At 42.7% G+C, this 72,089-nt stretch overlaps 1 protein-coding gene across 1 annotated transcript; it reads right to left on the bottom strand.

Moving 5' to 3' along the window:
- Positions 1–32,265: 32,265 nt before the first annotated feature.
- Positions 32,266–55,815, bottom strand: LOC132399504 (Schwann cell myelin protein-like). Its single transcript, XM_059979983.1, has 7 exons — positions 55,613–55,815; positions 51,375–51,743; positions 45,515–45,817; positions 42,898–43,185; positions 38,976–39,066; positions 33,204–33,295; positions 32,266–32,423 (listed from the first exon to the last, which is right to left on the bottom strand). Exons 1-7 carry the CDS (start codon positions 55,653–55,655, stop codon positions 32,371–32,373), a joined length of 1,239 nt encoding a protein of 412 aa, XP_059835966.1. The 5' UTR covers positions 55,656–55,815; the 3' UTR covers positions 32,266–32,370.
- Between the last annotated feature and the right edge of the window lie 16,274 nt (positions 55,816–72,089).

Here is a 72,089-nt window from a genome sequence, read left to right as displayed (position 1 = left end):
GGAAAATAGATAATAGTGCACTAAAGAGTGCACTTCCAGAAATTACTTCCAAGCTCAAGAAATTATTTTAAACAGAGCTCTCTAGTAAAAAAAATATAACAAAGGCACTAAATATTTTAGCTCTACCGTATTAATATATTCTTTTGGCATAATGTTTTGGTCCAAACATTCTAGAACATTCCAAACATCTAGAAATTTTATAAAGAAAAATAAAAACTGAGATGGCAGAATTTAGAAAACGGTATTTACACACGAAAGCACTTAGTTTTACGCTGTTTATTGCAAAGGGAGGAAGACGAAAATTTGACACAAAAATTACACGAAAATCTACACTAGTCAAATAAAACTTCTAAGGATGAATTTTCATAAAAGAAAACAGGGTTCAGCAATCTACGCAAGCACATGCAGACGCACCACTAAACAAATGTCTGGCCTGCCCCCCAAAAAATGAAGAAATTATCACTATCGAAGAAATAGTTAACCAACGGAATTGCGTGGCCCTGTATGGAAGACATTCGAAGGATATGAGCAGGCGAGATGTCGACAACGAAGCGTCCATCGCCTGACTCTGAGTTGGAGACCACTTACCGAAAACAATAGAGTTCTTTGTGGCAATTCATCACCTGATTGTTAACACAAAGAACTATCAAAAATACGTAATAAAAGACTAACAAAATCAAGAGATAAATACAGAAAATGCCAAGAGAACACAGAAATAATCCAACACTTCACAGAATCCAGCTATAGTTTGAGGCAATCCATGTATGTTTAGATTCACATTAAAGCAAAATCTTGTTTTATATTACAAAGCTCGAAAACATATATCCCAATAAATATGAACCTCATCGTGTTTTAGAGTCAGTGTGTCATAAATTATATTAAACCGATCGATATTGTAGGTAGAACAATGCATGGCAAGTCTCCTGATATAATAATACAGGACAAACAAGTAACAAAACACTTACTTAAAAATTGGAGACGTTTCACACACATAGAACATACAAAGATCAAAATGGCAAAAACACCGGAAATATGCTGAATTAAAAAGGGGAACTGAAAAACTATGGGATGTGAACGAGGTTTGTTTACATTGTCCCAAAAGTAATATCTACAACTGATATCATCATAAAGTCACTAGGATAGTCCGAGCACTCTTAGCAATTAAGAAACGTGTGCTGACAATGCTCATCCCTCTGGTCTTACGAGCTTGAGCTGAGAAAAAAAATGATACTACGTCCACTTACAATTGAGTGAATAAAGCAGCAAAGAGAAGAATAGGCGTGCAATTCAGAAATAAACATTCACAATAATTGTATATTATCGGTAAACGGAACTTGAACCGTGTGTTACAGCATGCAGGAACAATCGTCATCAACAGTCTTTTCCACAATATCCTTCATGCAAATGAATGCTCAACGAAAGTAGATCCACGTAGAGTGTTAATAAAAATAAACTTAATATTGTCACCAGGTAGGATATGGCCCAAGTGTGGACTGAGAGTCTCTGAAGTAGGTCGGTAGTTCACAAAGTTTAACGCGAATAATGTTCAAGGCAAAAGAAAGCTAAAACGCTAGGCCAGACAGGGCTGTTAATTAAAATACTCAAATTGAAAACGGAACCTACATGCTGCTGAAAAGAACTTTAAAAATAAAACGAATACCGCTAGACTTCAGAATCAGTTGACTCGACAGTTGAATGACTCAGCCAAGGCGGAATGCAGACAACGAAGCGCAGCTATGCCCAAGTCTCGATGAATAATACGACGGAATAAATGGAGTTAACTGCTACCAGAATCAAATAAGAATTAGCTGACACGTGCAATTCCCGAATCCACTGCGCTGTCGAATCGGTGGTTGTGACAGTTTCTCGTTATGCCCAGATCAATCGTGTATCTATCAACCTTTGCCTTAAATACACATGCTGACGTGTCCTCCTCAGCTGCTTATGGCAGCACGATCCACAGATCACCACAGTCTAGCTAATGAATTTGGTCCTCATTTTCGTTCTAAAGGGCAGCCCCTCTGTTCTGCAGCTCCACCAGCTGGTTTTATATTCTCCCATCATTGCAGTCACGTTCTCCACATCCTCTCAATCAAGGCCTTTCACCTTTCTAAAGGTTTCAATGTCATAACTTATTCGTCTGAATTCCAGTGAATACAGACCCAGAGACATCAAACACTTTTCATATGACAGACAGTTCAAACCTGAAATCATTTTCGCGAACCTTCTTAGAACCCGCTCTAATTTCAGCACATTAGAGGACTGCTTACAATGTTCCAAGTGTGACCGCACCAGTGCTTTATAAGGTCTCAGTATTATAAATTTGTTGTTATATTCGTCCTCTCGAAATGAGTGTTAATATTACAATTGCCACTCTGACCACAGACTCAACCTGCAAATTAACTTTTAAGGGATTTAAGGACTCCCAGGTCCCTTTGAGCTTCAGAGTTTTGTATTTTCTCTCCATTTGGACTATAGTCACCCTTGTCTTTTCTTCTCCCACAGAGCATGACCATAAACTTTCCAAAACTGTATTCCATCTTCGACTACATTGCCCATTATCATAATATGACTAAGTGATTCTGTAACCTCTCTACTTCCTCCAAAGTACCTATCTTCGCATTGTCTGCATATTTTGCAAAAGAAACATCATTTCCATCATCCAATACATTTATCTGCAACGTAAACTGAATTGGTTCGAACACAGATCACAGCAGAAGGCTACTGGACAGCGACACACAAAAGAAATGATTCCTTTTATTTCCACTAATTGCCTTCTACAAGTTAGACACTATTTTATCCATGCTGGAATATTTTCCGTAATAGAAGGTAGCTTGTTAAGCAGCCTTATATCTGACACATTGTCAAGGACCTTCAGAAAATAAAAGAACACCTCATCAATCGATTCTCCTTTGCCTATCTTTCTTCTTATTTACCAGACATTGAAACAAATTGCGACGCACCAAAATGTCACGAGCCCTAGCACAGAACCATCAACAAACAGAAAACATTTGGTCCAATATCTGGTCAAACTGAGCGATGTGCAATCAAAAAGCAGCTGAATTTGCAATGGATATGCTACAAGTAGTTGTAAAAAGTGCCCACAGCGAGAATAGTTCCGACGGTGATACTATCAATAATAATTCTACTATAATATTTCCCTTTAACTGTACTTATTAATATTTATATCAATGTTTTCTTAAAGATCCTTTAAATATATCGGAAGTTTTGACAGAAAGTAAAACTTATCTCTTACCAAAAGAAAAATCATAAATGTCTCATCGAAATATCGCTCTATTTCTTGCTTACAAATTGTAATAATATGCCTCTCGCAACTAAGCACCGCACTTTATATGTAACCAGAATGTACTTACAGAAAAGTCGAAAGATTGCCAAAAAGGTCTGAATGAACAACTGACAATGCTTTGTAGTTCTAAGTGGACACCAACGGAAAAAGTAAACATCTTTCATGTTTTTTAAATTGTCCACCTAAACAGATTTGAATCTGTCCCATACTCATGGTTAGTAAAACCTCTTAATGTAAATGACACGGGATATGTTAAATTCCGATAGTATCTGATGAAGCATTGGCGTGCAAGAATCAACCTATATTTTAACAAACCGAAAGGAACAACCAGCGTTATCAAATTAGATAAAGCATTTACCAGGGTCTCTTGCTAAAGCCCCTTCGGTTTTGTGTTGTTTTAATCTCGCTCTCTATTAGATGGATCGTGCGAAAATAGAGCACCAAATCAGAGACAACCAAACCAATTACACGTTGCTACATGTTCTGTTCTTCGACAAATTGAATTTGCTTGCAATTTCATCAGTGAAGCTAAACAATTCATTGTAATAGAAAAATTATGTTCTGATGTTTCAAACCATTGGACTGGGTAAGTGGTGAAAATTAAGCATAAAGAGAAACCGTTGCAGCAGGAAGAGGAGGAGCGAAGGGCTCGTGAGATATTTGGCAGAGCCAAATAAAAGGGCAGGTAACTGAAGAGGAGCGGCCAGTAGTGTGAGTGGCTCAAAGTACGAGTGGAACTTTCAGGGTTTGGCTCGAAAGGTATCAGCAAGCACTGGCTGAGGACGAGCTTGCTCCAAGTTAATTTAGTTAACTTTGCAATAGGTAATGGAGGCAGCAGTTAAGGCAATCGACTGCTTCGTGTGCAGGATTTGTGAAGTCGGCGACAGCACAATTGTCCTTGATGACTCCACCTGTAAAAGATTCATCCATCTGCAGCTCCTGACAAACCGAGTTGAGGGTCTGGAGCTGGAGCTGTATGAACTTCTGATCTTTCGTGAGGCAGAGGCAGAATTAGACAGGAGTTTCATGGAGATAGTCGCCCCTGAAAGTCAAGAGGCAGGTAGCTGATGACTGTCAGGAGAGAGAAGGGGAATAGACAGGAAGAGCAGAGCACCCCTGTGGCCGTTGTCATCAACAATAAGTATGCCGTTTTGGATACTGTTGGGGGGCGGGGCGGTCTACCAGGGACAAGTTGTAGTTGTCACGTCACTGAACCCACAGCTGAGAAAGGAAAGAAGGAAAAGAAGAGAGCGGTAGTGATAGGGGATCCTATAGATAGGGGGACAGATTAGAGGTTCTGTGAGAGAGATCGAGAATCTCGGATGCTCTGTTGCCACCCTGGTGCCAGGGTCCGCGATATCTCGGATCGAGTTCTCGGTATCCTCAGGACAGAGGGTGAGCAGCCCGATGTCGTAGTCCAGATAGGGACCAATGACGTGGATAGGAAGAAGGAGGAGCTCTTGCAAAGAGAGTTTGGGGAGTCAGCTGCAAGGTTGAAGAACAGGACCTCCAGGGTTGCAATCTGAGGATTCCTCACCGTGCCACGTGCTAGTGTGACTAGAAATAGGACGACAATGCAGCTAAGTACGTGGCTAAGGAAATGGTGCATTACAAAAAAAAAGGTTTTCACGCTTCTGAACAATTGGGCATTGCTCCAGGGAAGGTGGGACCTGACCTCGAAGGCGACTAACATCCTTGCGGATAGGTTAGTAGTGCTGCACCGGGGGGAGGGTGGTATCTAGATTTGCAGTGGGAGGGGAACCAGAGTGTTAGAACAGATGGTGGGATGGAGGGGGATAAAGGTCATACGAGGATTGTTTGCGTGGACAGAAATCAAAGATTTATACGTGATAGAAATGTTCTCAGGTGCCAAGTGTAAGAGACTGGGGAAGGGGCGTCTGGCTCCTAAACAGAGAAGGATAGGAGAGGCAGGATAGGCAGGTGATAGAAAATGGACGCCCTCAGGCAGAAGCTGTTAATCTATTTTAACGCACGACTGCTGTGAACAAAGCGGATGAGATTAGAGTGTGGATCAGTACTTGATGATATGATGTGGTGGCCATTACAAAGACTTGGATGACTCAGGGACAGCAATGGTTACTTCCAGTGCCGTGTTTTAGATGTTTCAGAAAGGACAGGAAGGGAGGCTAAAGAGGTGGGGGCGTGGCACTGTTGATCAGACATAGTGTAACGTCTGCAGAAAATGTGGATCTCATGGAGGGATTGTCTACGGAGTCTCTGCAGGTTGAGAATAGGAACACGAAGGGGTCAATAATTTTACTGGGATTTTCATAGGCGTCCAATAATAACAGGGATATCGAGGAGCAGATAGAGAAACAGCTTCCGGAAAGGAGTAATAATAACAGAGTTGTCGTGATGGGAGATTCAAGATTCAAGGATTCATAAACCTTATTGCCATTCTAACTGTACATCAGCTCTGCAGGATAGAATCAGATAGCGTTTACCAGGGGCAAGTGCAATCATAACATAACAAACGCAACAATAAATAATAAACACAACAGCCACATGTCGGATACAATCATGTTATAAGTGTCCAGTACAAGTTAAAAATGTCCAAAGCAGAGTTAAGTAGAGCATCTATTTAGTAGTCTGACTGCCTGTGGGAGGAAGCTATTTAGTAGCCTTGTGGTTTTTATTCTGATGTTCCTGTAACGTTTGCATGATAGCAGAAGAACAAACTGTTCATGGAGATGGTGTGAGGGGTCTTTAATGATGTACCGTATCTTCATAGAGCAATGTGTTTAGATGGGGTGGAGTTTGTTAGGTGTGGTCAGGAGGGTTTCCTGACACAATATTTAGATAATCCAACAAGACCTACAATACCTGTCTGGCATTGGGAAATAAAACTGATCAGATGTCAGATCTCTTAGTGGGTGAGCGTTTTGGAGCTAGTGATCCTTTATCATAGCATTGAAGAGAGATAGGGACAGGCAACTTAGAAAAGCGTTTAATTGGTGTAAGGGGAATTATGAAGCTATCAGGCAGGTAATTGGAAGCTTAAATTGGAAACAGATGTTCTCAAGTAAAAGTACGGAAGAAATGTGGCAAATGTTCAGGAAATATTTGCGTGAAGTTCTGCATAGGTACATTCCAATGACACAGGGAAGCTGTGGTAGGGTGCAGGACCCGTGGTGTACATGGGCTGCAATACGTCTAGTCAAGAAGAAAAGAAAAGCTTACAAAAGATTCAGAGAACGAGGTAATGCAAGAGAACTTGAAGATTATAAGGCTAACAGGAAGGAGTTTAAGAAGGAAATTAGGAGAGCCAGAAGGAGCCATGCGAAGCCCTTGGCGGGCAGGATTGAGGAAAACCCCAAGACATTCTACGGGCATGTGACAAGCAAGAGGATAAGTCGTGAGATAACAGAATCTATTAAACGTGACAGTAGGAAAATGGGTATTGAACCGAAGGAAACAGCAGAGGTACTTTATAAATACTTTACTTCAGTATTCTCTATGGAAAAGTGATTGAAGCAACGACTTGTAGAAGACTGAAAAGCTTGAGCATGTAGATATTACGAAAGAGGATGTGCTGGATTTTTGGAAAACAACAAGTTGGATAAGTCACCGGTTCCGTATGAGATATACCCCAGGCTACTCTGGGAGGAGAAGGAGCAGATTCCTAAGCCTCTAGTGATGAACTTTTCATCATCAATAAGGACAGGAGAGGTACCATAGGATTATAGGGTTGCGAATGTTGTTCTTTTATTCAAGAAAGGGAGTAGAGATAGACCAGGAAATCATAGATCAGTCAGTCTTACCTCAGTGGTTGGTAATTTGATGGAATAGATTCTGAGAGGCAGGAATTATAAACATTTGGCGAAAGATAATATGATTAGGAATAGTCAGCACGGCTTTGTCAACGACAGATGCTTCCCTACGAACCGGTTTCAAATTTTTGAGCCTGTGACGACAAAATATTGATGAAAGAAGAGCAGTTGATGTAGTGTATATGAATTTCAGAAAGACCTTTGATAAAGTACCCCATGAACGGCTTATTGAGAAAGTAAGGAGGCATGGGCTCCAAGGGGTCATTGCTTTGTGGATCGAGAACTGGCTTGCCCACAGAAGACAAAGAGTGGTTGTAGTGGGGTCAAATTCTGCATGGAGGTCGCTCAGCAGTGGAGTGCCTCAGGGATCTGTTTTGGGGCCCTTACTCGTCGTGACTTTTATAAGTGACCTGGATGAGGAATTGGAGGGATGGGTTAGTAATTTTGATGATGACACAAAGGTTGGAGGTGTTGTGAATAGTCTCGAGGGCTTTCAGAGGTTATAGCGGGACTATGACAGGATGCTAAACTGAGCTGAGAAGTGGCAAATGGTGTTCCACCCAGATGGTGGTTCATTTTGCTAGGTCAAATATGATGGCAGAATATAGTATTAATGGAAAGACTCTTGTCAGTTTGGAGGATCAGAGGGATTTGGGGGTTCGTGTCCATAGGATGCTCAAATCAGCTGCGCAGGTTGACTCAGTGGTTAAGAAGGCGTATTGTCCTTCATGAATCGTAGAATTGAATTTTGCAGCCAAGACGTAATTTTGCATCTATATAAGAGCCTGGTCAGACCCTACTTGGAGTACTATGCTCAGTTTTAGTCGCCTCACTGCAGGAAGGATGTGGAAGCCATAGGAAGAGTGCAGAGGAAATTTACAAGGATGTTGCCTGCATTGGGGAGCATATCTCAGGAGGATAGGTTCAGTGAATTCGGCCTTTTCTCCTTGGAACGACGGAGGATGAGAGGTGACCTGTTAGCTGTGTATAAGATGTTGAGAGGCGTTGATCCTGTGGGAAGTCAGAGTCTTTTTCTCAGGGCTGAAATGGTTGCCACAAGACGACACAAGTTTAAGGTGTTGGGGAGTAGGTACAGAGGAGATGCCGGGGTAAGTTTTTTACTCAGAGAGTAGTGAGTGCGTGGAATGAGATGCCGGCAAAGGTTTTGGAGGCGGATACGATAGGGTCTTTTTAGAGACTTTTGGATAGGTGCAAGGAGCTTAGAAAAATAGAGGGCTGTAGGTAAGCCTACTCATTTCCAGGTTCGGGACATGTTCAGCATAACCTTGTGGGTCGAAGGGACTGTAATGTGCTGCAGCTTTTCTATGTTTCTATAACGAAACATTCAGTAAAGCATGTAGAATGTAAAACAGTAGAACACGATGCAATACAACTGATGATGAAAATCAAATATGTAAGTGCTCGGGATATAAAATGTTAAAGCAAATTTAAAAGTACAGGCATTTCGTTGTATTCAACCCTAAGAATCATTTTCTTGCTGGCATACTCAATAAACATATAAGAACCAATGAACGACCTCAACAACTCGTGCGTTCAACAAATGTACAAAAGACAAGCTATGCGCATACGGAAAGAAATAATAACAAAAATAATATTATTAATAATAAATCAATCAGCAAAAATGTATTAAGAACATTCGATGAAAAGACCTTGAAAGTGCGTCCATTGATTATGGGAACATTTCACTGATGGGGCAAGTGAGGTTCAGTGAAGCTAGCCTCTTCGCTTCAAGATCCTGGTCGGTGTGAAGCACCGAGGATCACATACCTTCCTTCAGCAGCCTGAAGAGAGCATGTGCTGCGTGGTGGGGTCGCTGCCGATGGGTGCAATTTTCCTCCAATCGTGTTTTATGTAGATAAGCTCAATGTTGGAGGTTTTACCCGTGATATATTGGTCCGTATCCGTCACTTTTTGCAGGGTTTTCCGTTGACGAATATTGGTGTTTCCCTACGAGCTATGGCGGGAAACAACAGAAGCATACTCATCCGGATTCGAAGTTGAATCCCTGACTACAGTCCCGTCCACAGATTGAAAGCAGTTCTGAAACGCTCGAATGCTTCACTTATTAATACCTTTTTGGTCCTCACTACTGGTGCTGCAGTCTTCAGTCTCTGCCTATGTTCATGAAGTAGAATTATATCCAGGCGATCAGACTTCCCGAAGTGAGGGCGGCTGCAGTAAGGTTTTTAGAATATTTCATGCATTCCCGTGAAATGTGACAAGGTCCCTCACGTGAGACCCATCCAGAAAGTCATGAGGCATGGGATAAGTGAACCTTGGCTGTTTGGATAAAAAAATTGGCTTACAGTAAGAAAGAAGAGGGTAGTTGTGGAAGGAAAGTATTCTGCATGGCGGTCGCTGACTAGTGAAGTGCCACAGAGATCTGTCCTGGGATCCCTGCTATTTGTGATTTTTTATAAATGACCTGGCTGTAGAGGCGGAAGGATGGGTGAGTAAGTTTGCGGATGACACGAAGATTGGAGGAGTTGTGGATATGGAGCTGTAGGTTGTCGAAGGTTACAAGAGGATATAGACAGACTGCAGAGTTGAGCAGAAAAATGGCAGATGGAGTTGAATCCGGATAAATGTGAGATGATGCATATTGGAAGGACAAACCAGTAGACTGAGTACAAGATTAATAGTCGGTTACTTAAGAGTGTGTATGAACAAATGGACCTCGGGGGTTCAAATCCATACATCCCTCAAGTTCGCTGCGCAGGTTGATAGAATAGATAATAAGGGCTATGGGATGCTAGGCTTCATTAACAGGGGGATTGTGTTTAATTGTAGAGAGGTCATGCTGCAACTCTACATATATCTGGTGAGACCGTACTTAGAGTATTGTGTTCAATTCTGGTCACCTCATTATAGGAAGGATGTGGAAGATATGGAGAGGATGCAGAGGAGATTTATCAGGATGTTAATGGTTTGGAGGACAAGTCATATGAAGCAAGGGTAGCAGAGCCTGGACTTTTCTCTTTTCAGGGTAGAGGAATGAGAGGGGACTTGATAGAAGGCTACAGGATTATGAGAAGCATAGATAGGGTGGATAGTCAGTTTCCCAGGGCACCAATAGCAAACACCAGAGGGAACATGTACAACATTAAGGGAAGGAAGTTTAGGGGAGACATCAGGGGTATTTTTTTCTTTTTTCACACAGAGGGTTGTGAGAGCCTGGACTGACTTGCCAGTGATGCAGGTGGAGGCAAAAACATTAGGGGTATTTAAAAGTCTCTTGGACAGGCACATGGATGAAAGAAAAAGTAGAGAGTTATGGGGTAATGTGGGTTTAGTACTTTTTTTTATTAAGGATTATGTTGTTCGGCACAACATAGAGGGCTGAAGGGCCTGTACTGTGCTTTTCTGTGCAATGTGGCGTTATTATTGTTCATGGCTTTGTTCTCCGAATAGCAAAAACTCCAGTGTAATTCCCGGTTAAATTCTATTCATCTTATGTCGTACCTCGAAGCATGATCTCTGTACAAATATTGAAAGCCATGAAAATTTTATTTCGCTCCTTCCTCATAGAACAGCGATATACACAGACGCTATTCTAATACACCCAGCCTTCCTGATACCATATTGAGCAGTTACTTCTTCAACATGTCTACAAACACCGACTCTCCTCATTTTTCGCTGAAAGCCCTTACAGTAAAATCCTGTCTACATTATTCTCCCAGGAGACGGAAGAATTCTTCCTCATGCAGTGGCAATAAACCTCAACCATGATCCTAAAATTAAGTAAAATAATAGCATGCTTCATCCCATTCACAGCTGCAACGAATGAGCTCAACTAACACAAATAAAGAAGTACCACCAACTGATCCTGAAGCAGATGAATGAACATTTCCACAGAAAGGTTTTATTGACAAAACGCATTCGAACTTACATGGTTTATTATGCCTCATTGAAGTATAGCCTCTTACAACAAAGAACATTCACCATTGATAATTTGGAAATGATTGCTTAGGTCTAATACTTGAAGTAGCTGAACGGTCTATTTTGATCGATTGAAGCGTTTGCTAGTTTGGCCTCCGTTACTAATTTGACATTAAGACGGAAGACAAAGAACCAAAATTAGGCTATTCGCCCCATTGCGTCTGCTCCAACGTAAAATATGGATGGTTCATTATCCCTCTCAAACCCATTCGCGTACCTTTTCCCTGTAATTATTCACGCCCTTATTATTCAATAACCTATCATAATCCGCTTTAAATATACCCAAGGACATGTCCTCCAAAGCTATCTATGGCAATGATTCTACCGAGTCACCACCCTCTGGCTAATGAAATTTTCCCTTATTTCTGTTATAAAGGTCGTTCTTTTATTCTAAAGCAGTGCTCTCCGCTCCTGGACCACAACATTATAGATACATTGTTTCCCCACCCACTCTATTTAGGGCATTCTATATTTGACATGTTTCACTAAGATCGACCCTCACTCTTCTAAGCTACTGCTAGGACGCACCCATAGTAATTATACGCACCTCTTACGTTCACCCTTTCCTCTCGTGAAAATCGTTTGCACCTTCTCCAATACTAGCTCATCTTAACTTGATTAAGTTACTCAGAACTGCTCACATCTTACTCCTCATTGTGAATTTTGCCGGCAGTGTTTTAGACAAATGGTCCTAAGCATTCAGGACAAGCTCTAACACGCATCCCATCATCTTTCACACGCTACCATCAGGAAGGAGTTACAGGAGCATCAGAATTTAGACTTCTGCACTCCAGTGTTCAGAAAAATTAACGCCTTCCAAAACAGAAATCTTACTAGTCAGTGTGTTTTACTGTTAACTGTGCGGTTGATTATTTACTGTTTATCTTTTACATGTCCTGAGCACTACCTGCACGTTGAATTAAATTGCAATCGTAGAATCGATGTACCCAGTTTATTTTACTTGAGGACCCGTCATCACATGATAAATGGCTGCCCCCCCTTAACAATAGGTACTCCTGCTTGACTACTGTTGGGGGGGGGGAGTGGTCGACCTACTTGGAGGAAGCAACAGTGTTCGCGACTCTGGCACAGAGTCTGGCCGCGTGGCTCAGATGGAACGGAAGAAGATGGCAGAAGTAATAGGGGACTCTATATTGTTAGGGGATCAGATAAGCGATTCTGTGGAGGCAGGATCAGATATGCCAGGTGCCAGGGTCCGGTATGGTTCTGATCGCATCCACAATATCTTGAAATGGGAAGGAGAACAGAAACAGTTTCTGGTCCATAATCTCGGGATTACCACCTGTGCCACATCACAGTGATTATAGGAATAGAATGAGGTGGAGTATAAATGCGTGGCTGAAGGATTGGATTCAGAGATATGCATCATTGCGACCTCTCCTGGGACAGGTGTGACCTGCGCAAAAAGGACGGGTTGCACTTGAATCCGAGAGGGACCAATATCCTGGCGGAAGGGACTGCAAAGTCTGTTGGGAAGATTTTAAACTAGAATTACTAGGGGAGTGAGAACCAAACTGAAGTGATGGAGGAAAAGGGGTAAATTCCATCATATTATAATTGGATCTTTCAATACTTACTAGATTCTGGAGAAGTACTGGATGACTGTAAAATGCATATGTTACTCCATTCATCAAGAAGCAATGAGGGGCAGAAGAAAGGAAACTATAGGGCAGCTAGTCTGCCCTCGTGGTTGGGTGGACGTTGGAGTCGATTATTAAGGATGAACTCTCAGGGTATTTGGAGGCGCATGCTCAAATAAGCCGTAGGCAGCTGGGTTTCTTTAATGAAGCATTTTGCCTGACAAATCTGTTGGAATTTTCTGAATAAATAACAAGCAGGTTAGACAAAGGAGAGTCAGTTGCTATTCTGCTCTTGGACTTTCCGCAAACATCTGACAAGTTGCTTAATAATCTGCCATTACATGGCATTACAGGAAAAAAATCTAGCATTGATAAAACAGCGGCTGTCTGTCATGGTCCCTTCTGGCACCTTGCTATTTACTTCAGGAATTGGGCCTCAATCATCATATTACTCTCTCTGAACTCTCTACTAAAAACAAGACTCCGGGTAAAGACTCCCTTGTCATCAATTCCGCGCTCGCTACCACCTCCCAACTCAGCCTCCGCACCCGTGATCAGCACTTGTGTTCCCCTGTAACAAAACGAACTGGCCATGCTGAACCCAGCGGACACAGATCCCGTACAACAGGCCCTGGCTAGCCAGGGTAACCTACTGGGCGCCCACTACTTCGGAAGATCACGGAAAACTTTCGGACACTAACCACAAATGTGCAGAAGGTCGGGGAACAAGTGGACCGTGTCTCTGTTTCTTCTCCCCAGTCCTCTCCAAGAACCCCGGTTACACAAACCCGAACGCTTGGGATGGCTTCACCCCCGGAATCAACAACACCATCTTTTCGAGACCCGTATGTACACGAGCCTGAACCCGACGCTGGGGACCTAGGTATTTGCAGGGCCGTCCTGTTACAATGCTGCCTAGTCTTTGAGCTGCAGCCATGTACCTACACTTACGATAATATAAGATTGCGTACATCATGGGGCTGCTACGAGGGGATGCTTGGGCAACCGCGATATGGGATAACCGACCAGAGGTTTGTTCCTCCTACTCCGCCTCTGTCGCGGAAATGAGGAAAGTCTTCGAATAATTCGTTCGCATTAAGGACGCCGCGAAACAGCTTGTTACTCTTCGTCAGACTTCACGAAGTGTGGCCAGGTATTTCATTGAGTTCCGGGCTTCAGCTACAGACTCCAGGTGGAATGACGAAGCCCTACGGGAGGTTTTTCGACAGGGGCTGTCCGACAAGGTAAAGGATGAGTTGGCCGCGAGGTACGACACGGAGAGTCTGGACTCTCCGATCTCGCTCGCCATTCGAATAGATTATCGACTTCAGGGGCATCAGAGAGAGAAAACCAGCCGCCCCGCTCCTCGGCCAAGCCTGCAGTCCTTCTTATCAGTCTCAGCAAGCCTCCTTTCCCCAGCCGCTCCCAGTGTGGCTCCTGCTACGACCTTCCCCACCCCCCTGGGGGATGAACCGATGCAGCTGGGAATGAACTGTCTCTCCTCGGCCGAACGAATTCTGAGGAGAAGAGCTGGGAATTGATACTATTGTGGCCAACCAGGACATTTCCGGGATACCTGCCCTCATCGACCAAAAAGGGAGGATTCACCAGTGAAAAACGGAGCCCTGCTGAGCTGAATGATACTCACTTCAACAGCCAGAATCGGATGCAAATCCCGGCAAACGTAAAGTACCAACAACAGACCTTGTCCCTATCCGCTTTGGTGGATTCCGGTGCTGAGGGCAATCTGCTGGACGAAAAGATAGCCACCAAGGCCGGAATACCTCGCGAGCCGCTAAAGAACCCCCTGGACAGGCCCTGGACGGAAAACCGTTAGCTCGGGTGACCCACTGTACGCCACCCCTGACCTGAATGCTAACTGGCGACCATCGGGAGGAGGGAAGGTTCAGTCTCATTCATTCACCTCAAGCCCAGGTAGTTTCAGGGTATCCATGGCTTACCCAACACAATCATTACATCGACTGGTCTACCGAGGGATAGCCGAATGGAGACCGTCTTGCCATGCCAACTGTCTGCGGTCGCCCGATCTCCCAGAGATACTACCGCGACCCCACCTGTTTTGGAACCCCTTGACGTCCCGCCTCCCCACAGAGTAGCATGACTTGGGACAGGTGTTCAGTAAATAGCGGTCCCTTTCTCTGCCTCCGCACTGCCCACTATGCCCCTGATTACGGGCGGGAATTATGAGGCATTCATTGTCCCTGGTAGGTGTAGGTTTCTTTTTTATAGAAGGAAGGACGGGACGCTTCGCCCTTGTATCGACTACTGAGGCCTAAATAATATAACAGTTAAGAACAAATACCCTCCACCCCTCATTAGTTCGGCATTTGAACCATTACATGGAGTCACCATCTTTTCAAAGCTGGACCTTCGCAACTCCTAACATTTAGTCAGGATGATGGAGAGCAACGAATAGAAGGCGGCCTTCAATACACCTCTAAGCCTATTTGAATATTTAGTCATGCCGTTTGCCCACACCAATGCTCTAGCCGTTTTACAAACCCTGATCACTGACATTCTGAGGGACTTTACCAATCGGTTCGTATTTGTTTACCTTGACGATATCCTGATATTTTCTAGCAGTCCCCAGGAACACGTACACAATGTCCGTCAAGTCCTCCAGAGACTGTGGGAAAACCAGTTATTTGCAAAGGCGGAAAATGCGACTTACACATCCCTTCGGTCAGCTTCCTAGGCTATATCATTGAAAACCGACCCCGAGAAGATCCGCGCGCTGGAGGAATGGCCCAGAACCACGACAGGCAAACAACTTCAACCATTCCTTGGGATTGCAAATTTCAACTGCAGATTCATCAGGGACTACAGTCGAATGGCGGCCCCCTTACCCGGCATATCTCGCCTACCACACCGTTTTGCTGGGACTCCGAAGCGGACTGAGCATTCACCTACCTGATGAGGCGTATCACCACCGCTCCCATCCTGGTCCATCCGGACCTATCCCGTCAATTTATCGTTTAGGTGGACGCCTCTGACTCCGGACTAGGATCGTTCCTATACCAACGGGCAAGTTCGGACGAAAGGCTTCTCCCCTGCGCCTTCTACACTCGCAGACTGTCCCCTGCCGAGCGGATTTACGATGTGGGGAATCGGGAACGGCTGGCGGTCAAACTAGCACCGGAATAATAGAGGCACTGGTTGGAGGGGGCATAACACCCGTTGTTGAGCATTCACAATCATAAGAACCTGGGGTTTATTCAGACCGTCAAACGACTGAACTCCCGCCAGTCCGTTGGGCATTGTTTTTTGAACGGTTCAAGATTACCCTCACGCACCGTCCAGGATCCAAGAACGGGAAGCGGGACGCGCTGTCCCGCCAACATGACTCCAATGATGACACCTCCATTCCCGAGACTATCTTCCCACCATCCTGCGTGGTGGCCAGCCTCACATGGGAGATCGAGGCTAAAGAAAAGGAAACCCAGCGGGACGACCCCGACCATGGCAATGGACCCGGCGAACGCCTGTCCGTGCCCGTCTCTGTCACCTCTCAGGTTCTCCAATGGGGGCACACATATAACCATATAACAATTTCAGCATGGAAATAGACCATCTCGACCCTTCTAGTCTGTGCCAAACGTTTACTCTCACCTAATCCCACTGATTCGCACTCAGCCCATAACCCTCCATTCCTTTCCTGTCCATGTACATATCCAATTTTACTTTTAATGAAAATACTGTACCTGCCTCTAACACTTCTACTGGAAGCTCGTTCCCCACAGCTACCACTCTCTGAGTAAAGAAATTCCCCCTTGTGTTATCCTTAAGCTTTTGCCAACTAACTCTCAATTCATGTCCTCTTGTTTGAATCTCCCTACTCTCAATGGAAAAAGCCTATCCACGTCAACTCTACCTATCCCATAATTTTAAATACCCCTATCAAGCACCTCTCCCCCAAAAAACCTTTTACGCTCCAAAGAATAAAGACCTAACTTGTTCATCTTTCCCTGTAACTTAAGTGCTGAAAACCAGGTAACATTCTACTAAATCTTCTCTGTACTCTCTCTATTTTGTTGACATTTTTCCTATACTTTGCTGACTGGACCTGTACAAAATACTCCGAATTCGACCTTACCAATGCCTTCTACAAGTTTAACATTACATCCCAACTCCAGTACTCAATCCTCTGATTTACAAAGGCCAACGTACCAAAAGGTTTCTTCACCACCCTATCCACATGAGATTCCACCTTCAGGGAACGATGTACCTTTATTCCTAGATCACTCTGTTCTACTGCATTCTTCAATGCCCTACCATTTACCATGTATATCCTATTTGGATTATTCCTACCAAAATGTAGCAGCTCACAGTTATCAGCATTAATCTCACTCTGCCATCGCTCAGCCCACTCTTCTAATTGGCCTTAATCTCTCTGCAAACTTTGAAAACCTATTTCATTATCCATAATGCCACTTAACTTAGTATCATCTGCATACTTACTAATCCAATTTACCACCCCATCATACAGATAATTAATGTATATGACAAACAACACTGGACCCAATACAAATCCCTGAGGCACACCACTAGTCACCGGCCTCCAACCTGACAAATAGTTATCCACCACTACTCTCTGGCATCTCCCATTCAGCCACTGTTGAATCCTCTTTACTACTTCAATATTAATACCTAACGATTGAACCTTCCTGACTAACCTTCCGTGAGGAACCTGGTCAAAGGCCTTACTGCAGTCCACATAGAAAAAATCCGCTGATTTACCCTCAACAACTTTCCCCGTAAACTCTTCAAAAAATTAAATAAGATTTATCAGACATGACCTTCCACGCACAAATCTATGTTGACTGTCCCGAATCAGACTTTGTCTATCCAGATAATTATATATACCATCTCTAAGTATACCTTCCATTAACTTACCCACTACTGTCGTCAAACTGACGGGCCTATAATTGTTAGGTTTACTCTTAGAAAGCTTTTTAAACAATGAAACCACATGAACAAGACGCCAATCCTCCGGCACCATCCCCGATTCTAATGACATTTAAAATATATCTGTCAGAGCCCTTGCTATTTCTACAATAATCTCCCTCAAGATCCTAGGGAATATCTTGTCCGGTTCCGGAGATTTATCCACTTTTATATTCCTTAAAAGCGACATTCTTCCTCTTTAATCGTTATAATGTCCATAACTTCCCTACTTGTTTCCATTATCTTATACAATTCAATATCGTTCTCCCTCGTGAATACTGAAGAAAAGTAATTGTTCAAATTCTCCCCCATCTCTTTCAGCTCCACACATAGCTGAACACTCTGATTCTCTAAGGGACCAATTTTATACTATTTTCACTTTACTTGTTAAAGCTACCTCGTATCTTCTTTTAGCTTTTCTAATTTCTTTATTAAGATTCTTCTTACATTCTTTAAATTCCTCGAGCACCTCATTTACTCCAATTTTCCTATATTTATTGTAGACATCTCTCTATTTCCTAACCAGGTTTCCAATATCCCTTGAAAACAATGGCTCTCTCGAACTTATAACCTTTCCTTTCAACCTACATGAACATAAAGATTGTCTACCATCAAAATTTCACCTTTAAATGACCGCAATATTTCTATTACATCCTTCCCATAGAACAAATTGTCCCAATCCACTCCTTCTAAATCCTTCTGCATCACCTCAAAGTTAGACTTTCTCCAATGAAAAATCTCAACCCTGGGTCCAGTACTATCCTTATCCATAATTATATTGAAACTAATGACTTTTACACTATGGGTTTCCAAGTCTATGTGTGGAAAATTAAAATCTCTCACAATTCGCATCCTGTGCTTACTACAGATATCTGTTATCGCCTTGCAAATTTGCTCTTCCAATTCTCGCTCCCCATTATGTGGTGAATAATACACCGCTATAAGTGTAACTAAATCTTTAACGTTCCTCAATTCCACCCAAATGTTCTCCCTAGACGAGCCCTCTAATCTATCCTGCCAGAGCACCTTTGTAATAATTTCTCTGACAAGCAATGCAAAACCTCCCACTCGTGTCCATGCGATTCTATCACTGCTGAAGCAACGAAATCCAGGAATATTTGGTTGCCAATCACACCCCTCCAGCAACCATGTTTCACTAATAACAACAACATTTTATTTTCAGTTATCAATCCATGCTCTAAGCTCATCCACCTTTCTAATGCTAGCATTAAAATAAATTAATTTAAGAAATCCTCTACCTCTTCCTCTCTGTTTATCTCTAACAGTACAAATAACTTTACTGTCTTGTTTTCCTTCCTTCTCCCATACATCTGTTCCTACACTCTGGTTCCCCTCCCCCCCCCCCCCATATCTAGTTTAAATCCACTAGAGCCTCTCTAGCAAACCTACCTGCCGGAATACTTGTCCCCCTCTGGTTCAGATGTAAACCGTCCCGCCGGAACTGGTCCGACATTCCCTCGAAAACTGCCCAATTATCTATAAATCTAAACCCTCCCTCCTGCACCATGTCTTCAGCCACGTGTTGATCTGCACGATGCCAATTTTTTCGTTTACATGTCCGGCTGAGATTTGCTGACCAATTGCCGAGACTCTGAGCCAAGATACAAATGGAATGTGATTGTTTGTTTTTTGGCATCTCGTTTTCAGCTGAGTAGGTCCGGCCGTCTGCTGCTACTCCAAGCTGGGAATTCTGTCTCTTCGTGTCCAGGTGAGTGGTTACCGGCCGTTTACCGCTTCGTGTCCAAGTCCAAACTCTTCATGAGTTATTCTGTGTCAAGATATTAATTGTCTCTTTTCGTTTGGTGTTGTCGTCTCTTTTCCAGCTGAGTAGGTCCGGCCTTTACCTCCACTCCCAGTTGGATATTCTGTCTCTCCGTGTCTGAGCCCAAATCCAAATCCAAGCCCCGTGTCCAAGTCCGAGTCTAAGTCCAGGCTCCGGGTCTAAGTCCAAGTATAACTCCAGTCTTAGGGTCCAAGTCCATGCTACTGATCCAACGCCATGCTTCGGGTCAAAGTCCAACTCCAAGTCCAGGCTCCGGGTCCAACTCCAAGTCCAGGCTCCGGGTCCAACTCCGAGTCCAAGTTGAGGTTTTGTGTCCAGGTCAAGGCTCCGTGTCCGAGCCGCTCCTGATGTTGTTCCACACCCTTGTCCGTGTAAGCATTCCGTCCTCGCACCCCTGCTTTCCTGACAATTATTAATAAACACGCATCTGTAAATGATACTTACGTGTCTGTGTCCTGCTCTTGGGTCCGCTCTCTACGCTGCATTGCAAAAGTAGTGAGGTGACCATAACTGAGCAGAGTACTCCAAGTGGTGTCTGACCAGCCTCCGATATAGCTGTAACATTACCTCTCGGCTCCTAAACTCAGTCCCACAGTTGATGATGGCCAATGCACCGGATGTTTTCTTAACCACAGAGTCATCTCTTGGAGTTCTTCGAGGAATTAAGAAGCAGGGTGGACAAAAGAGAGGAGGCTCCTGTCATTTGCTTGGATTTCCGAATTCATTTGATGGTACAGCACATGAAGCAGCTTAAAATTATAAAATCCTATGGCGTTACATAAAAAATACTGGGATGGACAGAGGAATGGCGTACATGGTGAAGGCAGCCTTTTCTGGATGGTTGTTAGTGACTGGTGGCTTTGGTCAGGGGTCATTATTGGGCAGCTAATTTTCACATTGTTTGTAAATGATTTGGATAATGGATGGAGGAGGTTCAGGAGAATGATTTCGTGAATGAAGGGGTGAAGATTTGAGGTGCGCTTGGCAGCTTTAGGCCTCTTTCACTAGAATTTACAGGAATGTTTGAGCATCTAATTGACACCTAGCGAATGTCAAATAGACTAGATATGGTGGATGTGGGAACGATGTTTCCTATGGTTGGTGTATCCTGAACCAGAGGGCAGAGCCTCAAAATTGAGGGGCGACGTTTTAGAATAGAGCTAAAGAGGATTTTCTCGCCAGAGAGTAGCTATGGAGTTCTCTGCCACAGACTGCGGTGGTGGTATACACTTACTTAGATATATTTAAAGCAGAAGTTAATTGTTTCCTGTTTTCAAAGGGTTTCTAATGATATGGCGAGACGACAGATGTATGCGTTTGTGTGGGATCCGGTTTCAGCCATAAAGCGATGGGGTAGTAGCCCCGATGGGCTGAATGATTGATTATGCTCCTGTACCTTATGTAACATTGACGTCTAAATATACTATATCTCTGCTCGGCGCATATTTCTGTTGGTAGATGTAAAAACTATTGGCTTCACCACCCCAAAAGTTCCCAAGGACGACTCTGTCTAGCGTAAGCACTGCCATGGCCATACTTACAACGACAGTCGCAAAGCATGGTGTTGAAAAACACATTTCCACAACTAGTAGGCACCCGTGCGTGTATACAGACACAGAAAAGCGGGCCAGCGCGGAGGTCAGTTTGTTACCATGGAAATGCTTAGTATTATGGGCTTCACTGCTCCATAAAGGCCATAAGCCCGACTGCAGTCGCCGTCCATGCCTGATTACCTCCGCTTTAACGAGCCCACCACACCTGATTGTCACCCGGTGCCGCACATTTTCAAGATTTTTCAGAATGTTTTTCCGGTAAGTAATATTTTCCGTAGTAGACTTAGTCAATGTCATTTACGTTTTACCGGGCTGGAAGCCCGAGAGCAATTTATTCGTTCTCAGAATCTGTTTGCTTATCCGATATTTTCCTTTTCCATTGGAGTGTGCGCATTTCATGACGTTTGTTAACCACAAATCTGCCGTGCACTCGGTGTTAAAGCGTCAGACCCTTTGTTTGCTCGGCAGCGACGCGCAATGCCATCTAGCCCACATGGGAATTTACGACTGGCAGAGAGCAAGTCGAAGGGAAAAACAATCCGGTGCCTGATTGCCTCTCAGGACCCGTCCGTACTTACAATGCCGGCTTTGAGGTTCAGGCCGACAGAACATTAATCACTGGCTTGCAGTTGCCTCACGTTAAGTTCAGTGATGAAGAAGTTTTTCTGTTCTGCGATGTTTCAATCGGTCGCCATTGCACCGAAATGCCAGAAGTCCAGAGGTGTACTGTGCTTCCTCCATTTACGGCCTCTGCCATCCGAGAGTGAAAGCGTCACAGAAGCTGGTTGTTTTAAAGTTTGTGTGCACCACTTTAGAAAGGACGTGAAAAACTGCATGCAGCCTGTGTTTTTTATCAGTGGGTGAAAAGTAATCGCCATGTCGAACAACTTTGGTAACCGTTCACGAATCCTAAGTGTCATTTTGACATGTCAAGTTTGACCTGGGGTCCACTTCCCCAGCTGCCGCGGTTTCACAATGAGACCGTGAGTTCAATAGTTCCATTGAATATCAGAGAATGCATACAATATACAACCTGAAACTCTTACTCTCTGCACACATCTTTGAAAAAAGAACAAAAAAAGTATGACAGAAAAAGTAAGCACCCTAATCCCGTGCCGCTTCCCACGCACAAGCAGCAGCATGCAGCATCAACCCTCCATGCTCACACTCCTCTTTCCTCTTTCAAAAATTATTCTTTTTAAAGCAACAGCAATCCCACCATCCACCACTTAAGTAAAGGCAAAGCCCCCAAAGAGCGACAATCATCTGCTGTGCGTAAAAATCTAACTGTTCACTCGAAAATGTCAACATTCCACGGGCTTTCTCTCTCACCGACATGGATGAAACAGGCATTGCTACTTCCACAGTGACATGGGACACAACAGTCTCTATTTCCATGTTACAGTCAGTCTGAAGCGTTGCCTTTTATTTCGAGTTCTCCAACTGAAGAATGGGCAAATCCTTTTCCTTGTGCCCAGCCCTCCGACAGCAACACAGGTTCTCTGCGATATTCCGGCACCCGCTAAGGGTCAGTACGCAGGCCTCGAAAGTGTCCGAGTTCAGGTCGAACGCGGCTGATTGGTTACCACAAAGAATGACAACACGCCGTGTGCAAAATGGTAGTCGTTGAGTGCGGCTATCGATCAAAGATCCTGTTAGGATCCCAGAAGCTCTGACAAAGGAATATATATATATATATATATATATATATAGTTAGGTCTCCACAGATTCATATGGCAACGAATTACACAGAATCATGACTCTCTGCCTGAAGAAAATCTACCTCATCTTCGTAATAAAATTATGTTCTTTATTCTTAGTCTGTGGGTTTAAGCACAAACACCATAGGAAATACCTTTTCCCCATCGACTCATTCAAGGTCCTTCACAATTCGATACGTTTCCGTGAGGATAACATTTATTCTTCCGACTTCCAACGAATATAGTGCCAGAGTCAAGCCTTTCAATTCTGGACTGATTTTCGTCAGCCTCCTTTGATACCTCTCCAATTTCAGCACTTCCTTTCTGAGTTAAAGAGCACTCAACTTCGCACTATACTCAGTAGTTCTTTATTCCGTCTCAATACTACAGCGTTACTTTTATATTTTAGTCCTCTTGAAGTGAATGCTAACATCGTATTTGCCACCCTGACTTCAGACTCAACCTGCAAATTAACCTTTAGGGAATTCTGTACAATGACTCCCGAGTCCCTTTGCGCTTCAGACTTCTCTATTTTCTCTGCATTTAGAAGATAGTGAACGCTTCATTTTCATCTACAAAACTGCACGACCATAAACTTCTCGACACTATATAACATTTGCAACTTTTTTGCTCTTAATCTGCAACTTAATCTGTCTGAGACCTATTATAACCGTTCTACCTCCTCAAAGCTATCTGCATCTCCAAAATTCCGCGTATTGTCTGCAAAATTTGCAACAAAGCCATGATTTAATTCATCCAAATTGTTGACATATAATGTTGGAAGAATCGATCCCGACACGTACCCCAGTAGAACACCACTCGTCACTTGCAGCCAACGAGAAAAGATTTCCTTTATTCCCACGTTTGCTTCCTGCCAATCGGCCGCTGTTTTTACATATTTCAATCTTTCCTGTAATACCATGGGCTCTAAGGATCCTCATGTGTGATACTTTGTGAAAGACTTCTGAAAATCCAAGTACACAACATTAAACGATTCCTCCTTGTCAATACTGCTTGCTATTTTTTCAATGCTATGTCAGGCAAGATTTTCCCTTGTGGAAACCATGCTGACTGCGGCCTATTTTATCATGTGCCCCGAAATAGCTCAAAACAACATCCTTAGCAATTGACCCCAATAACTTTTCAACCACTGAGTTCACACTAACATGCCTATAACTACCTGTCTTCTGTCTCATTCCATTCTTGAAAAGTGGAGTGACATTTGAATATCCCGTTCTTTCAGAATCATTCTAGAATCTACTGACTATTGGAAGATCATTGTTAATGATTCTACAATCTCTTATGCCACCACTTTCAGAACACTCCTATGTGCACCATCTGGTCAATGTGACCTACGAGGCGTAATTGATATATTCGTGGCCTATGGAAGAAGCAGATGAGTTATTAACGTCACTCTTTCTGCATTATCGTTCGAAAACTTGAATTGTACGGGATGTAACAAAAGCGTCTTGGACCTCCAGGTGGTCCACAGCAGAGATGATTAATAAGTTCGTGGCCTAAGTTCGAAGGAAATGAGTTATACTGCAGTTCAACTCTGATTGAAAATGCAGAAGGTTTGAAGTTCTCATCTCCTTCTACAATAGAACACGAACTTATTAATCACCTCTGCTGTGGATCACTTCCGGAGGTCCAAGACGCCGACTTCAACAAAGAAGGGATCCGTATGCTCTATCCACAACCGCTGGACTAAGTGTGTAAATGTGGTAAATGTGCTAGGTTTTCTAAAAATCACTCGTTCTACCTTAGACAACGAACTTACCAATCACCCTTCGTACCTACCTTAAGACCATTCCGTTTCCCGATAATTTTCTTCCACATAATGGTAACTTTACACACTTCATGACCGCTGACACCTGGGACTTCCACCACACTGTCAATAACTTCATCTGTGAAGACCGATGAAATACACTTCATCGGTTAGTCCACTTTTACTTATCCCCAATTACTACCTCTCAACAGATCGTTTTCCAGCGGTCCATTATCGAGTCTCGTATATCTTTTACCCTTTCTGTATCTGAAGAAACTTTTGATATCATCTTTAATATTTTGGCTCGTATACTTTCGCATTCTATCTTCCCAATCCTCTCTTCCCATTTATGTCTGCTTTATTATATGACCTCTCTTTGGCTTATATGTTGACTTTTATTTCTCATATTATCCACAGTTGTATCTTCTGGATTTTAGAAAACATTTTTCTCTTTGGGATGTAAATATCGTGCGCGTTTCTGATTGCATCAAAAAGTTCCAGACATGGCTACACTGCTGTTATCCCAGTCAGCGTTCTTTACCAATCAATTCTAAGTAGTTCTTTCCCGTCCCTCGATAATTCCCTTTGTTGTTGTTGTTGAGTTCCATCAAGTCGTGGTGACTATGTGCCTGTCCATAGTGTTGTCGTAGCAAGATAAGGAAGCAGGTTGCAAGGACTTTCTTTACTGCAGGTATTGCTGCCAGGTTGAATCTGAAGTCAGGGTGGCAAATACGATGTTAGCATTCACTTCAAGAGGACTAAAATATAAAAGTAACGCTGTAGTATTGAGACGGAATAAAGAACGATTCCAATTTAGGACCATTCGCCTCGAATGCCATTGCTGATGCCATTACACCACCGGTCGGCCCAAATATGCGTCACGCCGTTGTAATACTGACACAATCTGTCTTTAACTTCTCCTTCTCAAATTTCAGAGAGAATTCAATCATGTTATGATCACTTGACTCGAATGGTTCTTTAACCTTAAGCTATATAATCGTTTACGGCAGTTGCTAAGAGTGATTTTATTCGTGATGCCAAGGTAGGCTGCTTGGCGTCTCAGCAGCGTTACCACCTCGTCAATAAGCCCTATTCTTTTATACATATTCTTATCTGCCATCTGCAGCACCTATCAGCGGCGTCAACTAAGCTCGACGAACTAAATGAAAGTACAGGAGGGATAAGCGGACCGGCCGTTGTCGGGAGTAGGCCAGTGGTTAGAGTAGAAGCAACAGGCTTTGGGTCATTCATGCTTCGGCGGACGTAAGTGGGTAAGTGTTCGGTGGACTTCTTTTTTCTTTTTTCTTCGTGTTTTTTTAAGGCATAGAGAGCATGCCGGTAGGGTTAAAATTTTGCCGTACCGGTCTTCCAGTTTGCCGCAACCTGCGCCAGATACATATCCTGAGTGACGGTGTTAGGGATCTGGAGCTGTGGCTCGATGACATACAGTTTATTAGGCAGAGTGAACAGAAGCTGCTGGATGAGCTGCATAGGAGCTACAGGGAGTTAGTCACCCCGAAGCTGCAAGAGTTAAATAAGTTGGTGACGGTCAGAGAGCTCAGATAGTAGAGAGCACCTCTGTGGCCATCGCCCTCAGTAATCGTTATCTCGTTTTGGATGCTGTTGAGGGGGTTGACCTGACCGAGGACGACCACTGTGATCAGGCCTCTGTCACTGAGCCTGCTTCCGTGGTGCAGAACAGGAAGAGGAAGATGAGGAATGCGGTAGTCATAGGGTATTCCACAGTGAGGGGAGGAGGTTGCGACAGCCTGATAGAGATACCCTCATGGTGCGCTGCCTCCCAGGGTACGGGATGTCATGAATCGGGTGCTGAGTACACTGAAGGGAGAGGCTGATCAGCCAAAAGTCTTATTACACGTTGGTACCAATGGCAGAAGTAGAAAACGAGTGGAGGTCCTGAAGAAGGAATTCAGGGAATTAGGTAGGAAGCCGAAATGCAGGTCCTCCAGGGTAGTAATCTCAGGATTGCTGCCTGTGCCACCTCCTAGTGAGTGCACGAATAACATGATCAGTCGTGGCTGAGAGACTGTTATCAGGGGCAGGGCTTCATATTCCTGGACCATTGAGGCCTCTTCTGCAGGAGGTACCACCTGTACAAAAAGGACAAAAATAACCCAAAGGGATCCAATATACTAGCGGGCAAATTTAATGGAGACGCTAAAGAGAGTTTAAACTAATTTGCAGGGGAATGGGAACAGGAGTGATAGGGTTGAGGAAAGGGGAAACAGAAATAAATCAAAGATAGCGTGCAAGCGAGATTATAGAAAGAAAAGGCAGAAGATGCGCTTAATCACAGCCAGTGACATGAGTTACAGGCTATACAGTCAGAAAGGGAAGGGGTGGCCTCTTGACAGCGTAGCAGTAGGCAGGTAGTGCAGGAGTCCCCTGAGGTCATCTCCTTCCTAAACAGATATACTGTTTGGGATACTGTTAGGGGAGATGTCACATCAGGGGAAGGCAGCAGTAGCCAAGTTCATTGCACTATTGGTGGCTTTGCACAGGAGGGCAGAAAAGAGTGGGAGAGCTCTAGTGATAGGGGATTCGATTGTAAGTGGAATAGATAGGCATTTCTGCGGCCGCAAACGAGACTCCAGGATGGTATGTTGCTTCCCTGGTGCAAGGGTCAAGGATGTCACTGAGCGGCTGCAGGACATTCTGGAATGGGAGGGTGAAAGTCGAGGGTATATATAGGACCAATGTAAAATGAGGCTGGAGATATTGTAATGAGACATGCAGATATCGCAGAGTAACTAAATGCGTATTTTGCATCAGTCTTCACAATGGAATACGTCTGCAGTATACCGGACATTCAAGAGTGTCAGCGAAGTGAATTTTGTGCAGCGAAAACTACGATTGAGAAGGTAATCAGGAAGCTTAATGGTCTAAGGGTGGATAAATCTCCTAGACCTGATGGAATGCACCCTTGGGTTATGAAGGAAGTAGCTGGAAAGATTGTGGAGGCATTGTCGGTGATTTTTCACGAATTAATAGATTCTGGGATGAACTTGCAGGCTACAATTTTCGGATAGAGGGGAGGCCACGTTGCTTGGGCATACAGAAGCCATTCAAGCGCTCGTAAATCAGCTAAGAAATGGCCAAGTGGCGATTGACGCCCAGGAGCTGGAGCGGATCGCTTGGGGTCACCAAATGTTTCGTAAGATGCGCCCACTCGCTGGTTTGTCGAGCTGATTGGAGAAAAAGAACGAAGGAGAATGCGATTGAGGCGAAGAGGCCTCCGTCCGCAGGGTACAGTCCTCGATAATGGTCCGCTTGGCTAAGGTGACTACTTATAACCCACCCCCGGGGTGTAGTGAAGAGGCTCGTAACAGAGCTTAGATCTGAGATGTCCCGGTTGTTACCGGTGGGTGCGGCGACCACGCACCATAAAACTGACAGGGAATAGGATCACATGAAGGAATGAACTAAGAAGAGCGGTGCAAGTGAATGTGGGCCCGCGAGAAGTGGAGAGACCGGTATTGACTGTTATAATAGTGTTGAAGAGGAACACGTCGGGCGGGAGTGCGAAGGACGGGAATTCCCTCAGGGAGTGAGCAGTCGGGAGCCTAAGTGGAGAGACGCAGTGATGGAACGGTCTGAAATATCGGGGGGAACACTTTCCCAGCAATATATCAAGGAAATCCCCAAAGCAAATCGCCCTATTCCTGAAGGCTTAGTAGGGCTATGCTCCAGTGTATCGCTACCGATTGAGGCTATTTATGCTAGAGCCATACTTGACAGCAGCTGTCAGGTTACTCTGCTGTACAGTTGGTTTTACAACCGGTATTTGACGTATTTGCCCATGACGCCACTCAGTGCGCTAGAGATCAGAGGCCTTATTACGGATAACTATCCGTACGATGGTTATTTGTCATTGAACATGGGGTTATCGGAGGCAGATGAGCAAGTAGCTGAAGTTCTTGAAACATTGGTGCTGGTTTATCCATTGCCGGTGGGGAAGGACAAGTCTTCAATTCTTCTGGGGACGAATACTCCGGTTGTGTGAAGGCTATTGGTAGCATGCAAGGAAAAAGTTGGAGAAAGCTTTCTGGGAACATTGTCTATTCACGCTGTATTCCGAGCAGCTTTTGAGGAAGTGCCTGGCTGCATTGGGCTGAATAATGAGCAAAAACGAGAGACTCTGTGGTTTACCCAGTCGAAGTCAGTCGTGTTAAGACCAGGGGCAGTAGAAAGAGTAATGAGAAACCCCATATTTCCCGGAATGCCTGAGGCCGAGGCCCTCTTGGTGGAAGCTCCGGAAGACAACGAAATTAAGTCAGAAATACCCGCTGGGATATAGTGGACGCCCGAGTAGCAGATGCCCTCGGATCTACAGGTGGACAGGATGACAGTGAGTATTAGGATCACTTCGGAGTGGTAGGTTACCCTCAGGCGAGGAATGCCAATAGCGTACCTCTTCCCGGTAATGTGTAGTGTCCCAATGAGACACGCCAGGGAGAAACTCTGTCCGAATAGAGGAAAGTTCACTGCCGAGTCATTCAACTTTGGGGACTTCCCGGTACCTGAAGATTGGAGGAAGATATTGATAAAGACGATAATGAATCTGGAGGATGTCTTTTCTACCGACGTGTTTGATGTGGATTGTTCCTAGAGCACTCGCCATACCATTCGGTCAACAGAAGACACCCAGTTTAGAGTATGGTCGCGGAGACTGGCAACCACAGAGGTAGAAGACGTTCGGCAGCATTTGGGGAAAGTGAAGCTGGGATCATCACAGAGTCCAGAAGCCCCTCTCGTCCCCAGTAGTAGTGGTTAGGAAGAAGAATGGGAGGGTAGGATGTTTGAGGACTATAGGGCTCTGAATAATCGTACCGGCCCCGACCAGTATACCATCCTAAGGATCGATGACGTGCTGTCCTGTCTGAAGTGGTCGGGTGCGAAATGGTCCAGTGTACCGTACTTGAGGAGTGGGTATTAACAGATCCCCATGAGTGAAGCTGATAAAGACAAGACGGCATTTTATGTGTCCACTGGGATTCTTTCAGTTCGACAGGACGTCCCAGGACACATCAGGAACTCTTGTAACTTTCCAGCATGTTATTCAGCAAACGGTGGGGGATGTGAGCTTGTTTAAGGATTTGGTGTATTCGGATAATCTCATAGTGTTCGGATCCACTTTGGATGAATATGGGGTGAGGATACTAAAGTTGTTGGGCCTCCTGACAAAAGAAGAGGAGGGTAAAGATTATCTTAGCCCTTCGGAGCCTTTTGGAGTGAGATGGGATGCGAAATGTAAAGAGGCCTTTCAGTCGCTGAAGGAGCAGCTGAAACAAGCGCCTGTGCTAGCTTTCGCAGACCCCGAATTGCCTATGTACTGCGCACAGATGACAACCGACAGAAGGTAGGGGGTGTTCTGTATCAGGATCAGGGCACAGAGTTAAGACTTTTTGCATTTGTTAGCCGGTGTCTGTCACCCTTGCAGAAAAAAAAACAATTCCACGCACAAGTTAAACTTTCTGCAATTGTGTTATTGGAAAAGTATTTCGATTATTTTGGCCTCCCCAGGCGGATGCATAGTCATCAGGGACGGGATTTCGAGAGTAAGCTCATATATGTTACTGACCATGATGAAGTCGAGAAATCGTGGACTACGCCTTATCACCCGCTGCGCCTGGGTAGTCCCCAGCTCGAGAAGTTTAATGAGAACTTATTACATATGCTCGGATCCATGGAGATCAGCAAAAAGATCAACTGGAGTCAACATATTGGACATCTGGCCACTACTAGAACTGCACACGAAATGATGCTACCTTGTACTCGCCATATGATATGTTTGAGCATGAGGCGAAGCTGCCCATCGACCTCTGCCTTGAGACTGACGAGGAAGATCTACCACCGAGGACATATCTGAAATGTGTGTCTGATGTAAGAAGGGAGATGAAAAAGGTTTATGAAGTAACGGAGACCACAGCTGCCAAGCAGAGTCAAGGATATAAGAGGAAGTAAGATCAAAATGTTAGGTTCTCCCAACACATTCCTGGAGACCAAGTCTTTAAAAGAAATTGGGGCTTCCTAGAAAGCATAAATTGGCAGACCGCTTGATGGCTACGAAACTATGCAGTGGAGAGTCAGATGGCAAACGTACCAGTTTTCCGGGTGTAACCTGAGGATGGGAATGGGGCTGACAAGATTCTCCATTGGAACCACCTTCTATCTCTGGGACAAGCGATGCGTGTTGACCCAAAGCCTGACTTGGACCCTACACATAGTAAGAGGACCCTGTGGCGACGTGGAGAAATTAAGGTAATAGTCACAGAAAAGATTAGACCGGCGCTCGACTCTGGATGGTCGACAGAGGATGAGGAAGTGGCAGTGTGGTACAGGCTGCATTTTGCTAACTCCCCACTATCTGAGGCACAGATTACCAAACCTTCTCTTGCTGAGGCAGGTGAAATCTGCGGAGAGGCAGGTTTGCAGCTGCACCACGAAAGGAGGCTGGACTCTAAAGTAACTCGGAATGCAGCCTGGCTCAGCTAACTTGCCGAGGGACAGACATTGCCGGAAGACTCGCCATGCAAACCATAGGTATCCCAAGGTCGACTGAAACGGAAGGTGGAGATTATGGAATTAGGAATCCTCAAACACTCAGGAGACTCGCAGAGAGGCTGCTTTTGTGATACCGGGAGAACAGAGAGTTACGGCTATCGCCCTTGTGAGATATGTCACTACCATTTACAAATGGACTGGAGGTTCTGATAGAACGAATTTCCTTTGAAATCGGTGTTATTACTGACGGGATGACAAATCAGTTCCAAAGATATGACTACTTGTGGTGCGGGGAGAGTTTACTGCCCTGGTTCGTATTTTTTACTGTTATGCTGTATGCACTTCATTTTCGTAGTTCTGCTAAGAGCAGATTGTTTGGGTTACTATCGAAGAAGGGATAATGTGTGCCATCCAATTAGCGGGAGGTTTTCTTGGTAAGGGAGAATAAGGTTGGGCTTGGACTTTTGTTCGACGGCAGATGAAGAGGGAAGACACTGAGGACAATCGGTCATCCTATCCGATCCGGTTGGAATCTCTTCTTTTTCAAGATGGATTGCGACCGACGATCGCAAAGGGCGTAGGTATTCACGCTGACAATGGCCCAGCTCGTGAATGACAAGCAAGTTGAAGATGAGCTCCAATTTGTGCACATTTGACTGATTAATCAGAATGCCCACTTAACTTTTTTGTCATTCTTTACTAACTTTTAGGTAAGTTAAGGTTAATAAATATAATTCCTTTAATCGTATGCAGTGTACTGTCTGTTATTTCATGGCACCAATTGGTAACAGGGTAGCAAGTTACATGGCATCTACACAAGCTGGGGTTTGGGATCGGGATCGCCTAATCTTTAAAGTTTGGCGGAGCCACAGGCTCTCTGCCCTAGACTTATGCAGCCAAGGAAGCCATAACATCTCATATAGAGTGCATATAGAATTAAATGTGTTTGTGGTTGAGTGTGGTTTCAAGTATCTGTACCAGGCAGAATATTAAGAAACTGTCGCATCTTCTCGCCCATGGTGACTTGTGTAGGATCACTGGCTGTCGATATCTAGGACCGAGATCGGTAGAACTTTAGACATATGACATTTTAGACGATGCTTCTGCTAACACTAAGGCGGTCAAACCCTGGGTTAATCACCTAGAGCCAAAAGACCGATTGTTTCCTGCATGTGTTTTGTGACAGAACCCGTACTTCCCGTTCATATCAGAAAGTAAAATATAGGTCAGAATAGTTAAGAACAAATTTATTGAAGGTTTATTCTTCATTTAAATTATTTTCAAAGCATTTACAAATGTATCAAACGAAGGCGACTGCAACGCGGGATTTGCATTCCAGTTTCACATATAGATTATTAAGAAATGTGTCGGGCGAACCTGACGAGAGGTAACTGGACTAACCTTCCAGTGTTTCTATGCGTTTCGTATTAAAAATCATTTTTCCAGACGCTGAAAGAAAAAAAATTGATGAATGAATTGATAGATAGATAGACTACTTAACCGAATTCTCCTGTTTCCTGATGTCTTTGTATTGCAAAGACACATATGCTGGTATGTTAATTGCTAACATGGGTGTAATTCTTTGTGAAGACCCTATTATCGAGTTGTTTTTCTATATTAAGACCAGTAATAAATGTACTTGAAGATAATAATTGATGTGTGGAAAGTGCTGCCAAGCCAAATAATGGAATATGGTGCAATCTCTACAACTCCCTACTTACACTGATACACCAGCCCAGGGATGGGCTACTGCTGCAGGAAATGCAACTAGTGAAAACGAAAAAATCTACAATTTAATCCGGTATTTAAGTCTGCGCATTGGACTCATCAACTGTGACTTTAAGTTTCTCATGCTATCGGGTCTTAAATTCTGCTTAACGTTTATGCTTTCATGAATCAAAATGATGGCACTGATCCAATTTTTTGTTGCTATCAGTAATTTATCTCAGTTCTGAAATGCATTTTTATAAGATTAATCTGATAACTATGCCTAATCATACGCTTGTGCAACATATGTTCCGACACTCTGTCGTGAACGGGCAATACATTTTACTGGAGTTACTTTTTTAATCAAAAGGAGTTTTGGTCAGTCGGATGCAGTTCGCGGTCGAAATTCGTTAACAAGTGTGTATGAACGTCGGACATCATATTTATATGGGTACTCTGGAGCATCAACTTTGGAACTTAACGTGTTGCCCTGTAAACACAAGCAAAAGACAGTCCAGGCACCTAAATCAGATGAGTGTTCTGGGTAATCAGAAGAACTCTGCAAATTTTCCGCCCTCTGGACATCAACAGTGGTATTTCTTCTCTTCTTCTTACTAATAATAACAATAATAATTATTATTATCACGGGTAGGTAACATGAAAAATATCAGAAGTACATAATACAAGAACAACAAATGTTAAAAATCAGAAACAATCAAAAACATTACAGAATCCGGCAGCAGTTTTCTAGCCGGTTATTCACACAAGCACATTCAAATGAGGAATTTGCCAAAATTTTGCTTTAAAATATAAACTCATACTAAAAAAACACCTGCTATAAACACAAGTCTGGACCGCTTTTAGAGTCAGGGTTCCACAAAATAGATTACCACCAAGCCGTTATTACATAGGACTATCCGTGATAACCGTCACAATTTCAAAATACAGTGTAAACAAGCCGGTACACATTACGGAATAGATAACGCTATTCAAAGCACACATACCATGGATAAATGCAGAAGGGACAAGATCAGAAATATGACAGGAAATTGAAAGACCATAGAACATGAACAGGGAATGCATTGTAACCACCGTAATATCTACAACTGGTTTCATCCTAAATTCACTATATAATGGCATTAAACAATTGGAGATACACAGCAATTTCAGTGTATTCTCCAGAAAGCTAGAATACTATACACCACTAGAATAGTCCGAACGTTCAAAACAACTGAGAAACAAATGTGACTATGCCTATACCTCAAGTTTGTTTCAGCTTTTGCTAATAAAAAGGACATAATAGTTACGTGTGAAGCAGCATAAAATCTATAACTCGAGCAAGAAATGCAAGAGGAAAGCTAAGGAAAACCCTAAGGAAATATAAGGTCCACACAATAGAAGAAAAAACGTAGTGCAAAGCAAGACTGAATAAGTATATGAAATGTCCCAGACGAAAAAACAACAGAATTGTCAGTTGAGCAACAATGAGCTTAGCCCTAATAGTTGGTTAAATAGGGCGATGCCCGATCAAGAAGCAGCTCGAGTACGAAGGAAAAAGTATTCACATACAGTTGAAGGAATGTTTGCACTGAAGTAACGATGGATACCCTAAAAGCAGTGAAAAACTTCCACAACTGATAAAGCACAGGCAACGATAAAAATGCATTTGTTTTCATTAAGTATACATAAATCAGAGGTTGATGCATTCTTGGTTAGTCAGAGAATGATGGGACATGGTAAAAAAAAAAGCAGTGGATTGTGATTCCAAGAGAAAATAGATCAGTCATGAAAAATGGCGAAGGAGACTCCATGGGCCAAATGGCCTAATTCTGCTCCTATATCTACGTTCTCGTGGCCTTAGCATTAAACATGAAGAAACGTGCAATAGAGTTGGTGGAATACAAAACCGAGTGGCAGAAGGCAATACAATCGATGGAAGAATATGAAACATTAACAAGTAAAGAGGATAACATTAACAAGGAACATTAACAAGTAAATATTAACAAGTAAAGAGGATAGATCAAACTGCAATAAAGGGGACACCTTCGAAAGAATTTACTTCAAGGAGTACGAAATTACACCAAAGAGAGATCAATAACAAAAATATGTTAAAGGCAATAAACTGTTTTGTTATACCCGTATTAACGTATTCTTTTTGCACAATATCTTGATCCTAAACCGACCTGGAAAACTTACAAAGAAACATAAGGACTGAAATGACAAATTTTAGGCAACACTGTGTACGGTCGAACGTGCTTAAACTAACACTACCTAGGACAGAAGGACGAAGGTGAATAACAGAAGTTTTAAAAATTTGCGACTTTTAAGGATCTATTTTCATCGACGAGAAAAGGATTCAGCTCTGCAGGCGAGCATATGTATTTCTCATTAGAATTGCACACCACTAAAATTAAAGGGAGGCACAACGCAAAAGTAAATAAAACGTAACTACAAAAGAAAAACTTAACCACTGGAAAAACATGACCCTCCATAGAAGATAACGAACGCTTTTCTCGTGAGTTGTTATCTCATCCCAGTAACAGAGTGGTTCCTTGTGACAGGACCAAGTGGTTAACACAAAAAAACTATCAAAAATACATAATAAAAGACCAAGACATTCCAGACACAACATGCAGAAAATGACAAGAAAAACCAGAAACAACCTACATATAACATGTTACTGCAGAAGTGAAACTCACTCTGATTATTTATACAGCCACGATCGAGTAGCAAATATCATTTATCTAAAATAAAATAAAATAGAAATAGAAATTGACAAAAGACACCAAGCCTGATATAGTTTTAAAGGCAGAACCTTACGAATCATATTACGATCCATCCACTACTGCAGATAGAACAATCAATAATAACGGTCTGGATATAATATTCCAGGCAGCCATTCCAAACACATATAACGCATGAACATCAAGTTTTTGAAAAACTCTAGAAATATGCAGAACTAAAAGAGATTATAGGCATAGGATTTACGTTGTCCCAATAGTAATATCTACAATTGGTATCCTCCCAAAGTCTCTGCACGACAGCATTAAACAATATTCACCTATATCTCCAGAAAGTCATAATCCTAAACTCTAATAGAATATCCCGATAGTTCCCAACAATTGGGAAATGAGTGTGCTTGGCCTTGCCAGTACTTCAGATTTTATCAGCTTGAGCTGAGAAAATTAAATGTAATAAAAATAATGTAAACCTCCAATGCTGATTCATAACACGCCATCTGTATTTGATAGGTGACTCTAATGCGACGTTATCTTTTTGTAACTTTTTTTCTCTCTCAAAATAGATGAAATTGCATTTAACTCCCATTCTTCTTAACCCCCGCTGTTATACGCTGGAATAATTAATTCTATCCAATTCATTTAAAGCAGCGAACAATTTATTTCGGTCTTACCTTTGAGTGTACAGCACTTCCTAAACATGATATGTCTTTCCTTTTTTAGATATTTAACTGGAAGACGGTTTTGCCAGAAGGAGATTTAAAATGTAGTATAGTTATATATTTATTCACACTCGCCTCTTCATTCCAGTTTTCTCGAATGTTGAACAACAATTTTTCAAAACATTTTAATGACTTAATTCTATATCTATTATTGTAAATTCATTTCCCATGGTTATTATGAACATGGAATTAGTGCATTCACAAATGGTCATGACTGCCTTAAGTCGGTGCGAAGCTATGCTTCACTGTGCAGAATATGCTTGCTTTTCAGCGTAGTAGATGCCAGGTGTTTGTAAGGTTCTATCGAAGTAATGGGTGTGTTTTCTCACGGTATTCACAGTGAAGGAATGCAGAAAAATATTGAAGGGGCGAAAGGGGACACAAAATGACGTTTGGCGAGAATGTATAAGGAGAATCCCGTGGAATGCTATGCACATATTAAACGTTGAAGGAATGTCTACAGACGATATTGTCACTCGGGGCAAATAATTTTTATGCCTGAGGCCTGAGAAAGTGGACGAGGTACAAACTGAATACGACACGTAGGTATAACCAGCGAAAAGGACATACAGATTTTGAGACAGGAAGGGGTATTCTGATATTTTAGCATGTATTGACAAGAGTAAAACATAAACGCCGTCAGTTCTCTGAAGTAACATTAATTTGGACGTCCCAGACCCTGACGGTTCTACCCCGAATTAATCCGGGAAGCGACGATACAGCTGGTTGACTGCCGGTGAATGGTATTGTTCCAGAGGTGTGGTTGAGACCGATTATTTTTACTTTATATTTAAATGTTATGGATGATTGAATTGATGGTTTTGGTGCAAAGTTTGCAGATCATATAAAGATAGGTGGACTGTTAGGTAGTATTGAGAAAGCAGCGAGTCTACAAAACATCTAAGAGAGAGTTGGAGAAAGGGCAAAGAAATGGCAGATAGAATACCGTGCCGGGGAGGTATATGGCCATGCACTTTGATAGATGAAAGGTTTGACTATTTTCTAAATGGCGAGCAAATAGAAAAACTAAGCTGTGTCACAAAGAGATTGAAAATTCTTGTGTAGGATTCCCTAATTTTTAATTTGCAGATTGCGCCAATGGTGAGGAAGGCAAATGAAATATTATCATTCATGTCAAGAGGACTAGACTATAATGTTGAGAATATATAAAACACTGAAGTTATGTAACCGTTTTGTGTCCCTTCTCTTAGAAAGAATGTGCTGAAGCTGAAAGTGTTCAAAGGAAGTTCACAAATATATTTCGAGGATTGATCATCTTGACGTATGAAGAGCGTTTTATAGTCCTGCGTCTGTATTCTCTGTAATTCAGAAGAATGAGTGGTTCCTTTATCACCTAAGAAAGGCCTTTATAGAGTGTATGTGGAAAGGTTTTTTCCTATAGAGGGAGAATCTAGAACAAGAGGACGCAGCCGCAGAACAGACGGGCATCATTTTAGAAATGAGATGAGTAGGATTTTTTTTTTTGTCCAGACAGTGGTGAATCTTTGGAATTCTCTACCACAGACAATTTGAAGGTCACGTCTGTATGAATATTTAAGGCAGCATTTAGTAGATTCTTGTTTCTTCTGGACATGAAGTGATAGTCGGAAAAGGCAAGTTATTGGGGCTGAGCTGAAAATTCTATCGGCCATGATGACATGATGCAACTGTTTCCATGGGCTAAATGGGCGAAATCTGTTACTATGTCTTCTGGACTGATCTACACAATCTATGTCCACGTGATTTTTATACCACTGTTAGTCACTGTTTTGCACTCCGAAGACAATAGCCCCAGCTAAACTAGATTCTCCAAATAAATAAACTTCCAATGTCAAGAAATATCCTGTTGAAACATTCTCGGCATTTTCTAATGCTACAAATTACTTCTTATGGAGCAGCATACTGACAGTTATAAGGCAAACAAGCTTTAATCGATCGGGGCATTGAATATAAATATCTGGAAATTATTTTGCGTTGGACTGTTTCGAAATTTGGTTAGGATGCATTGAGGTCGTTCTTTGCAGTTCTGTTCCGGAAGTTTGTAGAGTCTTTGAAGAGGATACAGAAGTGATTCAACAAAATGTTTCGAGGGTATTCATTTGACAGCAGATTGACGACAGGATTGTTTTATTTGGTTTCTAGGAAGCTGCGAGGAGGCACGGTAAAATTTTAGAAAATGAGTGAATCAGATAAAGAACGTCGACAGATTATTTTTCCTTCGTTGAAATGCCAAATACTGGATTTTCTACACTCAAGAGAAAAAAAAAGAGAAAGCTTAAAGATAATTTTTGTCCAGAGACTGCAATATGCCAGGAACGGTCCCTGAAGCAGATACTATAGCAATGTATAAATAAAATCTAGATAGACAAATGTACAGGCGGGAATTGCGGGATGTAAACTATGCACAGCTAGAAGAAATTATTTTCTTCTTCGTAATTTCGTAATTTTGTCTGTATAAGACCTGACCCTGTACTGTACAATTCGATGTCATTATATTCTACTATATTAAGCTGAAAGTCATGATTTCATAAAATGCCTCTCTTTATATGTTTCACCTGACCATCACTGAACATTGAAGAAAGCTGCGGGAAAAGGGTTGGTGTATGACAATTCTAATTAATATTCCCGTCAAGAGTATAAACGCAACAATCCCAGATACGGCAGGCAACCCCTCTTCAATTAATTCTCCCCTGAAATAACTTGACAGCAAAGCCCTTGTCGACGATCTTATCCGGAAAGCTCCTGACCGACAGTTGCCAGAACAATTCAGATAATTTTGAGTTAACCTTTTTCGTTAATTTATTACTGTATCATTGCCACGATCACGCACGTACCTGTAGGCAAATATTTTAGTCACGATTGCAATAATAACCAATGTGCCAGTTCCTGATGAGACGACAATGAGCCTCGTCCATGATCCGGAAGCTGGTTAAAACAAAAATGTTTTTTTTTTCGTTCAGTAGCATGCCTGTTTTAGAAAATACTTAAGCATACCGTGAAATATCCCGTCGCGCTGGCTGTCTGGGTCTTACTAATACAAATGTGGTGTTATCATTGGGCCCTGAAATAAGCAGTATAAAATATTCATCAGAAAGCATTAAATGACTGAACAAATCGATATTTAGTATCCCTGCCTGATGATGTCTGCAGTGAAAACAAAATATTCTACTGATTTGAACTTACGATTCAATTGTTCAATGGTTCAATGGTTCATCGGTCATTTTAATATCAGAATATACAGTACAGTACACAACCTGAAATTTTAAGAATTCGCAGATATCCAAGAAGCAGGGAGGATTAAAAACAAAACAAAGAATGAATGACAGAACCACAAATTTCCGTGCTGATAAGTGGAAATGATCACTTGCATTCTGTTTTTCTCCTCCAATAATGTGTTGTCATATTGTGCTAATTTGGTTTGCCTTGCAGAATTCGGATCAGGTACTGAATGCACCTAGCTGCACAGTTGCTGGCTGACGGATTGTGCACATTCAGTGCATAATCGTTTTATTTCTCCTAATTACCTCGAATTATATTGTTTCGATTTTTTTCAGAAATTGGCAAAAATACAAGAATCGTGGAATATTGTGGGACAATTGCTCCCACTGAGTCAATGCTGGTCCACTTTCATGTATCCACTAACGCCTTTTAAGTGCTCAATATTTTAAGCAAAAGTCTTTGACAGAAAAGCCTGATTACTTCTCTGTCTAGCAGCAACGACCTCAATGCTGGAAGCACATTCCTGACACCCAACAGTCCCTTACAAGTATAGTCCCTCCCCCTCCTTGAATGTTTGTCTCTTAGCGTCTGACATTAGCGTCCTGAGGAACCAAGAAAATTGTAGTTCTCTACCTTAACTAAGCATTCAGAAATGTTTTAAATATCTGCCATGTCTTGCCTCAGCCTCCATCGCTCCGGAGCAGACAATCCAAATCTACCCAACTTCTCCTTGTTGCTGACGCTCTCTAGCCCTAGAAATATCCCTGGTGATGTTCTTTTGCATGCTTCCCAAAGTCTTGGCACTCTTCTTATAATATGGCGACGAAACCTAAATGCAATACTCCATATGCTTTCCGACTGGATTTGTATAAAAACGTGGGAATAATTCCCAACCCGTCATTACAGTTTATTTTCTGATAAAAAAAACACATACCACACACCTTCTTCGTCATCATATCAACCAGTATACTCACTTTCATGAAGCTATGGGCGTACTACAAGATCCTTCCACTTATTGACTATATTGTTGCTATTTCGGTTAACGGTCCCTTTACATTTGATGGGTGTAACACTTCATATTTCGCCGGGAAAAATGCCAGACGTCATTGTACACACATGCCGTCAACGGATTTAGGACTCCACTATATCGTCTGACACCCTTATGTGCTGTGGATAATACCGTAGCAGTAATGTTCCTTGCCGAAATTGATTCGACACACCCAGCCAGAAAATTGATTATCTTTCTTTAACATCTCTCTTCTGTGGACGAGCCAATTCTCCTTTTTCCTTGAATATCCTTGTCCGATACTACAGCAGTTGGTCTACAAGCATCTTAAACGTCAAATAATGAGTTGCCCAAGAACACCTGTTCTTAATTAACTCTCCCTAGTTTGATCTGACCACTCTTGCAATCTGTCCTTCTTGGTCTTTTACACTCACGCAAGGTCAATGCTTATAGTATTTTTTTCTGTAGACATCTATCATCTCGGGGAGTTATGCTCAATGTTTTAGAACGTTCCTCAAGATGAAATGTCAGTTACCTGGTCTGGCTCGTTACACAATACCAAGTCCAGTACTTCCCCCTTTTTTTGTTAAGTTAACCACATGTTGTTTTACGATACCCTCTCGAAGACCAGTAACAAATTCTGCATCGTCTAAACTTTTTTGAACTATGCATGCCCCTGCCTAAATCAGGGCAGCTGAAATAAGTCAATTTAACAACTCCAATGTTTTTACACATCCGTTCCTGAATGTCCAGGCAGTTATTGGAGTTTCTGCAATATAATTTTATCAGATTGATTGTCTCATTCTCATTCATGAGCTCTACCCATGGAGACTCTGTGCCTGAGCCCTTCAGCTTCTCTGGTCTGATTGCAGCTGTTGTACCGCATCAGAACGATTCTGAGTATGTATGCAGGTGGCCGTTTGATAGCGCGGTGAATCGATTGGGCCTCCTCCGGATACACTCGCCTTTGGTGCGAATAGTAATAATACTACTTAGCTGTCCTTCTTGCTCTGTGCCATCGTAACAGCTGTGGTGTGCTCCCTGTTTTATGCAGATGATGCAGATCCCCCAACCTTCGATATACAGCCTTCTCTGTTCTTTCCAAACTTCGAAAGCATTGAATATTCAGCGATCATACATGCTATTCTTTAATCTCAACTCAAAGAATTTCTACATCATTGTTCCATGTATTAACCCATGCTGTAATTTGATCAGCCATACACAAATAATTCCAAAATCAGGATGATATAAAAATATCATACACTACCCATTGTGACTATTACCATACTACTCCTGCTTGTTTCTACTGGTCTTAACACCTGCCTTGCTCTCAATCCCTCCAACTTCTGCTCAGTTGCCTCCACTTACCAAACTAGCTTAAAATTAGTCGAGCCTAATTGAGCGAACCTACTGCCCAGAATATTAGCTAGCCTTTTTTTACAGATCACCCCGGCCTAAGATGTCCCAATGATCCAAGGATCTGAAACCCTAATTCGTGCACCAGTTCTTTGGTCAGGCGTTCACCTGTTATGACTTTCTATTCTAGCCCTGACTTGCACGGGGCACCAGGAGTAATCTAGACATCAACTCTTAGATGTATCACCTTTGAGTTTCTTGTTTACCTTCCTCTACACACTGAGCGGGGCCGCTTGTTGCTTCGACCTATGACATTGCAGTGCTGTACACCGAACTACTGAATACACAGCTTCTACCTTGAAAACGTTTTGCATCCGCTCGCCTACATCCTCGGGTGGCTTCAGACAATCCTGGCGTTTTCTTCAAGGACAAAGTATCTCCTGCCTGTCACGCTAACGATCGAGTGTCTTCCTGACATCATCGTTCCCTGTTGAGTTTCAGAGACGATGGTAACAACAGTGACTTCTCCTCTTACACTGGACATGCCAACACTGGCTGTTACGTTTAACCTCTTCTGGAAGGAATGAATGTATTGAAAATGAACTTCCTGAAGATATCATAGTGTTTAGTGAATCTGTTTGATAATTTATAGCCAGCAATATAAGAAGGCAGCTAAAGGATGGCGTAACAATTTATAATATTGTAAGTAAGTTTGATTACAGATCCCTATTGTTCTTACTGGTCGTATTGCAGATGGAAATTCGGTAATTATATCTGAATTATTTTTCTGAATGTAATCTGTAGATGAATAAAAGATCGAGATTCAAGCAGAGAGATTGAGGGAGAGAGAGCGTGCGTGTCAGAGAGAGGGAGAGAGAGAGAGGAGTGTTTCTGAGACAGATGGGGGCAGAAGGAAACAGAGACATACTGCCCCCGACAGAGAGACAAACAGACAGACACAAGAAAAGGAAAGGGATATATAGAAAAGTTGGGGGATGAAGAGAAATAGAGATGGACAGACTGGGTGGAACAGAGGTTATGCCATGAAGGATCCAGACCCAGATGAGAATTTAACAGTATGAAAACCATATTTATATTTGGTCTTTCAGTTCAGGATAAAAGGAGTTTACTGTCAATTACATTTGCGTAAGACAATAGCTGTAGCACGCCCATACCTGGTGATGCGAGTTGGAATGGCCAGGTACTGATACCGTGCACGTTCACCGCAACACAGGAGATGAGTTGTCTGGAGCCAGGCTGGTGACTCATTGTCAGCGAGGTCTCCTTGACGAAGTTATCCAACATCCTGTGGGTGACTTGGAAATGCTTGCTGTGTACGTCGACGGCCTTCCCATTGACTGTCCAGGTGATGGTTGCTAGGGGCTTGGTTTTGACTTTGCAGGTACAGTTGACCGAATTCTCAAATCTCATGCAGGACGTGTCGGACACCAACACGGGCTGATCTAAATAATTAAATCAGTTATGTTTCAGATATTTGATGCCATGTAGCTTCTGAAATATAGCGGAATTGAGATTTTAACCGCAAGTCCCTGTTTTATCGTCACTCTCTCTTTGTAATATGGGATATCTTCTCCACTCGTTTGTGGTGTCAATCCGACAGATCGACAATTCCTTCACCCATCCCACATCAAACAGCATGAACTTTTTCTATAGACGCTGCTTGGCCCGCTAAGCGCTTTTGCAGAAAGCAATTCGGAACCGAGTCAACGGGGAATTAATGTAAAACGTTGTATTTCTCTTTAAAAAAATGGTACTGAACGGAAGAGATTATTGCATTAGCTCCCTTGCGTTAGGAGAGGTGTTATTATTTTACTGAACTTCAAGAGTGATGGGAAACCGCCTGAAAAATTGACCCGAGACCAATGCTTGTTCAGCCGTGGGTCTGTGTCAAGGCACTCTGTTTGCAGGGCCCGCACGGCCCGGACGTCCTACTGTTTCCCTACATATTATTTTACAACCAGAGGATGGACTATGACCCGGCTGGTTGGCCATGCAACGATGAACTTGTGCCTTACAGATCAAACAGAAAGGAAAATAAAACAACTGGAGCTTTAAATTCATAATCTTTAACATGTCTAACATGGGTTGCAAATTTTATAGACACAGATATACCACCGTCTGGGTTACTTTAATTCAGCTAAATTCTGCCCAGCGAGTCCGTGCTGACTATCACTTAACTTTTTACGTTAATCCACTATTAATTCTAGCTCGTTATTCCTTCCGTGCTGCCAAATGCAACCTGAACAGTATACACTTCGCCCACACAACTAGGAACAATTTACACCAGCCAAATAGACAATTAAAAGACTCATTTATTCTAACTGCAACTGATTTTGATTCCAATAATAACTGGCAAATTACATCTGATCCCTCGATAAACCGCGGCTGCAAAGCTGTGGACAGACATGTTGTGTCTCCATACAAAACGGATACATTACGACAAATGTACTCAGGGAAATGTTGAGTGACATTTGGCCAAAAGCAAACGATGACTAAGCCTAAAATCCCTTATATCGGGTTAAATAAACGAAAATGTATGACTTTATTATAGATTCTGAAGGCACGGTGACGTTGCAGGTAGAGCCGCTACTTCGCAGCACTACGGAATCCATTTCTATCCTGACTTTGGGTGCTGTCAGTGTAGGGATTGGACGCTGTCTCTGAAACTCAATTTGTTTCCCACTATTGATGATTTAATAAAAAAAAACTGCACAAATTCTAAATTCAAAGTAAACCAGAAAATGATGAAAATACTCAGCTGCGAGGGAATAATCTTCGAGGTATTTGATTGCGCCAACCTCTAGACCATCTATAACAGGAATAAGAGAGTGGAGGGTCGATGTAGAGCTGGCGATTGCCATGGATGGGTTTCTAGTAACCACAGGTAACTGACATTGAGACAGAAGTCGGTTGGTCGCGGATGAGCTGCCTTCCTCATCCAAACTTATGAGATCTCCAAGCCGATGGTGGTGAACCTCATAGCGCTGGGTCACTGAAAAGTCTTTGGGCCGAAGATTTATCGTGCGTTAGTACTGGAAAAAGGCGCTGACTACCAGAGCACTAATGTAGCAAATATTATCCTAACTGATATCGAAATGGTGTGGCATCAAAAAATCATGTTTTGCAATGAGCCAATAAATCTAGATTTGTTGAAGAAGAACGATTAGCTTACAACTCAAATGGTTATTAGGATGGCAGATAAATGTGCATCTCTTATTACCTTTCGACGGCCCTTCTACCTCAGATCATCTTCACCAACCAAATTGCCTAACTGAGCTCGTCCCATTTGTAATGGTTTGGCCCATATCTCTTCAAATACTTCCTTTCTGGGTATATGTCCAAAAACGTTTGACGTTTTGTACCCTCATCTACCACTAACCCTCAAAACTCACATCCCTGAAATTTCTTTTCTGTGTCTTGTCAAGTCGAATAACATTATCCCCATTATATAGGGATCACAATTACAACGGTATTTAAAGTCAATCAAATTGCTATTTTGGGGAATAGCATGTCAGCACAGACAAGAGAAAGCAACGCTGAAATCTTCTCTAGGAGGATTGTCCTTGCAAATGTCCGCAACGATTCTATCGCTGAAGCTGTTTAGGGGAGTGATCGTAAAGTGCTTGGCTATTGAAGCAATCAAGGTTTGTCTGGCTAGTGTAGGAATTCGTGTTTTCTGAAACCTTCGGGACTAGGAAAGAGGAGAAGGAATGCTCCATCGACTCTCTAACAATGTTCATTCTAATGGAATGTACTTCTGAAGAAACTCACATTGCACATCCAGCGTAAAATATGTCCCAGTACCCTCCTTGATAGCGTCATATATAATTTTACAGCCAATACGTGCACCGTCATGATACAACGATGGGGTGAATGAGAAGTTGGAAGAAATTCTCCTGGATCCCTGAGCATCCTTGCGGTTTTCATTTGAAAATTGAATACTTTGCCACAGATTTTCGCCCGGCAACCACTTTAGATTCAGCTGGGCCGATGGACAGCTGTGATCTACTGAGCAGGTCAGGTAGCTCGCTATCCCAGCGACAAGATCCTGGGGCACTGATATCCGTGGTTTATCTGAAATGAAGGGAATTAATACATTTTAAAAATACTACTATGATTTCAAAAATTAAATTTAGTGCAGGATTTGTAACTTTCGTTAGTAAAATGGATACTAGTACATCAAATACTCTGGATTTGACTTCTGTGTGGAGTGTGTGAGTGTGGGTGCGTGTGTGTTTGCGGGAGAGAGAGAAAGTGACACCAACAGAGTCAGAGCGAGAAGGAGAGGGAGTGAGTGAGAGAGAGAGAGGGAGAGATAGGTACAGAGAGAGAGAGAGAGCGAGAGAGAGAGAGAGAGAACAGGAGACAGGTGGGAAAATAAGAGGTGAAAAGCAGACTACGCCCCATGGCAGATTTATTAGAACACGATTACATTAGTTTAGGATGAGACATGGCAAGAAGCCAGATAATATATCCTGGGATACCAGCCTGCTTCACTTTGGGGAACTCAGGATGCAAAATAAGGCGAAATACATAGAAACAAAGAAAAATAGAAAACCTAGGGTACAATGCAGGCCCTTCGGACCACAATGCTGTGCCGAACATGTCCCTACCTCAGAACTACGTAGGTTTTACCAATAGCTCTCTATTTCTCTAAGCTCCATGTAGCAATCCAGAAATTTCTTAAAAGACCCTATCATTTTCGCCTCCATCATGGCCACCGGCAGCCCATTCCACGCACTCACCACTCTCTGCGTAAAAAAAACTTACCCCTGACATCTCCTCTGGACCTATATCTGAGCACCTTAAAACTATGCCATCTCGTGCTAGCCATTTCAGCCGTAGGAAAAAGCGTCTGACTTTAGGTTGAACAAGTTAGGTCTTTATTCTTTGGAGCGTAGAATGTTGAGGGGGGACTTCATAGAGGTATTTAAAATTATGTGTGGTTAGATTGAGTTGATGTGGATAGGCTTTTATCATTGCGAATAGGGGAGATTCAAACAAGAAGACATGAGTTGAGAGTTATGGGGCAAATTGTAGGGGTAACACGAGGGGGACATCGTTCCTCAGAGAGTGGTAGCTGTGTGGAACGAGCTTCCAGTAGAAGTAGTAGAGACAGGTTCGATATTGTCATTTTTAAAAATTGGATAGGTATATGGACAGGAAAGGAATGGAGGATGATGGGCTGAGTGCAGGTCGGTGGGACTAGGTGGGAGTAAGCGTTCGGCACGGATTAGAAGGGCCGAGATGGCCTGTTTCCATGCCGTAATTGTTATATGGCTACATGATTATCCGCACGATCAATCCCTCTCATTATCTTGTACACCTCTATCAGGCCACTTCTCATCCTTCAGCGCTCCAGGAAGAAAAGGCCGGGTACACTCAGTCTGTTCTCATAAGACATGCTCCACAGGCAACGCCCTTGTAAATCTCCTCTGCACCTTTTCTATGGTTTCCACGTCCTTCCTGTAGTCGGGAGATCAGAACTGAGCACAGAGCTCCAAGTGGGGTCTGACCAGTGTCCTATATAACTGCAACATTACCTCTCAGCTCCTAAACTCAATCCCGCGTTTGATGACGGCCAATGCACCCGTATGTCTTCTTAACCACAGACCCAACCTGCGTAGCAGCTTTGAGTGTCCTATGGACTCGGACCCCAAGATCCATCTGATCCTCCACACTGCCAAGAGTCTTAACATTAATGCTATATTATACCATCATAATTGACCTCCCAAAATAAGCCACCTCACACTTACCTGGCTTGATCTCCATCTGCCACTTGTCAGTCCAATTTTGCATACTATCAATGTCCCGCTGTAACCTCCGACAATCACCCACACTATCCACAACACCCCCAACCTTTGTTTCATCAGCAAATTTGCCAACTCATCCCGCCACCTCCTTACCCAGGTTATTTATAAAAACCACCAAGAATAGGTTTCCCAGAACAGATCCCTGAGGCATACCACTAGTCACCGGCTTCCAGGTAGAATATGACCCGCCTCCAACCACTCTTTGCCTTCTGAGGCAAAGCCAGTTCGGGATCCATACGGAATGTCCCGTTGGATCCCATGTCTCCTTACTTTCTCAATAAGCCTTGCATGGGATACCTTATCAAATGCCTTGATAAAATCCATACAGACTGCATCTAAGGCTCTACCTTCATCAATGTGTTTAGTCACATCGTCAAAAAAATTCAAACAGTCTCGTTTTGCACTAGGTGCCTTTGACAAAGCCATGTTGACTATTCCTAATCATATTATGCCTCACCAAATGTTCATAAATCCTGCCTCTCAGAGTCTTCTCCAACAACTTACTAACCACTGAAGTAAGACTCATTGGCCTATAATTTTCTGGGCTATCTCTACTCCCTTTCTTGAATAAGGGAACAATATCCGCTGCCATCCAATCCTCCGGATCCTCTCCCTTCCCCATTGATGGTGCAACGATAATCGCCAGAGGCTCAGCAATCTCCTCCCCCGCTTCCCACAGTAGTCTGGGCTTCATCTCGTCCGCTCCCGGTGACTTCTCCAACGTGATGTTTTCCAAAAGCTCCAACACATCCTCTTCCTTGATATCTACATGCTCAAGCTTTTCAGACCGCTGAAAGTCAACCCTACAATCGTCAAGATCCTTTTCAGTAGTGAAGACTGAAGCAAAGTATTCATTAAGTACTTCTGCTATTTATTCCGGTTCTATACATACCTGTTGGGGCCTATTCTCTCACATCTTATCCTCTTGCTTTTCACATTCTTGTAGAATGCCTTGGGGTTTTCCTTAAACCTGTCCGCCAAGGCCTTCTGGCTCTCCTAATTACATTCTTAAGCTCTTCCTGGTAACCTCATAATCTTCTAGATTCCTATCATTGCCTAGTTTTTTGAACCTTTCGTAAGCTCTTCTTTTCTTTTTGACTAGATTTACAACAGCCTTTGTACACCACGGTTCCTGTGCCCTACCATCCGTTCCATGTCTCATTGGGACATAACTTCGCAGAACTCCACGCAAATATCCCCTAAACATTTGCCACTTTTCTTCCGTACGATTCTATGAGAGCATTTGTTTCCAATTTATGCTTCCAAATTCCTGCATGATAGCCTCATATCTCTCCTTACTCCAATTAAACGATTCCCTAACTTGCCTGTTCCTATCACTCTCTAATGCTTTGGTAAAGGAGATAGAATTGCGATCATGATAAGCAAAATGTACTCCCACTGAGAGACCTGACACCTGACCAGGTTCATTTCCCAATTCCAGATCAAGTACAGCCTCTTCTCTTGTAGGTGTGTCTACATATTGTGTCAAGAAAACTTCCTGAAAACACATGACAAACACCATCCCATCTAAACCCCTCACTCTAGGGAGATGCCAAGCAATATTTGGTAAATCAAAATCTCCCACCACAACAACCCTGTTATTATTACTCCTTTCAAGAATCTGTCTCCCTATCTGCTCCTTGATGTCATGTTACTATTGAGTGGTCTATATTAAAAAAAAATAGAGAGAGACTCCTTACTATTCCGAACTTCCATCCGGGTTGAGACTCCGTAGGCAACCCCTCCATGACTTCTTTTCCGCAGCCGTGACAACAGTGTCAAGCCCCAATCTCTTTTGCCTCCCTCCCTATCTTTTCTGAGACATCTAAAGCCTAGTACTTGAAGTAACCATTCCTGCCCATGCACCATCCAAGTCTCTGTAATAGCCAGAACATCATTGTTCCAAGTGCTGATCCACGCTCTAAGTTCAAACGCTTTATTCATAATACTCTTGGCATTAAAATGGACTCCTCTCAAACCACATCTCAAACGCAATGGTTTCTTCCTTGCCATTTAGCTCTGTGATGCTAGGAGATTTTGGAATTCCATTTGGCGCTATCATGCAGATAAAGTACCACGGTACCATTTAATGTCAGAGAATGTATAAAACATACAACTTGAAATTCTTGTTCTTCGCTGACATCCACGAAAACAGGAGTGTGCCCCAAAGAATGAGTGTCAATAAAAATGTTGGAATCCAGGACACCCAACTTCCCTACCCACGCAGAAGCAGCAAAGAAGCAACGGCCGTCACCCACCTCCATACTTATTTCGGCAACGTCGCCTCAGTACCCTTCACCGACCAAGCAATGCCTTCAAGAAAGACCATGATCTGAAGTACAGAAAAAACTAATCGTTCACCCAAGCAATTTGACATAAAGCTCTCTCTCTCTCTCTCTCTCTCTCTCTCTCTCTCTCTCTCTCTCCCCCCCCCCTCTCTCTCTCTCTCTCTCTCTCTCTCTCTCTCTCTCTCTCTCTCTCTCTCTCTCCCCCCTCTCTCTCTCTCTCTCTCTCTCTCTCTCTCTCTCTCTCTCTCTCTCTCTCTCTCTCTCTCTCTCTCTCTCTCTCTCTCCACGTCCCACTAATAAAGAGACAAAAAGGGATCAGTCAAAGAGAGAAGTGGTATAAACAAAACAACCCCATCAACTTTGAACACGAATCTACGACAGCATAGGAAACTTAACATCTGAGGGCGTATCCGGATTAACTTTTAGTCAGCCATCATTCAGATTGTCGGGAACACCTCTGTAACTGACTGGTGTACCGCTATCCCTTTCCTCTCCAAGTCGAGATTATAGCGAGTGGCAAGCTCTGCAGAGAATGTAATTGGATGCCGTCGACAGATATTAAAAGTCCTGATCATCGCCAGAGCAAAGAAAAGATATGGAATATTACTGCTGGCTCCATCCACTCTAGCCATGCTATCAAAGTTTTGAATGGAAAACAGCTATCGTAAATTATGATTGTCGAAAATGCAATGCTCAGTTTGCAGTCATAGCCCGTGTTTCAAATATTGGTTCTACCTATTGATAAAAGACATTAGGGAGACCACATCTGCGTATTGCAGGCAGTTTTCGTTTCCCTGTGTGCAGAGGATGCTGTCCAATTGGAGACGATACAAAACGGATTTCCAAGGACGGTACTGGGCCAGGAGGAGACAGAGAAATTCCATAGTCTGAGAATTTATTCGCCCTGAAGCGAGTGGGATTGAGGGATGAACCGACAGAGATTTGAGAAATCATAAATTCGCAGACAAGGTGAATGATCAATCTAACTTTTTTCCAGCCCACCAAGCAATCCTCAATCGCCAGGGTAAAAGATCCTAAACTAGGGGGCACATGACAGAGGTAAGGGCGGTTTTTAAACGGGATCTGAGGGGCAACGTTTTCGTAGAAAGGGTGGATTGCTATATGGATAAAATAACGACAGGAAATGGTAGAGAAGCGTGTTATCATAAATGTTAAAAGGCATTCGGGTGGTTTAAAGGAATGTCAGCAAAGCACTGAGAAATACTCCAAGCAAAGATCCTCTTTTAGGTCGGATGCTCTGCGAAAGACCGAGCTATATAAATTGATGAATCTATGAAACGTGATTGTTGACTGAATTTGGAATTTTTTTCAGAAGAATGGTCGAGCAGACTTTGGCCAAAGTGGGATAATGTAATTACATTCTGCTGCACAGATCGGCTCAAGCACTATCTATTCGCCTTGATGGGGAATTAATACGACACCTTATTTCTTTCCAACTCAGATGTACTTTCAACGACCACGTATATTTTAACGTTAAGTACAAAAAAAATTGATAAACAGAACACTTACTTGAAACGGAAATCGTTACACAACCTTCCCATTTTTCTTTGTTTTTCATACGTAGAGTTTCCAAGGTCACCCGGAAGCAGTATTCACCATGGTCAAACATCTGGACGTCTTTCATCCGTAGCGAACACCTTTTTTGGGACAGATTACCGGTGAATTCTGCTCGTCCTTTATAGGCGTTGGATATCTTTCCCATATCGGAGATAATAGTGACACCTGGCTTCAGGGGATCTGCTCCACCTTTTAACCAAATACCTCGTAGTTGCTGGTCTCCCTCCTGATAATCAAATGTGCACGGGATTTCCATACAGCTACGATACAATGCCCACTGTGTCCGAGGAACATTCACGGTAACTGGGGAAGTCTGGATAACTGAATCAAATAAAAAAGTTAAGTACCTACTAAACTGGGTGAAAGAATTTTAGGTGCGATTTGAGTGAGGTTTTGCACATTGGTGAATAAAATTGCTGGTAGGTTTGCTAGCATGGTTCGGGAGAGTTTAAACTACTTTGCAAGGGGAATGTGACCCGGAGCGATAGAGCAGTGAAAGAAGTGCATGGAGTAAAGCCAGATCTAACATATAGAGAGGCTTTGAGGAAAGAGCAGCAGAATAAAGGGATTAAAGGCAGTAAGGTAGAAGGGCTAAAGTGTGCGTACTTCACATCAGGAACAAAGCTGATGAACTGAGAGCTTGGATACATACATGGAACTATGATGTCGTAGCCATTACGGAGACTTGGCTGGCGCCAAGGCAGGCATGGTTTCTTAATATTCATGAATTTCAGTGCTTTAAAAGGGATAGAGAAGGGGTAAAAGGGGAGGAGGGTGGCATTACTGGTCAGGGATACAATTACGGCTGCAGAAAGGGTGGGTAATGTAGCAGGATCCTCATTTGAGTCAGTATGGGTGGAGGTCAGGAACAGGAAGGGAGCAGTTACTCTACTGGGGTATTCTATAGGCCCCCTGATAGCAGCAGAGATACCGAGGAGCAGATTGGGAGGCAGATTTTGGAAAGGTCCAAAAATAACAGGGTTGTTATCATGGGTGACTTTAACTTTCCTAACATTGATTGGCACTTGATTAGTTCCAAGGGTTTGGATGTGGCAGAGTTTGCTAAGTGTGTCCAGGATGGAATTCTGTCGCAGTATGTAGACAAATCGACTAGTGGGAATGCCATACTAGATCTTGTATTAGGTTACGAACTGGGTCAGGTCACAGATCTGTCTCTGGGTGAGCATCTGGGGAACAGTGATCACCACACCCTGACCTTTAGCATTATCATGGAAAAGGATAGAATCAGAGAGGATAGGAAAATTTTGAATTGGGGAAGTCAAATTATAAGGCTATAAGGCTACAACTTGAAGATGTGAATTGGGATGATGTTTTTGCAGGGAAATGTACTATAGACATGTGGTCGATGTTTAAGGATCTCTTGCAGGATGTTAGGGATAAATTTGTCCTGGTGAGGAAGATAAAGAATGGTAGGGTGAAGGAACCATGGGTGACAAGTGAAGTGGAAAATCTAGTCAGGTGGAAGAAGTCAGCATACATGGGTTTTAGGAAGCAAGGATCAAATAGGTCTATTGAGGAATATAGGGTAGCAAGAAAGGAGCTTAAGAAGGGGCTGAGAATAACAAGAAGGGGGCATGAGAAGGCCTTGGCGAGTAGGGTAAAGGAAAATCCCAAGGCATTCTTCAATTATGTGAAGAACAAAAGGATGACAGGAGTGTAGGACCGATTAGAGATGAAAGTGGGAAGATATGCTTGGAGACTGTGAAAGTGACCGAGGTCCTCAATGAATACTTATCTTCGGTATTCACCACTGAGAGGGAACTTGATGACGGTGAGGACAATTTTAGTGAGGTTGATGCTTTGGAACATGTTGATATTAAGGGGGAGGAGGTGTTGGAGTTGTTAAAATACATTAGGACTGATAACTCCCCGGGGACTGATGGAATATTCCCCAGGCAGCTTCACGAGGCAAGGCAAGAGATTGCTGAAACTCTGGCTAGGATCTTTATGTTCTCTTTGTCCACGGGAATAGTACCGGAGGATTGGAGGGAACCGAATGTTGTCCTCTTGTTCAAAAAAGGTAGTAGGGTTAGTCCAGGTAATTATAGACCAGTGAGCCTTACGTCTGTGGTGGGAAAGCTGTTCGAAAAGATACTTAGAGATAGGATTGGCTATTCAGAATTGGCTTGCCTGCAGAAGGCAGAGCCTCGTGGTAGAGGGAGTACATTCAGATTGGAGGGTTGTGACTAGTGGTGTCCCACAAGTATCTGTTCTGGGACCTCTGCTTCTTGTGATTTTTATTAAAGACCTGGATCTGGGGTTAGAAGGGTGGGTTGACAAGTTTGTAGACGACACAACGGTTGGTGGTGTTGTAGATAGTGTAGAGGATTGTCAAAGGTTGCAGAGAGACATTGATAGGATGCAGAAGTGGGCTGAGAAGTGGCAGATCGAGTTCAACCCGGAGAAGTGTGAGGTGGTACACTTTGGAAGGACAAGGCAGAGTATAAAGTAAACGGCAGGATATTTGGCAGTGTGGAGGAACAGAGGGATCTGGGGGTACATGTCCACAGTTCCCTGAAAGTTGTCTCACAGGTAGATAGAGTAGTTAAGAAAGCTTATGGGGTGTTAGTTTTCATAAGTCGAGGGATAAGAGTTAAGAGACGCGATGTAATGATGCAGCTCTATAAAACTCTCGTTAGGCCAGATTTGGAGTACTGTGTCCATTTCTGGTCGCCTCAGTATAGGAAGGATGTGGAAGCATTGGAAAGGCCACAGTGGAGATTTACCAGGATGCTGCCTGGTTTAGAGAGTATGGATTATGATCAGAGATTATGGGAGCTAGGGGTTTACTCCTTGGAGAGAAGGAGGATGAGAGGAGACATGATAGTGGTGGACAACTTATTAAGAGGCATAGACAGAGTGGACAGCCAGCGCCTCTTACCCAGGGCACCACTGCTCAGTATAAGAGGACATGGCCTTAAGTTAAGGGGAGGGAAGTTCAAGGGGGATATTAGAGGAAGGTTTTTCACTCAGAGAGTGGGTGGTGCGTGGAATGCACTGCCTGAGTCAGTGGTGGAGGCAAATACACTAGTGAAGTTTAAGAGACTACTAGACAGGTATATGGAGTAATTTAAGGTAGGGGGTTATATGGGAGGGTGGTTTGAGGGTCGCCACAACATTGTGGGCCGAACAGCCTGTACTATGCTGTATTGTTTTATGTTCTATGTTCTATGCTCTACGTTCTATGTAAAACAACGGCAGAAATTACACATTAAATAACAGGGCTCTTGAGAGTGTTGCGCAAAAAAAAGGACTGGGGTGCATGCAGTTAATACCCTTGAATTGGTAGCACAGGTAGACTGGTTGTGATGAAGATATTTGGCACCCTTACCTTAATCGGTCTGGGCAATGAGTACAGGAGTTGGAACGTTATGTTACTACTGTACAATACTTTGTTGAGACCGCAATTGGACTATTGTGTGCTGTTCTGGCTGCCTCGCGATAGGAAGAATCTCATCAAGCTAGAAATGTTACAGAGAGGATTTACGAGGTGGTTACTGGCACTGAACACTTCGTGGTATAAGAAAGTAAGGAAGGCAGGGACCCTTATCGTGGAAGTTTGCAGGCTGACGGTTGAACCTGTGGAAGTTTGCAAAGTCATGAAGGAGATTAGTATAACAAATAATTAGTCAAGTCAAGTCTATTGCCATTTTACAACGCATATACATGCGTGCCGTCAGACGACATAACGTTCTATGGACCAAGGGGTACCGCGCAATAACTTAGAAAAGTCAGAATTCAATCTGCAAATGAATTATACACATATAAGCAAAGTAAAGTGCATAAACTGAACATTGTAGGGTAAAGTCCAAATTATCTGGTGACACTTCGAATGCGATGTGGTGGGGACTTCAGAAGCCTAATGGCCTGAGGGAAGAAGCTGTTTCCCAGCTTGCCTGGACAGATACAAGAATCGGAAAGCTTTAGAGGGAGAATGTTCAAATTTCGGTGGATGCGCCGAGCTCAGTTTGACAGCTTTGGACAGTATCGATGAGTGAGCTGAAGAGCTTGTTTACGCGCTGCATTTTTGCGACTCTATCCGCGAGATAAAACTAGAGGTTCAACCGTTTTGAATAAACTTCCGAGCGTACAATTACTTTGCTAATACCATGCATAGCTGCTACAAAACTACACTAACGGTATGAAACTTAATATTAAAATTAATTTACCTGTGGCACGAAATAAAACGGAAAAAAACTGGGAACATATCATTTTGAAACGATTTCAATTCCAAAATAAATGATAAAAAGCAAGATTCTATTACTGCGGCGACTGTTTCTGTTCTGCATTCAACTGTCTCTTTATCGCTTGTTAAGTGATGTGTCGAGTATTCTCTGCACTTCAGGAGGTCACGCAGTATCACCCAACCCGAAGCTCTGCGTGACCAGACTTGTGAGCACTGTCGGGAAGTGAACTTGTCACAGAATGCATCAGGCCAGAAATCTGTCACAGCTAAGAGAAGCTGCGGGGCAGGCTGTGGGCAAAATTGCAGATCGTTATCTCTAATATTATTGGACTTCGGATAGCGTGAGACCACTTCCTGGAAACTGTTCTGTTTACTCATGGTGAACAGTGCCGTTGTTGTTCGCGTGGGCGATTTCTCAGAAATCGATTCTATCACCTTCGAGGCGCTGTCGCTTCGAAATGTCAAGGGCCCAAGGACTGTGTCAGTAAACATGTTGACCTGTGTCACCAACTTCCTTCAAAGTGACCGCAATAACGTGTCCACTGTCCCATTTTCACAGGCGCCACTGGACAGAACACCACGCCTTTCACCATCTATGGGTAACGTTCTACATCCGGTTTTGTGAGTAGAATGGAGCATAAAATGCACCAGAACTGCGGTCCGGTCTCCGTCAAAACCTGGATGTGGTCCTTTTCAGGCGAGCTCGTCCCCGATCATCGGTCCTTTCAGAATAAACAGGATATTCCCATCCCAGCCATGTCGGCATCAATCAATCATGCGATTTATCAGTGAAAGAAGGTTACAAATGGTTATCGGCCTCGTGGCCTCTTTTGCTTTCGGGTTTGGTTAGGGGAATTTAACTTGTCGTTGCTCGTCTGAATGAATGCTGGCGGGGGATGGGGGGGGAGTGTTCCTTGAAACTAGGGTGAAGGATTGACATCTCAGACCTGTTTGGGGTAACTTAATGAACTGCAGACTATGTGGAAATGTGCAGATTTTTTCTACCTTTGAATAACTCGTCAGTTCCATCCTGATTGTATGAGAAATGGGTATTTTGCATGTTATCCTTCTTTTCTGTCGATTTTATTCATTCGTTTCATGCTTTACACACCGAAACTAACCACATGAGGAACGCAATGAGAGAGGCAGCATTTATGGAGGGAAATGGGTAGTTGATATTTCGGGTCGAGGACCTTCGGTGGGCAGAGATTTCATTACAGATATTGTTTACACACTCCAACCTCAGCAATATTTTCATAAGTGATATCTTATCTTTACTGTCCCGTCTCTTCATCCCAGCATTGAAATCCCAGCCTCCCACTCACGCGCCGTCACTTCCAACCATACTGACATATTTTCCTTTCTCTATTCTAACGGAGATCCCGGACTTGTTTTCCACTTTTTCTGATTTCATTGTATAAACTAACCTCTAAATTTGGACGGAACCAGTACTTATCTTTAATGTTTCATGTTATCAATGCCGAGAGTAGAGATGTACTCAATTCATCTCCATTCGATCTGACCAGCTACAACCTTGTGTAATCGTTGTAGGTTTAAGGGGATTGTCGTATTATTGCCGCTCATTGATATAGTGTTCAGTGCTTTCTTCGTCTATTTAAATACTGTTAAAACTGCCTGGCATGTACATAGTAACAACAGATTTATGTGCTGTAATGTCATTCTGGCTGCTGCTTAATCGCCAGGACAATCTGATAAGAGATAATAACGTACATTTAAACCTAGAAACATACAAAACCTAATGCACAATACAGGCTCTTCAGCCCACAATGCTGTGCGACATATTCTGGCAAGAAAAGACAAATGTTGGAAGGGAATCGGGCAATAATTGGTTTCCTAATTGCATTGTCAGAATTGCTTAGCATAATAAACAGCCCACTCGGCTAAAGACGGACTTCCATCAGCGTCTTAGGCGCTGGGGTTGTGTGTGTCGCTGTCAGACCCCTGCGTAAATCGGGAGAAATAGCATAAAGGGAGCAGATTCGGGAAAGACTGGTCTTTAGTGCAGCGCAAGCGCGGTAAGTGTCGTCGTCAGCGGCCTAAACTCAGGGCAAATAAAAAGAGGATAGGCTCAAGCGCAGCGGTATGATGGAGTGGCAACTGTTTCAGTGTGCCAGTGATAGAGCTTGAAGGCTTTATCTTAACAGTCTTCTGTGTTTACATGTGAAGTATAGTTGAGAAGAGGTCCGCCTTTCTTTATGATAGTTTAGAGTAGTCAGGATGGAATGCTCCTCCTGTCAGATGTGGAAATTCAGAATACTTGACGGTTTTTCTGATAACCATATCTGTAGGAAGTGCATCGATATTCAACATCTGCTTAACTGGGGGAAGGAGCTGGAGCTGGATTTGAATGTAATCAGGATCATTCAGGAGAATGTCGATATTATTGTTGAAACTTTTGAAGAGGTGGTCACACCCAGAGTACTGGCTTGGGATAGGAGAAAGGTGACCACCACGGTCGGCACTGGGATGACGAAGTCAGTGCACGGTTCCCCAGCTGCTATTCCCCGCTGCAACAAGTAAACTTCCTTGGATAGTGCTAAGCAAGCTGTCCAATCAGATCACGGCACTAATAGCTGGTATGGTAGGACTGTTACCGGCTCTAAGGCTCAACTTGGCAAGGTAACATCAGGCAATGCGGACGTTATAGGGGACTCGATTTTAGGGGGAACAGAGGAGATACTGTGGCAGCAAAAGGGACACCACGATGATGTGCTGCCTCCCACGTGCTGGAATCGATGATATATCGAAAATGCTGCAGGACATTCTCAAGGAGAGCATATTGGCCACAACGACATAGGTGGAAAAGGGGAAGAGGTCATCAGCTGTGAATATATAGAATAAGGAAGAGGATCAAGAGAGGGACCTCCAGGGTAATAATCTCCGAATTACTCCCTGTGCCCTCGGCTAGTGCAGAAAAGGATAAGGAGACAGGACGAATGAATGAGTGGCTGAGGAGATGGTATAGGGGACAAAGATTCAAGTTCTTGATTCATTTAAACCTTTTCTGACTTGTTCAAGAAGGATAGATTGCACCTGACCTGACGGGAGGTGAACAAATATCCTGGCCTGGAAGTTTTCTGATGCGACTTGGGGGAGTTTAAACCAGGTTTGGGCGCGATGCAAAACGGAGCCCCAGGTCTGTAAGGGAAGGATCGGACCAGAAGATTGATGTCAGAGAAAGGCAAGACTGGAATAATGGTCTGATGGTTTGGATAGTTTGAAATGTGTACAAACGAGGAGCGGCATGAGTAAGATTGAAACACTCATAACATGTTTCAGTACATAGAACTAGGATGTTGTAGCCATTACTGAAACTTGCTTAATGGAGGGACAGGAATCAGTGATTACTGCAATAGTTTTTTTTTCCGAAAAGGTAAAGGAGGAGATAAAAGAGCGGTATGGTGCTACATGACTAATCAAGGACAATAACACAACTGCACTCAAGGAGATATAATGCAAGTGTCAGACACTGAGGAATGTATGTGTAATCAATTTTAAGGAAATGAGTAAAAATGATAATGTGGTTGGCCGAGCAGATTTTAAAATCCCGAATATAAACAAGGACCGTCTTCGAACAAAGGATTTAAAAGGGGCAGAATTCGATAAGTGTATCCAGGAGTTTTTGAAATCAGTATGTGAACCGTCCAACGAGAGAAGGAGACGCACTGGATCTTGTGTTGGGCAATCAGACTGAAGAGATGACTGACTATTTAGTGGATGTACAGTTAAGGAAAAGTAACCTCAACTGCTTAGTTTTCATGATATCTGCTGAAAAGTAGAGACACGGTCCTTGTTGGAGAGCTTCAAACTGGAATAGGGCAAATTACGAGGGCATTAGGCAGGAACTGTTAACTGGAGCATCTTTTCTCTTGCAAGTTAACAGCATGCACGTGGAAGGTGTTCAAAGATCAATTTCACAGAATACAGGAAAGATATATTCCTCTTAGAAGACAAGACGAGGACAGACAGATAAGAGAACCTTGGATGTCCAGAGATGCAATGAATTTAGACAAGAAGAAAAAGGAAAAGTATTACATAACTTCGGAAGTGAGAATCTAATGAAGCAAGTGAAGGGTATAAATTAGCCAGAAAATTACTAAAGAAGGAAATTAAGAAAGTAGGAAACAGCCATGAAAAATTATTTGCAAGTATGATTAAGGTGAATTCCAAAGCATTCTATAAATACATCAAGAGCAACAGGGTGGTAGCTCTCAAGGATAACGGGCAGGGGGGATCATGTGATTCAATGCGCAGAATGTGAGTGAGATACTTGGTAAATACTTTTCTTCAGTATTTATCAAGAAAACAAGATAATCTGTACAAGATAATGAGAGGCATTGCTCGTGTGGAAGGTCAGAGGCTTTCTCCAGGGCTGAAATGGCTCACACGAGAGGGAATAGTTTTAAGGTGCTTGGAAGTAGGTACAGAGGAGATGTCAGGGGTAAGTTTTTAATGCAGAGAGTGCTGAGTGCGTGTAAACGGCTGCCGGCGGCTGTGGTTGAGGCGGAACTTATAGGGTCTTTTAAGAGTCTCCTGGATGGCTGCATGGAACTTTGAAAAATAGAGGGTTATGGTCAAGCCTGAGTAGTTCTAAGGTTGTGACATGTTCGCCACAACTAAGTGGGCCGAAGGGCCTGTATGTGCTGTAGGTTTTCTATGCTCCTATGAAATGGTCATGGAAGACAAGGAGATCGGTGCTGAGTGTATATATACGTTAGGGCGTTTGGAGTTCAAGGAAGAGGGACTGATTGCCCTCCTAATTTGTACGAATGTGGATACGTCCACAAGGCCTGATTAAACGTACATCAGGTTTTTGAAGGCAAGGTTTTGAGACAAGTTTGACCAGTATCTCCATATCCTCTCTAGCCACGGGCAAGGTTCCGGAGGACTGACGAAAGGCTAATGTTCTGTTTATATTTAAAAACGGAACAAGGGATAAGCCTGGGAACTATAGAATCGTATACACAATACAGGACCTTTGGCCCACAAAGTTTTGTCGAACATATCCCTATCTTAGAAATTACTAGGCTTACCCATAGCCCTCTATTTTTCTAATCTCCATGTACCTATCCAAACGCCTCTTAAAACAACCTATCGTATCCTCCTCCACCACCGTTGCCAGCAGCCCATTCCACGCACTCACCACTCGCTGAGTTAAAAACTTACCCCTGACATCTCTTCTGTACCTGCTCCCCAGCACCTTAAACCCGTGTCCTCTTGTGGCAACCATTTCAGCCCTGGAAAAAAAAGCCTCTGCCTATCCACACGATCAATGACTCTCATCATCTTATACCCAGCTATAAGGTCATCTCTCATCCTCCGTAGCTCCAAGGGGAAAAGGCCGAGTTCACTCAACCTATTCTCATAAGGCATGTTCCCCAATCTAGACAACATCCTTGTAAGTCTCCTCTGTACCCTTTCTATGGCTTCCATATCTTTCCTGTAGTGAGGTGACCAGAACTGAGCACAGTACTCCAAGTCGGATCTGACGAGGGTCCTATATAGCTGCAACATTACCTCTCGGCTCCTATAGACTACTGACTCTCAAGTAAGAAAATTCATCATTGGGTATATGAGCAGTTGGAAACCATTGGCCTAACTATGAAGAGCCTTATGGCTTTGTGCGTAGCAGGACGTGCCTTGAAGACAGATGATAGTAGTTGAAGGGACTTATTCGAGCTGGAGGTCTGTAATTAGCGGAGTTCTGCAGGGTTCTGTGCTGGGACCTCTGCTGGGTGCGACTTGGTTGAAAATCTACTTTTGCGGATGATCCCAAGATTGGTGAAGTTTTGCATCGTGAAGACTGGAAAAGAATATAGATCTGTAGCAGATATGGGCTGAGTAATGGTAGATGCAGTTTAACCCATAGAATTGTAAAGTGTTGCACCTTGAGAGAGCAAATGAAAGGAGAGAGTACAATGTTAAGAGCAAGATACGTAACAGTTTGGATGAGCAGACAGATCCTGGTATCGAAGGTTGTAACTCCTTGAAAATGGCTACAGCGATCGGTAACGTGGTTTAGAGGCTTATGGAACGCCTATGTTTATTAGTCAAGGCATTGAGTTCAATAATTAAGAAGTTATGTTGCATCTTTATCAAACTCTGGTTGGGTCACATCTGGTGTACTGCAAAAACTCCTGGTCACACAACTATGGGGAGGATGCTGACTCTTTGGAGATTATGCGAAAAGGATTGCCATGATGTTGCTCAGTTTAGAGGTTATGTGCTGTCACGGGAGTCTGGATAAACGGGGGTTGCTATCTCTAGATTTCCGAAAGCTAAGGGGAGATCTGAAAGAGATTTACAAGATTATGAAACTCATAGGTAGAGAGGACGGACAGTATCTATTTCCAAGGTTGAAGTATCTAATACCAGAGAGAACACTATACGTTAAAGGCAGCAGGTTCAAGGGGGATGTGAAGACTAAGTTGTTTTACTCGGAGACATGGGTGATTGGAACAAAAGCAAATGCATTAGCGGTTTTAATAGACATTTGGCTGGGCACATAGTTGTATGAATTATAGAGGTATGTGGACATTGTATGGGTAAGAGCGATTAGTATTCAGATGTTTTACATTTTATTTTAGCCAGTTGTGCACTACACGCTGTACCGAACTGTCTGTTCTTGCACTGTAATGTTCAATGTTATATGTTCAATGTAAAGTGCAGTAGGGAGAGGAATGGAGGATGAGAGAACATGGAAGAAAATGAGCTTTGTCATGGATGGGGACAAAGAGGTTAGTTCATGTATCAACACGTGGAATTATGATATTATAGTCATTAGGGAGACGGTTGACGAGGGTTAAGATTAGGAAATGGATTTTCCGGGGTTTCGTTATTTTAATCAGGACTAAGCTGTAGAGATTGGAGGAGGACAGGTGGCAGTACCAGTCACGAAAAATGCCATGGTCGTGCTCAGTCAGGACAGAAGAGGAAAACACCTAGTGAGTCGATATTGGCGGGGCTGATGAATAGGAAATTTGCGAACATATTAATCTTGCTATATTACAGGCCACCCAAAGGTCCGAGCGATTTAGAGGAACAAATTTATCGAGACAACTTAGACTGTTGAAAGAAACATGATGTTATAGTATGTGAGCTTAAGTTTCCACATATTGACAGGGACTCCCATAATGTAAAAGAACGAGACGAAACTGCGTTTGTCAAATATATTCAAGAAGGTTTCCTTAATCAGGAGGTAGAAAGCCCAACAAGAGAGCATGCGATATTCTATCGGGGAATAAGACAGGGCAAGTGACAGAAGATTGTGTATGAGAGCACTTTTCATCCAGTGATCATAAAGATATTAGTTTCAAAATAAATATGCAAAAAGTTAGTTTTGGTTCGCGAGTTGAGATTCTAAATTCAAGAAAGGCCACTTTAATAGTATTAGAAAGAATCTGGCTGGTTTCGTTTGGAATTGGCTGCTTTCTGGCAAAGCTGTACTTGGTAAATTGGAGATCATCAGACGTGAAATTTGGACTGTACAAAGCATGTATGGGCTTGTTAGACTAAAAGGGAAAGATAGATAATGTAGGAAACCTTGGTTTTCAAGAGATATTGAAACCCTGCTTAAAAGAATAAAGGAGGTGAACGGCAAGTATAGCAGCTAAGAACATATGAAGCACCTAATGGGGTGGGAGCGTCTGGGGTACTTAAGTGTTTCTTGCATTTGACAAGGTTTCCCATGGAAGGCTCGTCAATAATGTTCAATGCTTTAGGATTGAAGATTATGTAATAAATTGAATTCAACATTGCCTTTGTCGGAGAAGCCAAAATAAAATGGTAGCATATTGCTGCCTCTCTGACTGGTGGCCTGTAAATAGTGGATTGCCGCAGGGATTGGTGCTGGATCCATTGATGCTTATCATCTAAATCAACGGTCTGTATGACATGCGGTTGAATGGATCTTCACTTTACAGATGACCGCAGGGTGGGGTGAGATGGAGTGAGAGAATGTAGTAGAGCGCGAGGAAGACTGTAATGGGTTGCGGAGGGATCTGCATCACCTGGAAAAATGGGCTGAAATCTGGCAGATCAAACAATGCCGATAAATGCGATGTGTTGCTCTTCGACAGGTCCACCCAGGGTAGGTCTTACACAATAGGGCAATTTGGGTAACTGTCAAAAAGGGGATGCTGGGATACAAGTCCGTAATTTATTGATAGTGATGTTATAGCTTGTAAATAATGCATTTAGCACATTGGCCTTCATAAATAAAACTACTGAGTACAGGATATGGGATATTACGTTGACGTTGTATAAGTTGGTGAGGCCTAATTTGGCGTAATGTGTGCAGTTTTCTTCACCAATAGATATGTAAATAAGGTTGAAAGAAAGCAGATAAATTTGCAAGGATGTTACTGGGTCTGGAAGACCTGAGTTGTAAGCAAAGTTGGAATGGGTTATTAATTTGTTTTCTTTGAACGTAGAAGGTTGAGGGGATATTTCTGGAGGTAAACAAAATGATGAGAGGGCGTAGATAAGATGAAGCCAGTCAGGCCTTACTTCACAGTTTTGGACTGGGACTACAATTAGAGGGGATAGGTGAAGAAAGATGGAAAGATGTAGTAGTGGGTCGGATTTGACATGAGCTTACGAGGAGAAGGCAGTGAGTATTAGTATCTACCTGTCTCTTTGACTGGAGGCCTAAGACTAGTCGCATGCCGCAGGGATCGGCACCGTGTCTATTATTCATTTCCAATATTGATGATTTTGGAGAAAATATAACAACAGTATCAGAAGTTAGCATAGGTACAGAGACGGGAAAATTCTGAGAAGTATACAAATATTCCAGTAGAGGTACAGAAAGTAAAAATACCCGGATGTGAAAGAAACCAGATGATATATTGTTAGTATATGATTTTTGGGCATCAAGAAGCAGATAGATCTATGGAACCGTTCTAGGATCTGTGTTGCTGGCCAAACATGTGTGGAGCTGTAGAATATTATTGTTAGAACTGTTTGATTTTTACCCAGTATTGCCCAAGCAAAATTGTTGCGAAAAGCAGCTTTTCGGCACATACAGCCCGTAGAGAGACAACGGGTCAAATTAAAGAATGATTTTATCGGACCTTTTTCTGCCATTCCATGAAAGACTGAAATATATCGTCGTGAGAGTAGATATTTTCACAAAGTGGTGGAGGCTTTTGCAACTGGAAATTACATCGCTCCGATTACAGATAGGATTTTATTCGAGAGATTTTTTGCTCTATGGGGATTGCTAAGGGATTTAGAATCAGATCAAGGTCCTCAGTTCACCGCGCAGTTGATGCTAAATCTGATCACTCTGGGGTGGAGCAAATGTTTCATATGCCTCATCGGCCCCAATCTAATGGAATTGTTGAACGGATGAGCAGGATTTTCTTTTACAGATTTAGAATTTTCTTTTTGTCCAGAGAGTGGTGAAACTGTGGAACGTTCTGCCACAGACTGCGATGGAGTCCAAGTCCTTGGGTGCATTACAGGCGGAAGTTGACATTTACCTGATTGTAAGGGCATCAACGAATATAGCGAGAAGGCAAGTGTATGGATTTGTGTAATATCGGGGAACAGCCATGATGAAATGGCGGAGCAGTCTCGATGGGTTGAATGCTTACTTCTGCTCCTATGTCATATGGTCTTAGGATCTTATGAACAAATGTTTGTGGCAAATAACTGATATTATTACAGAATTTCAATATGTCAAAGCCCGTAATATGGGACGGAAGAAACAGCAGAATAAGGCTTGTTTCGATGTGCGAACAAAACCTAGGTAATTGGAGATAGAACAGTATCTATCCATCAACCTGGCCCTTTTGCATCTTTTACAGATATGTGCGGCCATAGTTTGACAGAGCCAGTCCATCAGCTTATCGAATCCAAACTGCTCCAAATAGCTTAGGTTAGTATCGTATTAACCAGCCTAATTCCCTTGGAGATACTCAACGTTCTCTCGTAGCTGTGGTCCGTAAGGCACACTGCCAAGGGGAGCTCTGTAGGGAGATCTTGATACCCTTAGATTTACTTTTCAGACACTTGATGATGATGAGGATGAAGGAGCAGTCACATCTTCAGTGAGTTTGGTGACCATTTCTAGTTTGTACCCGGATGTTCAGTATTATCTTCATCATATTCAGTATCAACGAGGGAAGGTTTAAGGCTAGGCAATATTTCCAATCGCCTAATGCAAAACAATGGATGAGTGAAGCAGATGGAAGACTGCATTCATCACCAGATAATGTGGAAATACAGCCGGGGCTGGAAACCTTAAATTTATACGAGGTATCAGATAGCTAGATACAGCAAAAACAGGAATTCTTTTTGATGTTTTTTTTTTATTTACAGGTTTTCAGAAATGATTCGTGCTGCAATACTGCTGCTGAGTGAACTCATAATCGTCGAAGGCTCCTTTGAAGATTGCATTTACTATGAACGAATTTGTGAATGACTGAGATAGATTGCGTAAAGGAAATAAGACAGCCTGTTGACATTTGTGGTTGAATAATGGTAATATGGGAAAAGGATAGGAGTATTAGGATAACAGTGGGACATCAAACAAAGTTTTTGATGTGGAAAATTCAGAAATATGATTATGGATTATCATATGTCCCACGTAACTCAATCCCAGTGGCCCTGGAGCTAAGATTTTTCACACATACCTTATTCAATGGTGTGAATGACGATAACCGATTCCACAACCATCACAATGTCAAATGTTGCTAATCCTTTGTAGTGTGATGAGGTTCGGTCAAAGGGAGGTAATTTGTTTCTTGTCATCGAAAAGGAGGATATTGAGTTCATCTACAGGAACTTAATTAAAAATTGGTTAATCAATTGTGTATTGTCCCTTGTGATAGTTCTCTACCTACCTTACCTGTCAATAACAGAATATTTAATTTTACGGCAGAGGAGGATAGAATTATTAACCATAATGCAATTAATAAACAATGGAATGAGTTAAAACTCATGTGGGTTTAACTGATGATGTTTTGTGGAATTAATCCTTTCTGTGTGTGAAATTTAGAACCGGGATTTAATCATGAATATACATCCTTGGATGTGTATTATTTCAAATGGTGTTATTACTTTGCTTTTTGTTCTAATAGTTATCGAATGTATTGTGGGCAGTGCTTTTCGGGCAATTTTTAACAGGTTGTGTGCCAATAGTATTCTAAACTCTCTTTCTGGTGATTTTGTTCATCTTCATGACATGTGGTATGTTTAAGTATTATTGATTGCTGTTATATGTCTTTATCATATTTCTTCATGTTTTTGTCTTAATACTTTTACATCTATTACTATTATTTTATGTAGTCATAAAAACTGGTGTTCCTTTTCAGCTGTATTCACTAACACATATAAACAGCTGTGTGATCCCTCGGATTTACTCTGGATCAAAAGGCGGAGAGGGAGATATTGTACATGGCGTATTTGAAATATGGAAGAAAATATCAAATTCAAATGGGTCAAGGACAGTGGAGACAAACAGGTCAATTGTCTTTAATCATGCCAAGTGCTTGGAGATGGAAGCTGCCATTTGTGTGAACTGTTTTATGTACTCCATTTTGTATGTTAATTGCTTGGTTTGATCGGTGTTTTAAAGAAGACACATTGATGCCTCCGCTAATTTGATGAACTAGAGATTATTTCAAATAAGAAATTATTTGTGAGGTATTCTGTGGTTGAATGTAACATGCAGGTTTGTGAATTTAGGTCTGTGTCTGGTCTGTATGATGCAGGCTGATTAAAAATAAAGTACAAGAAATTACGTTGTATTGAAAGCACAAGCAGGAAGCCAAAGGCGTTGGTGTGCCTTTGTGGTAAGAGAGGGAGTTACATCTTTAGAAAGAGGTGCATAGAAATATTGTTGAATCTTTGTAGCTAAGGTTAGGCAAGGGTAAAAGAAACCATCATGGGAATCATAAATGGGCCTCCAAACAGTAGGCAAGTTGTGAGGCTGAGATTGCAAAGGGAGCCGGAAAGTGGTCCCATTAAGTGTAATGGTAAAATTATAATCGGGGATTTCAATATGCAAGCGGACTAGGAAAATTTGGTTGCTATCAGATTGCAATAGAGGGAATTTGCTGAATCCCTACGAATTGGCTTTTTTTGGTGCAGCTTGTGTTTCAGCCTAATCGAGAAATGTCTACCTTTGATTGGCTGCTCTGTAGTAACACAGATCTTATTAAAGAGCTTAAAATAAAAAGACCTTGAGGAGGTAAGTGATCATAATACGATTGAATACATACTGCAATTTCAGAGAAAATCATAGCTCATTTGTAAATGTATGGCAGTGGAGTAAAAGTCAACTACAGAGGACTGAGACAGGAGCTTGTCCAGATGGATTGGAGGAGGATACTGACGGGGATGAATGCAGAGCCGATATGGCTGATGTTTTTGGAAATAGTTTACAAAGCGAGGGATAGATCTGTCCTACAAAGGAAGAAATTCTCAAATCGCAGTAGTAGTTAACTGTAACTGGCAAAAAAGAATGCGAAGGACTGCATAAAAGCTAAGGCAAGGCATATAAGTTAGTAAAAGTGAGTAGGCATTTGGATGTTAGGAAACTTGAAAAATCCATGAAAAGGCAACTGAAAAGCTATAAGAATAAAAAAGATGAAATATTAGATCAGACTATCCAATAATATAAATTAGAATCCAAAAGAAAAGTTACTTAAAGAGTAAATGAAAGTTAGATTGATTTTGAACCACTGGACAATAATGCTGGTTAGGTAGTTATGTGGGACAAGAACGGGCAGATCAACGTAATGGGTACTTTATATCTGTCTTCGTTGTGGAAGAGACTAGCAGTGTGCCAGAGATCTGTGGCTTTCAAGGAGCTGGAGTGAGCGTCATTGCTTTTACAAAGGAAATTGTGCTAGCCAAACTCAATGATCTTAAGGTGGATATGTCACGTGGGCCAGATAGACTACATCCCAGAGTCCTGAGAGCGTTTGCCAAGAGATAACGGATGCACTGGTCATGATCTTCCAAGAATCACTTGATTCTGGCATAGTCCCTGCGGACCAGAACACTAAAAATGTCAGTGCACTCTTCAGCTAGGAAGGAGGGCAAAAAAAGAAATTTATAGGTCAGTTAGCCTAACCTCAGTGGTTTTGAAAGTGTTGGCAGTCTCGTATTGAGGATGACGTTTCGAGGTTCTTGGAGACTAATGATAAAATAAATCAAAATCAACATGGTTTCTGTCATGAAAAAGATTGCCTGACAATTCTATTTGAGCTCTTCGTGGAAGGAACAATCAGGATGGACAAAGGAGAGGGAGTAGATGTCATTTACCTGGATTTTCAAAAGGCGTATGATAAGGTGCTTAACAAGATAAAATCCTATGACGTTGTAGGAAATATACTGGCATAGATAAGGGGATGGCTGACAGGTAGGAGCCAGCATGAAGGAATAAAAGGGGACTTTTCTGGTTGGCTGCTAGTGACTAGCCGTGTTCCGCAAAGGTCAGTATTGAAACAGCTGTTTTTCACATTATTTGCAAATGATTTGGATAATGAAATTGATGGTTTTGTTGGCAGAATTTGCAGATTATACCGAGATGGGTGGAGGGGTAGGTGGTGCTGAGGAAGCAATGCGATAGCAGCAGGGCTTATACAAATTCGAATATCGGCATTTATTTAAATGCCAATTGTTGAATAGAATATAAAAGCAGGGAGATAATGCTGAGCCATTATATGACACTAGTTAGGCTGCATTTGGAGTATTGTCAACAAAGGTGGGCCCCATATCACAGAAAAGATGTGTTGTCATTAGTGAGTCCAGAGGACCTTTGCGAAGGGATCCCTGGAATGAAGAGGTTAACATATGAACTGTGTTTGATACCTTTGGTCCTGTACTCAATGGATTTATAAGAATTCTGGGGTTATCTAATTGAAACCTACCGAATGTTGAAAGGACTAGATAAGATGGATATGGAGAGGATATTTCCTCTGTTGGGTGTATCCAGAACTAAAAGGCGCGTCCTCAAAAAGATGGGCGATCCTTTAGAACAAAGGCAAGGATCATGGAGTGCGCATCGAGCATGCCTTCCCAATGGCTCTGGAGACAACGAGTAGGAGAGCAAGCTTTCTCTACGTGGTATGTTATACAAAGGATATGTGAAACTTGATAACAGGTAGGGAAACAATGGCAAAAGAACCTACATTTTCTAATCTAACCTATCATGGCGGAAGCAGTGTTTGGCCAGAAGAATAAGCCACGCCACTACAGGGCACCCTTAACCCTCAAAAGCTATGATTCTATGATGATCCATCCCTTAGACCTGTCTGATCTTCACGACCTCCCTAGTAAGCTGAATTTAAAAAGGGGGGATACTACCTGGCACTGTAAATCCTATAGTCAACCACAGTATACTACAGCAGTCCACTAGCCTCTCTGCGACCAAAAAGGTCACCTTTTCTTGTGACCAGGTAATCTAAGACCTTTGAACCTTAGTTCCTAGAACAGTCTGGCCGTACAATGCTGACAAAGCCTATCACTCAAATACTTCCTTCCTTTATAATAGCCTGACTATACTGACAAGCATGGGCAAGGTGCTCATCCTGGGCACTAGAGTGATATAAATGCGACAACACACATCAACTGCACCACACAGAGGGAACAACGGGTAGGTCTCTGAAATTCATATCCAGAAAGTCCCATTTTGCGTCCACCAAGTGTGCACCATTTAGCATAGACACAGACATCCCACGATACTGTTCTTACTCACACTTTACATGCACCTTATCATCTTGTACCTGTGCTCATCATGCAACCTATACCAATGCTGTCAGATGGGGAAATAACTTTAAGAGTCAGGACTTTCCGATTATACACATGGTACATAAGGAAATACTAGTCTTTAAAGCATTTCTTCCACCAGGGCTATGCAGCACAGGAATAGACGACTCCCTCCAGTCTCCACCCAAAAGGGAATTCCTAAACCTGAGCTCCCGGATAATTTCCCCCAGCAGACATTATTCGCGATATTAAGAGCATCCCTTTCACGATGTAGAAAGGATTCCTCATACAAATTCGGTAATCTGACGATTTCGTCCAGAGTTCAAGTTCAAACAGCATTCCTAGGAATGTAGCACAGGATCTCCCACCACTAGTCAGCATTCACCTACATGCCATTCTGCAATACAGGGAGATACAAATACACTTGCTTCTGATTAGCCGCTGGGTATTTAGACGCAAAAATAAACACTTCTGGAATTGTATCCTCAAAATATGGGGATCGTGTACTCAGGATAAAGTAGTCTGAATTTATGCCCGATCATCTTAAATTTCTCGTGTCCTGTGACAAATGCGAGTTAACCGATTGCATTGGAAACAAATAACAGAACAAACGAAATAGTCACAGATTAAGACACAATAAACACGTAACAGGTTATTTTTAAGGCACAAGAAACAAATTAACATACAGAAAACTCAAGAAACAAACCCAGGCTAGACTCCTCTTCTTCAAAAACTTCGTATAGAACTACAGATTTTAAAATGGACAGTTAATTTCCAATAGCAAAATAACACACTTATCAGAGAACAAATGAAAAGGGAAAATCAGCTTCTCTCTCTCTCTCGCTCTTCTCTCTCTCTCTCACACATACACACACAAACATACACACACACACACACACACACACACACACACACACAAACATACACACACACACACACACACACATACACACACACACACACACACACACACACACACACACACACACACACACACACACACAAACATACACACACACGCACGCGCGCGTTCTGGAAAATGATGATATTAAGGAAGAGGAGGTGTTGGAGTTGATAAAATACATTAGGACGGATAAATCCCCGGGACCTGACGGAATATTCCCCAGGCTGCTCCAGGAGGTGAGGGAAGTGATTTCTGAGCCTCTGGCTAGGATCTTCGTGTCCTCGTTGTCCACGGGAATGGTACCGGAGGATTGGAGGAAGGCGAATGTTGTCCCTTTGTTCAAAAAATGTCGTAGGGATAGTCCGGGCAATTATAGACCAGTGAGCCTTACGTCTGTGGTGGGAAAGCTTTCAGAAAAGATTCTTAGAGCTAGGATCTATGGGCATTTAGAGAATCATGCCCTGATCAGAGACAGTCAGCTTAGCTTTGTGAAGGGCAGATCGTGTCTAACAAGCCTGGTAGAGTTCTTGGAGAAGGTGACCAGGGATGCAGATGAGGGTAGTGCAGTGGATGTGATCTACACAGATTTTAGTAAGGCATTTGACAAGGTTCCACACGGTAGGCTTATTCGGAAAGTCAGAAGACATCGGATTCAGCGAAGTTCAAACAGGTGGATTCAAATTTGGCTTGCCTGCTGGAGTCAAAGGGTCGTGGTGGAGGTACATTTGGATTGGACGGTTGGGACTAGTGGTGTCCAACAGGGATCAGTTCTGGGACCTCTACATTCCGTGGTTTTTATTAATGACCTGGA

This window comes from Hypanus sabinus, chromosome 1 (assembly GCF_030144855.1).
Source record: "Hypanus sabinus isolate sHypSab1 chromosome 1, sHypSab1.hap1, whole genome shotgun sequence".
In the NCBI taxonomy this organism is placed as follows: domain Eukaryota; kingdom Metazoa; phylum Chordata; class Chondrichthyes; order Myliobatiformes; family Dasyatidae; genus Hypanus; species Hypanus sabinus.
The sequence above is the reverse complement of the archived record's forward strand: the minus strand, read 5'-3'. Positions and strand labels throughout refer to the sequence as shown.

Bases quoted from the DNA above. Each gene is read 5' to 3' on its own strand.
- LOC132399504 (XM_059979983.1), bottom strand. From the start codon at position 55,655: ATGATATGTTCCCAGTTTTTTTCCGTTTTATTTCGTGCCACAG. The intron at 45,818-51,374 runs GTAAGTGTTCTG...CCTTCATTTCAG, and splicing joins TGTAACGATTTCCGTTTCAA to ATAAACCACGGATATCAGTG. The intron at 32,424-33,203 runs GTGCCTGGACTG...TTTTTCTTTCAG, and splicing joins AGAACACTCATCTGATTTAG to CGTCTGGAAAAATGATTTTT.